The sequence below is a fragment of the Crocodylus siamensis genome, chromosome 1 (genome assembly GCF_052110815.1).
Source record: "Crocodylus siamensis isolate JL-2025a chromosome 1, ASM5211081v1, whole genome shotgun sequence".
NCBI lineage: Eukaryota > Metazoa > Chordata > Crocodylia > Crocodylidae > Crocodylus > Crocodylus siamensis.
Genome location: NC_143395.1, coordinates 408643674 through 408708647, shown reverse-complemented (window position 1 = coordinate 408708647; position 64974 = coordinate 408643674). Strand labels below are relative to the sequence as shown.

The following is a 64974-nucleotide window of genomic DNA, read 5'->3' as shown; positions in this document are numbered from 1 at the left end:
ATGATGTTTAAACTGCTAATCTCCATGATTCACTGATTGCTTATGGGACCATGTGTTGCTGAGTATCATATGCTGCTGTGCCTTCATGCAAACTATAGTTCTTTTTTTTTTTTTTTTAGTCTTCATTTCTGGGTAATCCCATAGTTTTAGACTTTAGCAACAGTTTAAAGCATCCACCTTCTTGAATACACACAACCTGCCACCCTACATCCTATCAGTGAAGGGACCAATCTATATGATTTCACACTCTCCCCTTGGTCTTGCAGGTATTTTTGATGTCCTGAGAATTAGGACCAGGAGGTAAACTTGTCTTTTGCTCAGTGTGTGGGATTACATTGACCTCTAGTGGCTGGCCAGCATCTAAAACCGTCTGTTTTAGCAGAGCTAACACCTAAGGGTTGTTTGTTGTTTTGCAGCCAAATGTACTGAACCAGTTACGGTCCACATGCCGCGATGTCTCTGTGTGTGCTCACGTGGCGTGTTGCAGTAGCAGACAGCCTCTTTGTCCTTTCTGCTCCTGTTGCAGATACTGACCAATTGCAGCTGCTGTGCAGCTAGGACAGGCTGTGGCGAACATGGATCCCTGTTGGATCAGAAAGCATACCACCCTTGCAGTCTTCTCTCATTCAGCATGCTAATGATGCTTAAATAGCTACTGAACTGTGGTGAGGTTTGGGCCACAGGCTTCCTGTGCTTACAAGGACAGTGGCAGCAGGTGCTGGTGTTATGCCTTACGCCGTTCTGGAGCAGTAGTACAGGCACAGCTAAACTTATGCCCCAACTAGCCTCCATGAGCTGTTTTGCCCCTGCAGCAGCAGGAGTGGACCTGGACTTTCTCCTTGGATCACCACAGGGCAGTGGTTTAACAAGCACTGTGCTTTTGGCAGGATGGTGAGAGAGCTGGAGGCCCAGCTGGAGTATGAGCGGGTGCGTCGAGAGAAGCTGGAGAGCCAGCTGGATGATTGTCGAGCAGAGATGGCTCGCCTCAAGGAGCGCCTGGGGAAGGTGCCGGTCTCGCCCCTGCCCACCAGGGTGAGTGCTGCATTTTGTACTGTCTGCCTTCACAGCGCTGCTTTGGAGAATGTGAAAGGTTTGGGGGAGTCTGATGCTAAGACACATGACAGGCCATTTTGGGGCATCTAAGTCATCCAGTAGCATCCCATTTTGCCTCTGGTAATAGCCTAATGGCTTACATAGCTATCATTCTGTTGCAGTGCACTGTGAGCCCCCAAACTTTTCATGTTCCCTTGTGTTCCCCCTGCCTAGGACCTAGGACACCCAGGTGCTAGACTCACTGCTGAGGAGATTTGAACCTTGGTCTCCCACATCACAGCCTGCCAACCTGATCATTATACCATGGGACTGAGGCTACCTTTCTATTAAGTTTAGGCTACTGGGCAGCTGAGAAGGAAACATCCTGGGTGCTAGCAGAAAAGTGGCAAGAGGATGCCTCCCTGAGGCTCAGGATGGTGAATGCAGCCCTGGTATGAGCCCTTATTTCATTATACAGCATGGAGTCATCAGGAAAACTGCACAAACAGCCTGTGGGCAGAGAGCAGGCTTCTTTACAGGGTGCTTCCCCTGGCTGTAATCCCCTTCTGTCGAGGCTAGAAGAGATACCCAGACTGCACCATTTGAAAGCCTTTCAGTGGCAGTCCTGATCCCAGTGCTTCTTCAGGCAGGAAAGCCTTCTTGGAAGACCTGACTCTGAATCCCTCACAGAGAAGAGCATATGCTGATGTTGGACCAAGGGAAGGAAAGCCTGGGGAGCTGCTTATAGTGAACCTCAAGGCCTGGGACTTTAAGGCAATAAGAGACACAAGTACAAGATACAGCAATGACGCTATGTACAATACTCAGCATTTTCCATTCCTTTGTTACTACCTCACCTGCCTTGTGGGACATCAGATGTTTCTGTGCCCTGTCAAATCTCCTGGAAGGACACTTCTATGACACCTCTTCCTACAGACCCTGGAACAGGTGCACTGACTGGGGACCTATCAGTTTTTAGGTCACTCTGTGCACTGCAGGCCAGATTCTCCTCACACTTGCATTGATTTAATTCCATTGGGCCAGATCCTGCTCCCTGTTACTAAAATACACTCCAGATTGGGGTCATGACTTGGTAAAATGCACAAACAGCCTTGAGAGCAGGGGCCAGGACCCAGGGCAATGCCTGTCATCCTGAGCCACAGAGTTAAGGTCTTCCTATTTGCTTTCATTCTGACCCTGGACTCTCCCTCTTGACTGTGTTGTGGGCCAGCTTGAAGAAGAGCAGGGTGGAAGGCTAGTGCATAGGAGGTGTGGGTTCAGGCCCCCTGATGTTAAAGAGGGGGTGTTGTCTATATCCTGATGAAGTGCTCTGAGCATGAGGTGATCTATGGAAGGAGATGAGGATTATCCTTAAACTGCCACATAGAGGCCCAGCTGGTAGGACAGATGTCCTACTAAGACACATCTGCTTTCTCTGCTCCAAGGGAACTAGGAACCCAGAGCAGCCAGGCTGAAGTGAATGGGAGTCATATGCCTCCTGGGTCCATCTCTGGAGGTGTCCTAAGTGCTGCCCACTGACATAAATGTGCAATTCTGCAGAGAGCAGTAGGAGGCACAGAAGCTCCCATTGGAAGTGCCTACACAGGCAGAATGGGATACGTCTTGGTTTTGGGTTGTGTACATCAGGCACTTGTCAGCAGCTGCACATTAAATCCCAAATCGGCAAAATAGGATTTATCCCTCTGTGATCCAGAGCTGGCATCTCCAAAGAGCAGCTTCCAACTGCTGCATCTAACCAAGCTGGAAGAGGAGGATTCTCTGATGCACGTCAGAGGGGGCTCTCCCTGGCCGCCAGGCAGGTGCACACCCACTGCTTTGCTGGTAGCAGCAGCGAGAGGCTGGGACCAAAACCCCTTGTGCTGAGCTGGGGACTGCAAACCGTCAGCTTGCCTTGCCTGGTACCCCAATTCTGAGCAAGCTCTTCTGGTTACTTCAGAAAGTGTGACAAAGCCAACACCTCACCCCAGCCCATAGTGGCCATGTGTACAGAAGTCATGGCACAGAAGACAGAATCCTCCTCTGGCTATGTTGTGCCCAGGCCCTCTTTGACGGCTTGCCTGTACTGTCCGCATGCAAACGTGAATGGCAGCGGTAAGCCTCCTGCTGCCATCTGCTGGCCTCCGGCTACAACTGCCTCCTGATGGCACTTAAGAATAGCACGGCACGAGCAGCCCTGGAGCTCCTGCCTGAATACAGGTGCCTGGGAGTGGAGCCCTTTGTTTCTCCATAGGCAGCAGTGTAGGCTGCAAGACACACTCATGACTAGGGGCAGCTCACAGCACCTCCTATCCCTCTTGGTTCTTGGCAAGGGTTTGGATGGCAGGGTTTTTCTTCTCTACCTGAGATGCTTCATGCCCTTTGGTCATGCCCTCCTATTCACAGTTGCTTCCTCCTTTCTTTCTCCCTCTCCCCTGCTGCTTCCATGTCTCTCCCCTGCTGCTTCCAGGTCTCTTTTCTCTCCGTGTCCCAGGACTGCCCTATGTAGCCACTGCTGTCTGCCTACTGCTCCCCTGCCCATTTGTTGTGGGAAAGCCCTGAAACGAACCCACCTCCTGCTTCCACAACAGTCCTGGGGCACTGGCCAGACATCCTTGGAGTTTTGTAAGCCTGTGACTCTTGGACTCATACTGTTCCAGCCTCTTATCAGCTGTAATTGGGCTGTTTCAAGCAGGGAAGAGAAGACGTGGCCCACGGATCAAGTTTACTGTCATGTACCCTTCTGAATTAATACAGCTGCTGATGGAGGGTCTTTGATGGCTCCTCAGCACTGTCCCATGAAAGGCCTCCGCTTGTTCTGACCCCCTCATTGGCGAGGCTGTGAGCTTTCCCCGTTGGGATTTCAGAGCTCTGCTCTTGTTTGTTAAACCAGTGGGGGATTTCAGAGTTGAGAGACTGGCTTTAAAAGTGAGACAAGATTGTCAATGATAAGCCAAAGTGACAACTGGATTGCTATTGCCATGGCACTGATAATGTGTCCTGCAGGCTTCCAGGTACCTTGCAGCAGAGGAAGCTTCAAATCAACCAAAATCAAAAGTTCATTTCAGTTAACAGCACTGCACTTTCTTACATCAACAGGTCTTCAACCCTGTATCAAAACAGATGCTGAGGCCTGGAAGATGAGCACAGGAGCTGTAGATGTATCAACCCCAGAAAGGCGCCACTTTTTTTCCCCCCAGATAAGCTGGCAGGTCTAATCAGTTGCCCTTTAGGGGGTGAGAGTTTCTGGCTGGGGGTAGGGAGCTTTGCTGGGAGAAGGGATGGTGCTACCCAGATTACAGGTAATCTTGCAAGTTGGCTACTGATAAAAGAGGCAGACCTTTCATTTACTTGCACTTCAAAACACAAAAACATTTAACCCAAAGGCTATCTGACTACCTGTGACAGCACAACAGCTTCTTATGTATACTAGCTAAGGAGACTTGAGAGGTGGGTGGCATGTAGATTGGCAGCAGGTCTTGAATTTGCTGAGTTTTCCAAATTTCTCTTCAGCTCATACCCCTATTTCTAGATGGCTTACTCTAAATCTTCTAATACACGCTGTCTGATGGCCTTTATTTATTTCACTGAACCAGATCTCTTGTGAGTTTGGACTGTGTCATTTAGTTGGGAAAGTAAAAGGAAGGGTTTCTTATCTTTTCTTTCCCCATTGTGAAAAGCTTGCTGTTAAACACGGACCTGTTTCTTTTTTACCTTAGCTTATGGTCTTATCTGGCAAGGCTGTTTTGTTTTTACAAGTGATCTAAGACTCTTTAACAAAAATATGTCTATTATAGCAAAATAGCATCTAATACATGTGGTTACATCAATCGCCAATATTAATATTTTAAGACAGCTATGATGTAGTGTATTTGTATTTAGCTATTGTATGGTGTTCTCGTGCAAGTGTCTTCTTTCAGTCCTTGTACTGTTTAATTGGATCTCATTACTGGTTTTGCTGGACATGTTAATTGCTTTACCCTGCTGACCATGCTGCACTGGGACGTTCTGCTTAGCTACACTTCTGCAGCTTGACCTAGGCCCCTTGAAAATGGCCAAGGCTGGTAACAATGGGAAGTGAACAGAAGAGAGATGAGAAAAGGATCCATTTAGTGCCCATTTTTTTTCTCAGCTGTATCCCAATTCCTAAGCCTAGTTAATTTACCATTTTAACTATTATTGTATTTCTTAAGCATTTCTTGTTTTGTGTTTAACACAATATTTTGCAACTGTCTGAAAGAGTTTGTGTGATTTAACCCCCTCCTTTGTAATGGAAGCAGGTTGAAACACACAGCTGCATTGTAATGGCTTGTATGTCTTCATTGCAGGAAATTGAGGCTCCTTCTGAATTGGGTAAAGAGAAAAAGAAGATGAAGAAGCCACTCAGCAGCCCCGGCGGTGTGTTTGTGAGACGATGCTGAAGGGTGCGTGGAAAGCAGCATTCATCTCATTCATCTTGGGAGCGTGGCAGGCAATTAGGAAGAGGTGATCACAAAGGAATGCTGTTGTTTTGTGGAACCCACGGGGCAAGCCCTCAGTAGAGTATGGTGAGCTGAACCTGTGCCAAACCGCTACTGTAGTCCTCTCTGAGTGAGCTCCTTGCAGTAAATGCATCCTAATACATCAGAAGGGGGAATGGAAGTCTTTTTTTGTACTATCTTGGCACTGGGCAACATTCTGTGGGAGTGCTGGTATAAGAAGCCTGTAGCCTAACACTGGGTGCGTCTACATGAGATGTTTACTGCGCATTAGACTAATTGAATCAAATGGCAGGGAGGCAGTAGGGGGGTAGGAAGGGGAGCCAATAGGGGACGGCAGCTTGACCCCTACCCCTTTCCCCATCCCTTCCCCACACCTGCTTACCCTTTCTCCAGCACTGCAGGCTCTGTCCGTGCTCCAGCCTGGGGCACAGAGCACATGTGGTCTGGTGGCAATGGCAGCAGAAGCTCTGGTCAGGCCCCAGAGTTGGGACTGCAGCTGCTTGGCTGCTGTTGCTGCTACAAGACTGGGCTGGGGCTGAAGGAAGCACGTGCTCCATGCCTCAGGTTGGAGTGGGGATGGAGCCTGCAGTGCTGCAGCAAGGGTAAGCAGCAGGTAGGAGGGGGCAGAGGCTGCAGGGGGAGGGAGGAAGAGATGGAGAAAAGGGGCCACAGGCTGTTGCAGGGGGGGAGGACTGGGGAAGGAGACAGCAGTGGGTGGGGCAGGCAGAAGCTGTGGTTCCAGATCCAACTGTGGGTTGGGGCCAGAGCTGGAGCCACACCATCTTGTACTTGATTCCAAGATGAGCCCCACGCTCATGTTAAATGGGGAAAAAATCGTTCTCATCTTGGTATTTAATAAATACAGTAGTAATGCAAAATCCGTATGTGGATCACGTAGAGACTGACTGATGATAAACAGAAATGGCAGAGATTCAGAAGGTGAATGCTATAAATATGGTGTTTATTGTGGCCTCGAGTGACTCTGTACAACGTTTGCTTATAACACAGCTGTACCTATCAAAATTAGGCATGGAATAGTCAACATCTGAGACAGCACATATCACCACCACCCACAGTGGTCAGCTCTCAGGAGACTTACACTACTGCCTACCATAAAACATGTTGTCACAGTTTTCCAGGTTGGTTTATTTTAATCACAGCCCAGGTCGCAGCTGTAACAATTCTGTTGCAGGAGAAAGTTTACATAGAATTTTGTGCATGAAATACAAAATCACAAAATACCAACACATCCTGTTTGTAAACAAGATAAACCTGGAATAACCTGAAAATGCCACTCTAGGTATTTTGTAGTGCAATTCTCTTCCCCATGCAGGGGGTACTCCATTACTATAGCCATACCATTACCTGCAAAGATGAAGTGAGCATTGGCATCACTGTGGCCAAAAATAATCATCTATAAAAAGTCACAAAAAAAAAATTGGCTGTTTTCATTTTGGATGATATTACTACATCCTATTATATCTCAGCGTTGGTATTTAGTGAGCAATGGCAGAGAGTCGAGGCCATGGTCAAAGTTGGGTTTAGAGGGATTGGACTCTGGAGGCAGGAAAGGGAACACTGGAAGTCTCATGGAAGTAATGTATCATCCCAGCCTGGAGTCTACTCTCAGACAAGGGCTGTGTACAGACTGTATAGGAGTTTTCCAGCAATGGTCAAAAGTCCAAGTTCCCCTTTGCCTTGGTTGTGTATTTCCCCTTAGAAAGCATGAGTCTTTACTTCTAGGTTCTGTGGGTGAGAAGGAAAGAGGGAGCCAAGAAAGGAAGAGTGGGGTGGGATGGAACATTTTGGCCCTTATGTCTTAGCCTGAAGGGAAAGGGTCCTTTTGAAAAGGCCTATGATTTTTCTGATTTAGGGTAGGGTAAGTTTGCAGCTGAAGGGTAACATCCATTCTCTGTACTTTGAGCCACAGGAAGTCTCACACAGCAGCATCTGCTTGGGTCTATTTTCATCCCTTGCATCTTCCTCCAGTGGACTGCAGTTTCCAGCAGGTCATACCACATGGTAAACACTTTTGCTCAAATAGAAGAAACAAGCCCGTGAGAGCAGGGCCTTTGCAAAATTAATCTGGGACATGGATTTTGGTTAGTGTAGCAACACCCTCCCCAATTTCTCATTTAATATGTGAGGTCTTTTAAAGAAGGCCACCTAGAGCCAGAGAAAGTTTTCCATATATTCTATTAGTGACCCTATTTTGCCTGCGAGTGTTATGCATTATGAAAACATTTCCTAGCACTCACTAAGAATCATCATCAAAATGAAGGTGCCAAACAACAGCAATAGCAAACACAAGGTCCTAACAGATGTTCCCTGATAGATTGAGGATGCCCTTTCTTTGTTTCATGGTATAGTAGTTCCAGTAGCTTCATTTCCAGAACCTGTAGAATCCCAGTGCTATTGCCAGACAAGCGAAAACAGAAGCTGCAAATAGAAACAGGAAATAATTAATGTGGCACAAAACATCATCCTGTGCTCAGTGCAGGGAATTCATTTTGCGACAAATGAAAGCTGACTGCAACTCCAAAGTATGCTAAATAATCTAAGACAGGTCATTTAATTTTAAAAACATTTCTCTCAGAGCTTAAACCTTTCCTCGGACACTAGCTATAGAGACACGATATCAAGGGTCAAACTATTAGAACAAGTTCTTGTTACACAAGTAAAATAAGTGTCCCACACCCTCATCAGATGAGATGACTGTCAAACTAATAAAAGGATTTCATAGACATTAGGGCTGGAAGGGACCTCATGAAATCATCAGGTCCAGGCCCCTGCCTAAGGGACAGGAAGGCAGCTAGGGTCAGATCACCCCAGCAAGATAAGCATCCAAGCATTTCTTAAAGGTATCCAGGAGTAGGTGCTTGCACCACTTTTGGAGGGTGTTTATTCCAGACTCTGGAGACCTGGATGGTAAAGAAGTTTTTCCTTACGTCCAGTCTAAAACAATCTTCCAGCAGTTTGTGACTGTTAGACCTTGTCTTCCCTTGGGGTGCCCTGGTGAACAGACATTCTCCCAGTTCCTGATGCACACCCCTCATGTACTTATAGGCTGCCAAGTCACTCCAACCCTTTGCTTCTTCAGGCTGAAAAGTCCCATGGCTCTCAGCCTCTCATCATCAGGCTTGTTCTCTTGAACTCTAATCATGCACGTGGCTCTCTGGACTCTCAAGCTTCTCCACGCCCTTTCTAGTGTGGAGCCCAGAATTGGATGCAGTACACCAGCTGCAGCCTCACCAATATACATCAGGGGTGTCAAATATACTGTCCATGGGCCAAATCTGGTCTGTGGAGTGCTGTGATCCAGCTTGTGGATGTTGGACCAACCCAAGATGTTGGTCCAAGCCCTGACTTCATATGCTGCATGTGGCAGGTAGGTTGGACACAGTGCTGTGTGCCCTGCATAGCAGAGTGTCCTAGGGATGGCTGTGAAGCCCCTGGAAGCCCTCCTTCCCTTGCCCATTCTGCTATCTTAGCACAATCAAACCTTCAGTTTCCTGCCATGCCTTGATGTATCTGATTTAAATTAAGGAGGCTGCCCCAAGGCTTCCTAGTCTGCTCCCACTAATAACCACCAGGTGTCTGTGGTCACTGCCTTACGGGCTAATTATGTGGCTCCAATCCATCCCTACACCATGTCCCATGTCTTGCAGGTGTTCTCTCTCTTTGATGTTCACCGGATCTCACTCAGCCCCTCTCTGGGCTCTCAACACACTCAGCAACTCTCCCTGGGCTCCTGGACCCTCTCTGGTCCCATACATTCAGCCCCTCTCTTTGGGTCCAAACCTAGGAACCTCCTCCTCCCCTTAGTTCCTCTCCAAACCTCCAGACTGTTGGCTGGATTGTCCCTGCTGGCATTCGGGAGCTGCACCCATCCTGCTGAGCCCATGTTCCCTCAGCAGCCTCCAAGATCTAACTGCTTGTTTCACTCAGGGCTTGGGCCTATATATCTCAAGCCCAGCCCTCTCAAGTCAGGTGAGGCTCCCTCCACCTCATCTGCTTCAAGGGCTGCTTCTCCTCTTCAAATGGGAGGCACCCTAAGCACCCTGCCACACCCTGAACTTAACACAGGGGTCATGATATCTGGGGCACATGCTGCATGTGGCTCTGCTAGGACAGCTCCGCATGCTGGCTACAAGGCTAGTCTGGATTGGGTCATGCCACTACAAAAGGCCGGTCCAGCAGGGTGCCACATGGCCACAGAATGCACCTTGTGCTGTTCTTTGCTGTGTGCAGTGCACATGGCCAATCCAGCTCCACATACATGCAGCATATGCTGGCTCCAGCTCTCACCCGCACGGGGTGTGCACTACCTGTAGTGGAAATGCTGGACCAGGGGCTGCACCCTAGACCAACCCCTTGTGCTAGCTGCAGTGCCAGGTCCAGCTTGTGCTGTGCTAACCCTATGCTGGCCTTGTACACCACATACATAACAAGCTCCAGGGCTGATGCCTGCTGTGTCTGGTGTATGGGCTGGACCTGGTGCTATGGGCACTACTGCTATGGGTTGGTCCTGGTCCAGCTTGCAGACCCCCCAGTGACCTTCATCCAGCCTGTGGGGCCAGCTGAATTTGACACCCCTAATATATATAACGGGCACTATGTCAGGAATGAGCACAAGCAACTGGAACAACTGTGTGAAACTTGAACAACTTACTTTCCACATGGGCCGTGCCAGCAGTTTAGCAAGTGTTAAAGCAGGTTTCTTCAGGTTCAGCTCTTTTTGCTGGACTTGATCTTAAGCTGCACAACAACTAGGTTATTCTCCTTTTTTCCTTTCTACCTCAGTGTGCACTTCCTGGTCTCTGGATTAATTGGGGAGTTAATCTCATTTCTAAGATTAGTAAGGTTTAAAGAAACCAAACTGAAGTCATCAAACTGAAAGTGAGAGTTTTTGAAAATGTAACTTGGAGGTTTACTCCTGTTTGTCATGAAGGTGCACACTAAGGGAGTCAGAAACACAGGATGATCCGGACCTTCATCCAAAACAAGTCCTAAGCTTCAAAGTAGAGTGATCCCACTGCTGCATCAGACCATCTGGTTATGTAAATGAGCTGCCTCACTTGCTGCAGACTAGCTTTCAACTCCAGCTCATTCCTGTGGGGGATAGTATGACCCCCAGGATAGTTTGGGCTAGCAGCCTCTGCAGCAGAAACTGCTAACTTGCTATAGTAAGAGAAGCAAGAATGGATGGAAGGGCAGGGAAGCAGTGTTCATCTTGTCCACATGTTGCTCCTACCCTGACTTTAGGCACAATCCTGTGCCAAATTTCCCCTAGTTTTCTACCAATTTTTTTTCCTCTCAATCTATCACTTCTTTTAAATTATGAAAACAGAACAAGTGAACTTTTGAACTTAGTTTACATTAACCTTTCCCATAATTTATTAGCTATTGTCATGCCTAACCTGAGACAGATATTGAAACCAACAATGTTGTATACATAATTATGAATTCACAGTCATTTTCTTTGTAGCTCATTTTTAATGTAGAGTCATCATACAACACACCCAGGCTACCAAAGAGAATTTCGGAGAACTGGGAACTCTACACCCTAAATTTCCCTTTGAATCAAGTTTTATGTTTTGGAAACACATGGATAATGCCCATTCCTTCGCGAGTAAGCTGCGTACCTGCCAAATAGCGTATCGTGCCCAACTTATTCGATTCCATCAGGGTTTTTAAGGAGGCTATTTCAGTATCAATTTTGTTGCTGATTTCTGCAATAACACTGTTGGTTCTTGAATCCTGAAATATTATAAAACACAGCATACACTTGACTCATCTCTGCCCCCCTTCCACTTTTACACATAACATCAGTGTTTTCAACTCTTCTAGGTAAAGAGAAAAGTCACTACAAACATCAACCCCCTTAGGGAAATAAAATATGCAACCTGTAAATGAGCTTTGAAGAGATGTGGAGCCCAACTGAAGATACTTTTAAAAAGGGGAATAGCAACTGATTGAAGCATGTTTCATAGTTTCATAGTTTCTAGGGTTATAAGGGACCTGAGCAGATCATCGAGTCCGATCCCCGGCCATGGCAGCAAAGAGTACTGGGGTCGAATGACCCCAGCAAGGTGTATATCTAGCTTCCTCTTAAAGACCCCCAGGGTAGGAGCCAGCACCACTTCTCCTGGAAGTTGGTTCCAGACCCTAGCCGCCCTGACAGTGGAGTAGCGCCTCCTGATATCTAGCTTAAATCTCCCCTCTGCCAGCTTGTGACCGTTATTCCTGGTTGCTCCTGGCAGTGCTCGGGGGAACAGGGACTCCCCCAGTGCCTCCTGATCCCCCCGACTAGTTTGTAACAGGCCACTAGATCCCCCCCTCAGCCTTCTCTTCTGGAGGCTGAACAGGTTCAGGTCCCGTCGCCTCTCCTCATAGGGCCTGCCCTGCTGCCCCCTGATCATGCGAGTGGCCTCCTCTGGACCCTCTCCATGTTGTCCACCTCCCTCTTGAAGTGCGGCGCCTAGAACTGGACACAGTGCTCCAGCTGCGGCCTGAGGGGGAGGATCACCTCCTTGGACCTGCTTGAGATGCATCTGTGGATGTATGACAAGGTGTGGTTGGCCTTCCTGACTGCCTCCCCACACTGCCGGCCCATGTTCATCTTGGAGTCAGTGATGACTCCAACATCCTTTTCTGCCTCTGTACTGACAAGAAGGGAGTTCCCCAGCCTGTAGGTATGGAACCGGTTGTTCTTCCCCAGGTGCAGCACCTTGCACTTGTCGGTGTTGAATCCCATCCTGTTCTCATCCGCCCACCCCGTAACCTGTCTAGGTCCGACTGTAGCCTATTCCTTCCTTCTAGCATGCCCACATCCCCTCACATCTTAGTGTCATCAGCAAATATGAACAGGGTGCTTTTTACCCCCTTGTCCAAGTTGCTGATGAAAATGTTGAACAGTGCGGACCTGAGGACTGAACCCTGCGGAATCCCACTGCCCACATCCCTCCAAGTTGAAAATGACCCATCCACCACCACTCTCTGGGTGCAGCCCTCCAGCCAGTTGGCAACCCATTTGACTGTGTGGGTGTCGACACCACAGTCCCCCAGTTTCCTAATGAGAACGGAGTGATAGACAGTGTCGAAGGCCTTCCAAAAGTCCAAGAAGACTATGTCCACTGCTACCCCTGCATCTAAGGATTTTGTGATCTGATCATAGAAGGCCACCAGGCTGGTCTGACAGCACCTGCCGCTAATGAACCCATGTTGGTTGCCCCTAAGCATGACCTCCCCTGCTGGCCCCTCGTGGATAAATGCCAGAATAATATTCTCAAAAAGCTTACCCAGGATCAAGGTAAGACTACCTGGCCTATAGTTCCCTGGGTCCTCCTTCCTCCCCTTTTTGAAGATGGGAACCACACTGGCCCTCTTCCAGTCCTCTGGCACCACACCAGAGCACCGTGAGTGCTCGTAAAGCCGTGCCAGGGGTCCCACAGTGACCTCAGCCAATTCCTTCAGTACTCTAGGGTGGAGATTGTCCGGACCAGCTGATTTGAATACATCCAGTCCCTCCAGAAGTTCCCTAACTAGTTCCTCACTAACCCTTGGCCTAGTTGCGCCTCCCCTGGGATCTGAGGGGGGCTCAGCAGAGGGGGGTGGCTGTTCTGGTCCCTGCTTAGGAAAATGGAGGCAAAGAAATTCACCACAGAAATGTCTTTCTGTGGTAAACGCCCGGAATAATCAGGGTACAGGAGGCAGGTGGCACAGGTGTTAACATGACTTTTAATAACTCACTTCCCACCCTACCTCCCCACTGGTCCATTAATCCAGTATCCCATCTTGGGCAGAGGGCAGCAATAAAGAAGATACAGGTACAATAAATTCCTGGAGATGTTGATTAAATCATCTGCCCATGTGGGTTGTTTCTTTCTAGCCCCAGGTAGTCAGTGACTGGCTTATGCTCAAGCATGATGGTTTATCCCATTTATCTTATCCCATCTCATTAGCACTGACCCTGATTTAGTAAACAACAGCTGTTCTAATTCTGAGCAGGGAGACCAGTTTCAATGATCAAAAAGCAGATTTAAGACATTTCAGAAAACAGTTACTGCTCACAGACACCTGACGTGTGATGGGAAGAGACTTGCAAGTCAAAGTATATCAGTCCTAGCAGTGAAAGGAACAAGAGGGGACACTGGTAATTCCAGGGGATCCTTTGCTCCCCTCTGCCATAAGCCCTCCTTTAAAACCCAGTCAAGACTATCTGGCTGCACTAACAGGCAATAGATAAACCTTAGAAAAATAAAGAAACACAGAAAGGGAAGGAGGCATTTTACTCAACAGAGTAAATGTCATTGTTTCCTCTGTGTATTCATCTAGACCTATTGTGCTATAAGTTTAAGTTAAATGACCCAATCTTTCTAGAAGCAGAGGGAAGCCACAGATCCTATTATTAGAAATATGGAAGAAGTACATGAGTTAGATACAGCCAAATGTCCAAGCCTCTCTCTGACTAGCACAGCAGAATGCTGATACCGTGAACTAGGAGGGAAACAGGGTAGAAGAAAGGATCGGGGACAGATTTGACCAGGTTAGGTCTGAGGCTGCTGCAGGATTGCAGAAAGGGAGAGGTAGATGCAAATATGAAAGTGGCTATAACTGGTAAGAGGAAGAAGAGGAGGGGGAAAGCCAAGGATAGAGCTCTACAACGAGCTAGTTTGAAAATTCTAATCAAAGGACATTGGTTTCTTATGTTTTTGGTAGGCACAAACCTTTAGTGCATTGTATAGAGACATCCTAGAAATATCAATAAAACATAGAGGTACTAATATCTGAAAGCAGAATAGCTAGACTAAAACCGCATGAAGTAATGATTTAAAGTTTTATGCAAGGACTTTACTTTGAAGAAAGTGGATTGGATACATTAGTTCAAAATATTTCCACAGGACAAGATCCAAAACGGGGTTTTCACACTTGCTCATGTGCATATGAATATTTTTGCATGCATGCAAGAAATACAGGCTTAGGCCATATAGGCAGATATATCCAACTATCCAGCCCAATAGTGCACTTCTTGTACCTTCAAAATCTAATTTGTTCCAGTGAGAATTTTGGGTGTACGAGAAATGGACTTAGTGTGAAATGGACTACAAGTACAGAACAGCCATTGCTCAGCACTCACTTTTCTGTGAAACTCAGTAGTTGCTTCCATGAGCTTCTTCTCCTGATCTGTAAACTATAGATTGAGAGAGGCATTATGATCTCAGCAGTGGAAAAAGAGCAGCTAATTAATAAAAACATCTAAGAACAGTTTACCATGTCTGTCACTCTGCTTCTTTCCAGGTTTACATCCAGTTTGTTGTCAGCTCTGATTTTACCTGTTTCATTCTTAAAAACAAATTATGACATTATTTTGAATTATGTTAACATAAATGGCCATACAATTATTTAAATGATTATATGCGTCCCTGAAATGACAGTACAGGTATTTATTTCATAGTTTCTAGGGTCAGAAGGGACCTGAGTATATCATCTAGTCTGACCCCCGCCATGGCAGGAAACAATACTGGGGTCAAGATGTTCATCTAACCTCCTCTTAAAAACCCCAGGACCACCTCTCTTGGAAGCCGCCCTGACCGTGAAGTAGCACCTCCTGATATCCGTTATTTCTGGTCACTCCTGGCAGTGCTCAGGGGAACAGTGACTCCCCCAGTGCCCACTGATCCCCACTGACTAGTTTATAACAGACCACAAGACCCCCCTCAGCCTTCTCTTTTGGAGACTGAACAGGTTCAAGTCCCATAGCCTCTCCTCATAGGGCCTGCCCTGCTGCCCCCCGATCATGCAAGTGGCCTCCTCTGGACCCTCTCCATGTTGTCCACACCCCGCTCAAAGTGCGGTGCCCAGTGCCACACAGAGGGGGAGGATCACCTCTTTGGACCCACCCGAGATGCATGACAAGGTACAGAAAGGCTAGAGCTGGTCCCTTTCTTCCACCCCAGATCAGGTGGCACACTAGAGTGATGACTGACACTTTTTCCTCTACCCCAGCAGGGAATTTTAACCTCACATTCACATAGCCCCTGTAAGGATACCATTCCTGGCTTAAACCACACAGCCCCCAAGTCACCTCAGTTAGGACTTGAACCCAGATGTCCCACATGGCAGGCAGGAACACTGCCACACAGCCACCACTGTTATTCACTTACTGTTAGCTGCTGTTTAACTTGATCCAATTCGATTTTCATTTTCTAGGTAAAAAGAGAGAGAATTTGACAGACTGAGCAACATGACTGCTCATTTTAGATGGTATCGCATGACACTTGTCAGACTGACTGAACTAGCTCACTGAGGTTGCAGTGTTTTCAAAAAACATGCAGCAGAACCTGGACCATTTCTAGCTGGGTGGTTTCAAACCTGCTTAATTTGCAGCAGGCCGACAAGTGAACAGTGAGCCCCTCAAGTGTTTGCTGCGGCTTTTACAAAGGGCACCACCTCCCCAGCATTTAGCTGAAGCTCTTCCCTGCTCCTATGCAGCTTGATCAGAGTAGGGATGTAAAAGGTTAAACAATTAATTGTTTAATTGACAAGTGCTGGGACAACTGGTTAGCTTACCAGTTATTGTTTAGCTCGGCGTGCGCAGTCTGGTAGGGAAGGCGGAGTAAGGGAAGCTGTGTGCACGGTGTGCTACAGGAGCCAGGAGGAGGCAGGGCAGGCAGGAGGGAGAGAGGGGTTAAGAGGAGGGGAAAGGGAGGTGAGGGCATAGCCTAAGAGGAAAACAGCAGGTAGCTCAATGGCTCCTCAAGTAAGGAATTAGCTGCTCCTTGTCACAGGTGCTCCCTTCCTCCCAGGGTGGGGCTTCATCTAGGCTGGGTTGTCCTCCACCCATCAAAAGGCCCTGGGAGCAGCTCCCAGCAGCAGCCATATCTGAGCTCCTGTGTTATTGGTTGACCATTTAACTGATATAATTAAAAGAGGTTAAACGAATACTTTTAAAAACACTTTTTACATCCCTGGATCAGAGCAACTAAGTTAAAACATTATCAGATTTTATAAAGGCTGCAGCAGTTAGCTAGAGCACGTTAGTGGTCTCAGGCTGGAAGAGTCCAGGTTCTACTGTGCTTTGAATGTACTACTTTGCCTGTCATTTTAATTAAAAACAGCAATTATGCCTTTATATCTAGTTCTATTTGAAATATGGTTTAAAATAAATGGACCATCATCTAATGCACCTTGCAACCTGCATCTTGCCATTGTGAGCATTGGCATATGGCCTATGGATGACAGAAGCACATACCTGAATATAATAAATGTTGGCAGGAAAAAAGAACTAAAACTATCCAAGCCACCAGCAATTTTACTGAATATTGTGTCATAAACTGCATATCATCTGCACTGCACATGTAATAACAAAAGGAATAACACTTAAAAATATATTAAATCAGTTAAGGAGTCAAACAAGAAGTTTTCTTTTCTGAAGGTCACCACATGAATCTTTATCTTATTTTTTATAGAAACACAACCCCTGCTATTCAACAGGCAGGGTTCACAGCAGATTTCTAAACTTTCAAGGGCAAGAAAACGAAAAACTTTTAATATTGGTTAAAGTACTAGTGACTGTCCATAGAGGTCATTCTACAAGGCCTCCCAGATGTAACGCAACATACTCTGAAATGCATCTGTTCAATGAAGATGACGAAATTGTACCTCATTCTCTGCTCTCAGGTTCGCAAATTCACTTTTCTCAAGGATGACCATATCTTTCCGAATGGAGTCCAGATGTGCCATTATCTGCTGCAAAGTTATTTCCTAAAAAAAAAAATATATATATATGAAAGGAATTCAAAATGGCCAAAAACTGCTAAGACTTTTTTTTCAAGCACCCTATTTCAATAGGTAGCAACAGACTTGCTTACATCAAGGAAAATCAACTTTTTCAGTGGAAGAAACTGGTGACTGTAGAACAAAAACAAGAAAAGACAACGGAAGTCACAAACTAACAGAAAATAAATAGCTGTAATTGATTCAATGAATCCAGAATCATTATGTGTGCCCATTTGATACCTTCCTTTTAGACCCAAGGTAGAAAGCAAAGACTAGTTTCATTAACCACTTTCTCCAGCAGTCTACATAAAACAAGCCAATTGACTCACCAAGTTCCTAACTTCATGTTTAACACTAACTTTCCTCTTGGTTGAAAGAGCCAGAAAGGCAAAAATGGGGAGGCTACGAGTACCAAATTACTGTCTCACACTAGGTGTATGCAGGTACAAGGCACACTGAAAAAACACGGTGGGAAATCTTCCAGCCTTGCCTCTTTGTAGTCTCCACCACCGTTAAGCTGTATGGTACAGAACTTTAAATTTGAAATGAGCCAAAACATTACTGCCTTCAGAACAGTATGACTTTCGGGTACAGCAGGAAGTTTCTGTATTGTTCCTCTAAGGGAACAATGACAGGGAGTGGCAGGGACTTCTGGGGGCCCCTGTTTGTAAAGGTGCTGAGCGTTATGAAATGTCAGGCTGTGATTCAGCGCCAGGTGCTGAGTTTGCATTCTTCCCACCTGTTCCCTACAATACAGCCTGAACCACTCGCACTGAAATCAGTAGAAGGCAAAGAGGTAGCCCCCGAAGGCTTCTGGGAGCACTTGGCTGTCTTTGTTTGGAATCTACTCTGTCCATAGTCCCCCTTAAATTAAAGCACTTGCTAAGCCGCAAGCAGCAGCAGGTTTGCATCTACTGCACTACTCCAAGTAGGTTACATTTGGGTCTTGATGTCACAGCAATGTTCATTTAAGGCTTCCGTGCTGGATACAACAAGGTCTCAAAGCCAGCAAGATTTCCATATTAACTGAACAGGAAAAACACTGGCATTCTCAGGCTCTCTTTGTCTACCAGGGTTTATTTATTCATGATAGAAGTTCTCAAAATTTTTAAGAAACATAACCCAAATAAAAATCATCTGGAAATGATTCACATCTTAAGTGACAGAGAAACAATTCATACCTCTTTGCATAAACTCACTCAACGAGAACTGTCCTGAATGCTCAGTCAGTAGATACGGATTAATTATTAAGCAATTACTTTGCATCAGTCTTTTTGTCTAGGCCTGGCTGTTGGCTTTACAAAGGAGGTAAACATTTTAGATTTTTTTTCAATTTCATCTTGGCCAAAGCCTGAAGATTCTCCTTCGCTGTCTCAGCTTGGGCACACCCTCATAACAGTTTGCTGATTACTTCACCAGATGCATCATAGGCACTACTAGTATGAACTTCTGAGTTAAGGATGACCTCGCAATACTTCGCATAAAGTATCTGCATCCATTTCAGATGACCAGCCTAAGAGGCCAATATGCAGAAAGAATTAAGATGATCATGAAGCAGTTTAATGGTTCGTAAATTTTTTGAGAAACCAACCAAAGAAAAATTGTATCTATATTGTTACAGATGGACTAGTTTCTCCCACATAAAGCAGATGCATTATTTTCAACGTATTATTAATATAATATTCCTTGAAATTCATTTCCTAAATTATTGTGTTCAATGGAAACAGTTTCTGAGCCTTACTCTAGAGACTGGATTTCAGTACCCAATGAAGTGACCACTGCACAGCATTAGTGTATCAGCTACTTTCTTGAAGGCATTTTGCATTCCTATGGAACAGAACATACTATAATAAATGCAAGATATGACTTCTCCCTTTCCAGCTTAATGTCAGCTTAAAGTTGAGGACCATCTGTCTCAGTAAAGTGTTTGTTATACCTGTTGTTGTTAAATTTAATTATATGAACGTGGGCACTGTTATTTTCCAACACCACATGCGTTTGTGGTTGAGACAAATAGAGAGATGAAGAAAACTCAGATGAAAGATTTGTTACCTGCTGAGCTTGGGTCACCATATCCTTATACACTGTATCCAGGCTGACATTTGACAAAGTTATTAATGCCGATACAATGGTCTCTGCTTGTTCTTTCCCAAAGCCTAGAAGACAATTGAAGGGCAATGGGTTAAGATTAAATGAGAGAGTTGTCCGGAGAGAGGAGCAGCAACTACGTAATAAATCAGAGCCCTCAGCTCAGGATCCAAGTGCACAAGCAAGTAATAATTCACCCTGCCATGGAGAGAGAGTCCATTACCAAAAGCACTGCAGACGTTAACGCCAGGTCTGAATCTGGGCCTTAGCATTTCTATTACCTCGTGCTACTATTTATACTTTGTCTGTAGTTTGGTGAGATTTTACCCTGGGAAAGCGCTAACGTGTCAGCTTTTGGAGGACATCATAAAACCACTAACTGACAACAGTTCAGGTGGAGTTGTCTGCTAGGCAAGACACACAAGCTCCTGGGTTCTGTTTCCAGCTCTGCCACTGACAAAGTGCATCCTTGGACTGGAGTCTACTTCTGTGCGCCAGATTCCCCATCTGTAAAATGACCCTGGAGAGGTCAACTATCTGTCTACTTTCACAACTCATGAGGAAAAAGCACAAGGATGATATGACATTATTCTCCTCCCAAATCACTGGAATTATGAAACTTCACTGTCAGTTCTTTTATTCTAATAGGTAGCTACAAACACTGCCAGAGATTCCCCTTCCACTAAGGCAGGCACCTCAAGGATTTAATAAGGTTGATAGTATTTCTATTGCTTCCTTGGATTATCAAATTTATTTTTCTAACTACCTCATGACTTCATTTGCCAAGGTACCAGCCCACATCCAGGTTAGATGGAAATTTTGAGAATGCCATGAAATCCATTTGTACTGCATCAAATCTTCTACACTGGCAAAAGGTTTCATGAGATGGGAGCTAAAAGAAGGAGAAAGACCTATGACAACTATTTCAGCACCATATTACTCTAATATCTTCTTCTATAGTATGGACCTGAGCAATTCAACACAGGTACAATTCTGAGTCATCACTGCTGGCTGTGAAGTATAAACCCAATTTATAACAGCAAATTTGGAGGATAACCTGTCTGGAATATAATTTGACATAGCTTAAAAATCAAAAATGTTTCTCTGACGTTACTTTAAACAGAGACAGAAAAAGAAATCCACTAAAAGGCCTTTTTATTACTTAGGTTTACACATTGTCCTGAACCCCAATGTTGTTCTCATACAAATAAATGAGAAACGCAGACTTTTTCAATCGTGCATAAAAAGTAAAGCAGACTTTTTAAATCCAATTTCAATAACTAAAGGTGTGGTTAGTGTAACATGAAGAAGTAACCTAATTTAACTTGATGGAGATTCTTTAATTATTATCAGGGATCCTGGTTTTCTTTGATAACCTCTTGCCCCCCAATTTTCAAATTAAAAAAAGTAACCCCAAATCCACATTTTTCCATGATTAAAATGAAATGCCATGAATAGATAGATAGCTATACAGTGGTGTTTCATTTTAACCATGGAAAATTGTGGATTTAGGGTTACTTTTTTTAATCTAAAAATTGGGGATTTTTTTAATCAGAGAAAACCAGGATCCCTGATTATTATTGATCCTTTACACCAGTATGAAATTCCTGACAGGAGGAACCACATAAGCCTTTACATACCTATGATCAAGTGTTACCTTATGAGTTTATTGCTGTGGTTGTCCAGACTACAGCATGGGATATTTCCATTTATGCTCTAAGGGTTACCAACAGGCAAGCAAGATGGTACAAACTTCTGGATGCTTTGGGAAAGTAACAGCATGGTTTTGTTTGGGTTATTTAACAAGCGTTGCTCACCATGCGCTTCCAGATCCCGTACTAAAGCGTGCGTATCGAAAGTTATCTTCCTTTGCTCTAGGGGCGTTATTTCAACTCTTCTCACATCGTATGACTTCATAAAGGCCGTGGCAGCAAAACCTGAAATTGGTAAGAAACTCTTTAGAGTCATTAGTTCCTTTGTTAAGTTATAACCTGTAATGTAATAATATCCACAATATAAAGTCATGTCTAAAGGAATACAAAGGGACACAAATGTGCATGTACATCTGAAGGTTGGATCATCCCTCAATGGCTTGATTATAAAGCATAGTGAAAATAGGCAATGGAATAACCACTTTCTTTTTCCTCCAGCCTTACAAATCTCATCCTACCTGATCTACACAACAAAGAGCAACTCAGAACAACTCACAAAGACACTCTCATGGACCCAGAGGGACAGATTTCCATCTCCAGCTCACTCTGTGCAAAAATGAGATTTATTTCCTACCTACGGGGACTTTTTACCATCTTTAATTTTCCCAGAGGGTGATGAAGGGCATTTGAGCACAAAAGCTTGCAGAAAAAGATTTTTTTTTTTTTGTGATTTCCTAGTTGGTTTAATAGTGTTTCCCAACCTTTTCCAGCCCAAGGCACACTTTACATTAATCAAAATTTTCTGCAGCACCACTGTTAAGGCATCCCCCATCCTCATAGCTATTGATGCTCATTGCCAAGGAAAAATTCAGTGGCACACCTGTTCATTTCTGATGGCACACTTTTGTGTTGCGGCACATTGGTTGGGCAACACTGGTCTAATAAAAACTATCATCTCTGGGACCAAGAGTTTTAGACTTTTGCAGACCTGTTCCGTCTTTACAGACTACAAGTACCCCTGCTGCTTCCTGAGGCCGTCTGTAGCAGTAGGAAAGTAAATAACCAGCACCAAAGTCAGGCATGCAGTGCAGTGACTTGCTCTAGAGCAGTGGTTCCCAACGCAATGCCTGCAGGCGCCATGGCACCCCCCAGAGGTTTATTCAGGTGTCCACGTGCATTTTCACCATCAGCAAAAATTCATTATTCCAACAAAAAACGCTGTCACTGCCGACTGAACTCAGGCTGTACACAACAGCTGCCAAAATGAGACCAAGTCAGTCTGACTGATGCAGTGGCACTTACTACTCCCTCTGCAAATGAAACTATGCGCACGCGCATATCTACGTTTATAAATTTTAAACTTTAATATTCATACGTTGGCACCCGCTGCTTTTTCTTTTAAATCCAAATGTGCCCTTGGGAATAAATGATGGGAACCCCTGCTCTAGAGGCCTTGTGGCACCCTGAAGAGGAAGGCCTGATTTTCAGGAACATCAAAGGAGGCTATCCAAATCAGACTTCTATTTCTAACATGCCAATGCCACAGGCATGTGGGGCTGGGCCACAGGAAGCAGCTCCCCTTGGAAGCAGAGGGTACACCCCGTAAAGTGCCAGAACGAAGGAAGAGTTGTACTAATAGTTTCACTACGCACAGCCAGGACTTGGAAGGAACTTACTGGTTCACCAACTAAGCAAGGAGGCAACAGACTGACATGAGTTTAGCCTCTCATACACCCCTGCATCTCTTGAATGAGAGTAACGAACTTTTTACTGTGCAAACCCACAATTTCAGAGAGCACGGAGAACAAAGATGCTGACGGTTCTTGTGACTGAACCCTGGCTACATTCATCACCGCTCTTTATTTTCTCCTGTTCCTCTACTCTGTCCACCCTACTGCTTGTCCATCAAGTTGCCCGCTAGATTTTGAACAATTTTCTATTTGCTGTCCCATAAATCAATCTTGTCCATGTCCACGCTCAAACTCCGGTTCTTCTTCAAGTCTCTCTTCTCTCTCTGAATGGCTGTTCCACGTGTTGTGCCTGTGCCTGTTATTAGCTCAGCGGTTCCCAATCTGTGGCACACGTACCACCAGCGGTACATAGGCAACCCGTCAGTGGTACGCATTCACAGATTTATTATAATCGATATTATAATGATATTATCATTGATAATTTGTATAATTTATCATACTTGAGATGATCAAAATTTGCTGGCGGTCCTTAAGGCCGAACAGAAAAATGTGCAGGCGGTACTTAAGGCTGGATCGTTTGCACAATCTGTCGGATTTGGGGAAATCGCTGTATTACAGAGAGAGGATGATATTAAATCAGCATCAGGTAACAGAGAGGTCAGCCCCCGACAACTAACGTTCAGGGTTAACCTACACCCGCACTAGAGAAACGGCTGCAGTTTAGCCCAATTCCTGCTCCCAACGCAGCCCACGTGAGAGCTGACTCAACGTGTGCAAGCTCTGCGCCACGTGACTGCTCTCCACAGGCAATTTCGGGGGGACGAGTTGCAGCTTTCCAATGACACCGGCGTTCGCTATGACAAGTCTCCAGACGCCGAGCCCCGAAATCAGGGCGACCAACCTGTGGCTCTTCCAAAGTTCACATGTGTCTCCTCAAATCTCTGCACAAGCCCACAGTGAAACGTTGGGATCTGCTACATCCGCAGGCCCGGCTGGCCCCACCCAGGGACGCCAACCCTGCCAGCATGGCCAGGCTGCAGGTCCCAGCTGGACACCAGGGGGCAGCAGAGGGCCCCAGCACCACCCGGAGGGACGGGGTCTCAATGGGGCGGGGCCTCCACAGGGGGCGAGGCCTGTGCTAAGGGTGAAGCGTTACCCCCTGGAAGGGGAAGAGGGAAGGAAAGGAAGGGGGAGGGTCCGCGGCGCTCTCACCTCTGCGGGCTGCCGGACCGGGCAGGGAGACCCCCGCGTAGGCGAGCAGCCGCCGGCCCAGCGAGCAGCCCCGCATCGCCGCCCGGAGGTACTTTCGCCCCGCGCACGCGGCCCGCCGGGAGCTGTAGTCTCAGGCGCCGCTGGGGATAGCCCGCACTTCCGGTACGCCTGGGTGTTGCGGCCCTGGCGCATGCGCGGCTCGGCCGGCGGGGAGGGAGGGAGAGAAGGGCGGCAGCGCCCTCGCGCGGCTCGGCGGGGCATTGCAGGCGCGTGCGCGCGCAGCCGCGAGATGCGCGCACAACCGGGCCTCCGCGCACGTGGCTGCGCGTTTGGGGCCCTTCTGCAGCTTGGAGAGAGGCCGGCACTGGAACTCAAGATGCAGTTCCTCTTTTTGACCACTCGGGTGGCCCGTGTCATCTGGACCTGCTGTTGCAAAACCACAGGCTGCACTGTACTTACACTCCAGGGCCAACATTTAGCATCAGCCCCCACGTTGCCAGAGATCATGAATAATAAAAACGACCATTTTAGGAACTCTGGTCCGCCCATGCCCTGTCCTCGGCGCCGGGGCCCTTGGTTGTCGCACAGCCGCGCACCGCCAGCAAGACCAGCGAGACCCAGCGATACTCCCGGGGTCCCCCTTGCGAGGGCTGCAGAGCCGGATGGGCTGGGGAGCCGTCCGCGGGGAACGCACGTTAATGCTTCCGGCTGAGTCGTTATGCTTGCCTGTTTCTGTCTTCTGTTTCTCAGATCGAAGCCTGACTGAAATACAGCAAGACCATGGCAGATCCCATGAGAAGAAGAATTGCAGTTTCTGGGGAGTCACTGAAAGATCGTCACGTTGATTCAAGCATGTGCGTTATCTGTCAGGCCAAAAATGATCAAACAGTGAAATAAGGCAGAGAGCTGCATTCGGTTAATGTCTGTGAAGCTCCTCAAGACAATCAGTACTGCAGAAGCACAAAGCATCCTGCCTAATTTTACTTGGGGCCTAAAAGAGCTGCTAAGATCCTACATGGCAGTCTGACCCCAGTATAGATCACAAAAAAAATCCTGTGCACTTTGTGTCATGATTAAAAAAGTGTGTTTCTCCATCTAGAGCATAAAAACATCAGCAGGAGCCAATGGCTTCCACCAGAAACGACCACCGCCCGGCTAGTTGTAACCTTCCCGGGGGTGCCTTAACTACCTGCCTGCCTGATTTCTCTGGCTCAGACAACTGAGGTTTGCAAAGGATACTTCCCACCCCTTAACACCTTGGAAATCTGTACAGCCCCAGTGATTCAGACACCACGTCCTCTCTATGGCTGATGGGATTATAGATACTGCTTATCCTGATTTTCAAGTTATGTCCAGCATGCCCACGTTATCCATGCAGTGCTCTGCAGTGCCTGTTCACATCTAAATAAGCAAAAGAGAGTAGGAGGAAGGCACAGTCAGGAGATACTGGATTTGACAGTGTCTTGCTGTCAGCTGCTGCCCTCCTATGGCTTGCTGAAAAGGCTTTGCCTTATTTCTCAGCCAGCCTCTGCAACACTGCACAAGTGAAGCAACCAGCTGAGATTCAGCTGCTAGGACCTGATGGTCGTATTATAGCCTCCAAAACCACAGCAAGTGCCAGCACAGGCTTAAAAATCACCATCCCCTAGAAAACAATGGATCCGCTCTGTCCTGCGAGGGACCAGGCTGCAGCGCAAAGGAAGACGTGACTGTCAGACTTGGGTTGTGTGTGACACTGTGATTGTCAAAGGGTGGCATCGCCGTGGAGTGGGGTTGGAGCCGGCTCTCTCCATAGCGGCAGGTCCTCCTCCCCGCCTCCTGGTATCTTGGCAACACAGGGCTTGTTGACTTGGAAACTCAGTGTTTTAAATAAAGCTGCCTTCATTTCAGCAACTACTGAATCCTGCATCTGCTCCCATGGTAGGGCCGTGAAGCTAATCCTCGGTGTGAGCACCACATTCTTGCTTCTGCTGCCTGCAAGGCTATGGACAGACAGTACACATAAACCAGTTTAAGCAATCAGAAACTGGTTTAAATCTGTAACAGAACAGACATTCAGTGTGGAAGGATTTCAGATGAAGCTGCAGATACCCAGGCTCCTTTTCCAGCTCAGGGCTGCCCAGTAGCAGCGCTGACTTGATGACTAGATTTCAGATGAGGCTGGCACCGGGTCCGCTCTGTTTGTCTTCACTTTTGGAGTCAGTTCTTCCTGGCTATTTACGAGCCTTGATGACTGTTTGCGTCTTGTCTGATCCTGCCCCAAGTGGCCTGGCTGCATGCGAGGGGCAAGGCTCAGCTCTGGTTTACAACAGTATAATACTGGGGTGACTCTGCTTATGTCAGTAGAGGTACTCCTGTTCGATGCGGTGCTACTGAGAGCAGAGTCTGGCTCCTAATGCTGCAGTGTGCATTAAATTGCATCTAGGAACAATTGCTAAGGATCAGTGTGAACTGTATCAATAAAAAGCCTGTAAAGACTGAATGGGACAGAGGCTAAAAACGTGGGGAAACTTCATACAGACAGATTCAGATGTGGCCACCTTACCGAGTTTGTCCCAGGAGCTCTCATGTCAGCACTGCTACAAGGTAGCCCTGAACTGGAAAAGCAGTCTGAGTATCTGCATGCAGAAGAGAAGTGAACATCCCAACCTGTTACCTCACTGCTACCTACAGCAGTGCCATGAAACTTTTGAAGTTTTGGATGTATTCAGGCCATGTATGTCATCAAGGCTTGCCTGGGGAGGCTCATCACAATGGTGTAACCTAGCTAGAAGCAATGAAAGGTTTGTGCCCACTGAAATGCACAGGAGATTGTAAAGATTTAACAAGCTACAGTCAGCCCTGGACCAACCGGTTGTCTTTAATGACTTTTACATCTAGATCAGTTCTGAATTGCAGCCAAGCTCACAGACCTAGGCAAAAAGGCACAGCTTCTGATTTGACTAGGGGTGAATCCAAATCCAAACCTGATACGGAAACATCCCTGAACTTTGGGCACGTTTCAAAGGCAAACTAGGATTTTAATTTTGTAACTGGAGTATCTTGTGTGTAAAGTGTTAGACTGGGATTTAGCGGATCTGGGTTAATTTCCCAGATTTGCCACAGGCTTCCCAAGTGACCTTGGTCACTGTGTGCCTCAATTCTCTGTCTATAAAATGGGGATGATAATACTGTTTTCTCACTCTTTGTCTCATTTGTGTAGTTTATAATCTCTTTGGTGCAGAGACTCTTACTATCCCAATGGAGCCCTGACCCTGACTGAGCCTCTTCCTGCTATTGTATGCATTTCTACATTTTTTTATTACATATTTGAGGCTATTTTGTATGTGGCGACTTGACTGAGATGTAATCACAGGTGTCAGCTTGAATACAGTGGAGGATCATTTCGGTAGGGGCCTGACAAGCCCGACAGCCTCATAGTGAGATGATAAAAGGGAAAAGCCAGCTTCTGATTTACAGCTCCTGCCCTGTCATCTCCGAGGAAGCTGCTTGACAGTCTGGTACAATTGTCCATAAACTGTTACCTAAATCTCCTGTGCTTCTGCACCTACTGAGACAACAAATATGGGTTAGAGCAGCTGTCTCTCACTTTGAAAAGCCCAACGCATTATTCTGTCTGTCGAAGTCCCTTTATTATTTTCTTCTCATTAAAGCTCTTTACAACCATTGAATGTTTTGCACTGGAAGGGAGGCTAAAAATAAAGCCTTTTCCTTGGCACCCACTAGGAAGCTGCCCACAGTGGTGACCGAATATGTGCATACTAGGATGAAAGGATCAGCTCTTAAGAGACAACAGCTTTGTCTCTGTGCCCCAAACCAGCCATTTCCTTAGGAAAACTCCAGCATCCTGAGAATGGGACCCTTACAACGATGGCTGTTAAGGTCATAGGTGCTTAGGAAGCCTTGCAAGACACTTCCCAGCCTTGGGGTTTAGTGCCCAGTACTGAAATCCACATTTGGGTCCCTAAATGACTTGATTTTTAGAGGTCCTAAGTGCTGCAGAGGAGGAGTGCTCTTTTCACTCCCTGCCCTGTGGAGGCAGCAGACTGGCTCATGCAGGGCTAGAAGGCAGGAGACTCACGGGGAATTGCTTAATTTTCATAGGAAAGTTGAAGAATTAGGGGACATCGACTGAATGTGGCAGGTAAAAATCTGGATGTTGGGTCAAGAGCACAACCTGGCCCTTTTCACTATGGTTACCTTGGGCTGTGGTTTGCAGCAACCAAGGACCTCATGCTTGGGAGGCAGCAGGAGATCCTGAGAAGGAAAATGCCTCTTGGGGCTTCATCGGGGCCTGAAGCTCAAGTGAAGCCGTTCCCCCATTCTGCCTATTCCAAATCAAGGCACTCAGCCACTTCTCTGCCCCCTCCCTTCCCGACACCCAGCCCTTTTACAGCTCCCCCGCTCTCTTACGCAGATGCCCTCTGCCTGTGCTCCCCTTTCTAGAAACACTACCCAAAACCTGTGCCTTCTTACATTTGGCCAGGAGGTGAAGTCCAGCTCACCTTCAACACCAGTCTGGATACGCCCTAGCAAGACCTTCTTCCATCTGCCATCAGATGAGCCGCTAAGTCAAGCAGGGCTTTGACGTGCATCAAGGCAGTGTCTAAAATCCTGAGATGGCGAAGAAGGATGTTACAATTAGAGCTAGTTAGGAAGTTTTCAATCACACCTTTTCATTAGAACAGTGCTGATTTGTAGACACAGAGATTTTTTTGTGAAGCTGTGTCTGTTTCCCTGAAACTTTCACCAGGAAGGTTTCTTGTGTCCAGAATTAAATCTCTGATGAAAAAAAGAGATGGAGAATCTGAACTAGCCAATAGCTGAGTGATTCAGACCATGGATTAAATCTGGGGTCTCCCACATCCCAGGTAAGTGCCCTAATCTTTGGACCATCAGGTATGTTGGCGGTGGTCGTGGGGATATTTCTTTCTCCCCGCTTGGTCTTCCTATGAAAGCTCTTGATTTCATTACATCCTGCACTGCAACTAAACCACGTATCAAAACCTCTTTTTTTTCCCACCAAACATGGAGTTCTCACTTTCCAGTCAGCCCAAACATTTTAGGCTTCTTGATGCATTTATTTTGGACAGTACAGTCCCAAAATACTCATGTTAAGCCTAGTAAGTCTTAAAATAAATGTCTTCAAAAAGAAGACATTTGCAAGTGCTACTTCAAACATGCCTTTTTTTAGGCAAGTTGGTCTATCATCCAATAAAGTTGCGGAACAGCTGGTGTAAATGCAAAGTATTTATTAACCACAAAGGCCACATTTTTCAAAAGCAACCTGCTGTTCTGGCCTGCTTATAATTTCCCTCTCAAAGACACTTGAAAGGGGCCTCATTTTTGCAGACGGGCACTCATGTCTTCAGTTGGGCACTTAAAAGTTTGGGCACTCAGAATAATGTGTTGCTGTTGAAAATCTTGGCATTAACATCTCTGCAGGGGGAAAAGGGCCTTCTACAGTTTAAAAATCTTTATCCCCGTCATGGGCTGTCATGATCACACCATTAACTCAGTCTCCACACTGAGTAGGAGGGAACTGTGATCCTGGTATGACTGTCAGGTCCACTGCCGATGGCAGTACTTTGGGAATGCCTTGTATTCTTGGGTTACCGGGAGCTGGTTGTGTGCTTGAATTCGAACTCGTTCAGCAGCAGCTTGTCTTCGGGGTGTGAGGAGGTGGAAAAGGGCTAGAAGGAGTCTGTGCAAGAAGGGCAGGAGTAGTGGCCTATGCCTGAGAAATCAGGGTATCCGGGAGTCAAGGGTCGCTGGCAGCAGAAGCAAGAATGTGGTGCTCACACCGAGGATTAGCTTCACGGCCCTACCATGGGAGCAGATGCAGGATTCAGTAGTTGCTGAAATGAAGGCAGCTTTATTTAAAACACTGAGTTTCCAAGTCAACAAGCCCTGTGTTGCCAAGATACCAGGAGGCGGGGAGGAGGACCTGCCGCTATGGAGAGAGCCGGCTCCAACCCCACTCCACGGCGATGCCACCCTTTGACAATCACAGTGTCACACACAACCCAAGTCTGACAGTCACGTCTTCCTTTGCGCTGCAGCCTGGTCCCTCGCAGGACAGAGCGGATCCATTGTTTTCTAGGGGATGGTGATTTTTAAGCCTGTGCTGGCACTCGCTGTGGTTTTGGAGGCTATAATACGACCATCAGGTCCTAGCAGCTGAATCTCAGCTGGTTGCTTCACTTGTGCAGTGTTGGAGAGGCTGGCTGAGAAATAAGGCAAAGCCTTTTCAGCAAGCCATAGGAGGGCAGCAGCTGACAGCAAGACACTGTCAAATCCAGTATCTCCTGACTGTGCCTTCCTCCTACTCTCTTTTGCTTATTTAGATGTGAACAGGCACTGCAGAGCACTGCATGGATAACGTGGGCACGCTGGACATAACTTGAAAATCAGGATAAGCAGTATCTATAATCCCATCAGCCATAGAGAGGACGTGGTGTTTGAATTCACTGGGGCTGTACAGATTTCCAAGGTGTTAAGGGGTGGGAAGTATCCTTTGCAAACCTCAGTTGTCTGAGCCAGAGAAATCAGGCAGGCAGGTAGTTAAGGCACCCCCGGGAAGGTTACAACTAGCCGGGCGGTGGTCATTTCTGGTGGAAGCCATTGGCTCCTGCTGATGTTTTTATGCTCTAGATGGAGAAACACACTTTTTTAATCATGACACAAAGTGCACAGGATTTTTTGTGATCGTACTGGGGTCTTACATTTAAGATCTTAGCAGCTCTTTTAGGCCCCAAGTAAAATTAGGCAGGATGCTTTGTGCAAATTAGGCAGGATGCTTTGTGCTTCTGCAGTGCTGATTGTCTTGAGGAGCTTCACAGTCATTAACAAATGAGGCTGTCTGCTTTTTTGTAGTTTTTCGATCATTTTTGGCCTGACCGATAATGCACATTATTAAATCAACATGACGTTCTTCTGGTGATTTCTGGGGGAATTGGGACAAACCAAACACAACACAGCCCAGGCTGCCGCCTGTGGTGTGGATCAGATAAAATCCCTTGGAGGCCAGATCCAGCTCACGAGCCATATTTTGCCCACCCTTGCTCTAGTGCCTGAGCTGTGCAAAAAGGGTGATGATTGCTCTGCTGGCTTCTACCCGATAGCTCTCCACATCAATGGGATCCGGAACGACAACACACGGCTAGTGAAACAGGGATTAAAGGACTTGAGAACATCTTTACTGGATGGACCAACTTTATAGGCAATCCAGTAAGCTTTTCTTTGTATCACATATGAATGGGATGATACATTTTTACCAGTTTTTAATGTTTGTGGGTTTGTATGTTCAACTCCAGTGCTCTACTAAGGAGACTGTGAAACAAAGAGCAGAGGGAAGACAAGAAATTAAAATGGGAAGAAAAATAGAGCCCATAAAAACAACTGTGTGTATCGGCCTAACCTTTGAGGTTGCTTACTTCTGTTTTTAGTAGAAGCCATAGCAAGATAGATATGCTTGAAACAAAAGAAATCCACCTTGAAGCAAATGTACAGTAAGAAACCATCCAGAGAGCATACCAAGCTGGTGTAGGGGTAGGACAGATCAGCCTTCATCATTCTCCAGCTCTCTTCCCTGCCTCAGGTTAGTTCTACTCCTATTGCATTTAGTCTGGATGAAGGGCTGTGTATGGGCTGTGTCTATTCAGGCTGTGATGGGACTGTTTTGTCATTCATGACACTCATTTTAGATAGAAAAGCCCAAATTCACTTGCTCATAGTGTGAAAAAAGAATCCGTACAAGCTGAGACCCCAGCAGGGAACAAGACAGATGCAGCTGCTTTTACAACTCTTCCACTCCATTTAGTGGTTCCACGAGCCATTCTTCTGTGTACTAGCAAAAATGGATTATGCTAGTGTCTTAATACACCCAATCACAGGCAGGATTACAAGGGAAGTAGGACAGAGTGGATGGAAACAGACATTGCCTTGTAGCAAATATGTAGCAAAACCCCGAGTTTTTCTTCTTCTTTTTAAAATTTATTTTAAAATGCATTCCTTCCCCTTCCCCAACCATTTCTGATTTTTTCTCTCCCTCTCTATTCCCTGTAGATAAGTGTAAGTGAGCTCAGACTTAGGATAAGCTTTAAACATTTTTATTTTGGTAGCAAGTTTATGGTTTTGGACATCCACTGTTTTATATTGTATAATGATTAGGTTTGTATTGATTTTTACTGTTGTATATTGTACTATTATCATTTTTGTATTGATTTTTATTGTTTCAAATGGATATTGTATAGTTTAGGCCTGTGTTTGTAAGTGAACCAAAGTCATGTCAAGTTTCCATTTTATATGTCAAGCCTCCATCTTCTGTCCTCTGCCTGGGCATCCCATGTTGCAACTGTATGAGTCACATACCCTTCCCATGTAAATTGGTCCCCAGATGAATGAGTGTGATTGGGAATGATTGAAATACAATGGTAGCAGGCCTCTACTGAATGTCCTGTAAGGACTGGGCCATCACCTCGCATTGATTCATCCAGGAGTCACGGACCTCACCCAGGAACAGAGACAAGACCAGCATTTGAAACACAAAAGACCCTGCAGAACCAGCAACTCTCATCATTACACCCGAAACTGCACATCCCTGCATGGAGCACACATGCTCAGTGCGCTAGGGGCTGACCCTTGCCCGGGCATGCCTCCTGTCACTAGGGTCACACAAGGTCTGCCCCTATAAAAAGGGGCAGAGAAGACAGACGCAGTGGGATGTCCTCTCCATCTGGACCAGCAACATGCCACACCACCTATCCACCCAGAGGCCCTGCTGGCGACCCACCCCCTCTGGACAACACCTACTGGACAAGGGCCCCTTTCCAGCTGGATAGGTAGATATTACTTGCACACCTCCCCCTACAATGTGGACTCTCTGCCTCTCTCTATCTCCTCCTGGACTTCAGTGGACTTCAGCCCCTGCACCAAGTCTCTCTAACCCCTGATGCCGTTGTGTGTATGTGTGTGTGGGTGCAAGGGAATCAATAAGACATTGTGTCACCATCTCCCCTGTTCAATAAAACCACTGTCATTTGCAACCCCGAGTTGGGTCATGTTTTACTGAATCCCAGTCCCTTCCCTATCTTAAATTCCAGCCTCATTCTCTCTCTCAGCTCTAGCCCCCCACCCCACTAGTTTCCCAATCTCCTCTCAATTCCTACTGCCTTTTCCCTGTGACTTTCTGTTGCCTTTCTCTGCTTTCCCTCTGCCCCTGCCACCTTTCAGTGTCTCCTGCTGCTTTTCCTGTGATTTTCTGCAGTCCGTCTCTCTGTTTTCAGGCTTCCCCCACACCTTCTGTAGTCATCCCCTCCCTCCCTCCTTCCCTTCTCCCCTGCAGCTTCCCAGCTCCTTGTGGCTGCCCTGCAGTTTTCTCCAGCAGCTGGAGCCTTTCTCTAGCTCCCAGCACCTACTGCCACCCCCTGCAACTTCTCTAGCTGCTCCAGAGCCATCCTCTGGCTCCCCACATCCAGAGCCCCTCTTTAGTGCCCACACTTTCCCTTAGTCCCATTTTCCCTCTCCCCACCTACCTTTTCAGCTCCCCCGTAGCTCTGGCTCCAGTCCCAGACTCTGTGCTGGCATGCTTCCCTGTTCTGCAGGTTTTGGGCATTGTCTTTTAATCAATTAAGATCAATTAACTTAAAGTTACCCTCGAGCCTCAGTTCTTCAGCCCAGGCCCCTCTAGTCTACCAGTTCTAATGTCAGTCCCGGTGACTTTCATTTCCAGCAGCTTTCACTCCCTACACTTCTACTTTCTTACCTTAACCTTTCCCCAGGTATCCCAAATACACCAAACACATACATACATACATACATTCTTATACCCAACTTAGGAACTCACCTGTGTGTATGTGTAGGTGGGTGGTATGTATGTAAATTAGTGAATACACACACACACACATATATAGATATCACTCTGTGTGTGTGTGTGTGGTATATGAATTAGTAATCCACGTATGTGTATTGAATGTGCAGGTGTTGGTTACTGGTAATTGATTCTGTCTAAATTTGGTGTGTGTAGTGTGTATGGGCTTAAACTGGTGATAGGTGTGCATGAACCTAGACTAGTTATTTTGAATGTGTGTGTATCTGAGTTGCTAGTGTGAGTGTGTGTGTGTGTGTGTGTGTGTATATATATATATGGCATTGTGTACATGATATACGAATTAGTGATCTGTGCCTAACTTTTGGGGTGTATAGTGTATGTGCTTGAATTGGTAATAGGTATGCATGTGCCTAGGCTGGTTTGAATGTGTATGTGCCTGAGCTGATAGTGTGCGTGTGTGTGCACCTAACTGATTTGTGTGTTTGTATATGTGCAATTGTGTCACACCCTCCTGTCTAACAGCGCAATATTGAGATCTTGAGAGTTGGCCTGACGTCTCAGGGCAACAGCCTGACATCTTATTTGTGCCACCATAACATTTTTATGGTGGCACAAATGCTGAGCAATTAGATGTCCTGTTGTGCTACATGAAAGGAGAATCAGTGGTGCAATAAAAGGTGGTAATAGACTACTGCTTTCTTGCAGTGGACATCTATTACCTCCGTCATGCTTTCCCCGCTGAGCCAGATCTGTGCCCTGGGGATCTGGCTGAGTGGGGAAAGCAGGGAGATTACATTGCCCCTTATCCCACAACATCAAGCGTGGGACACTGTGTTTCACCTAGTGAAGTGGATTGGCTGATCCACTTCATTTGGTGACATCTATTTCTAGCCAGTGATGTTACATAGGTCCATTGATGTCCATGGCATCAGTGCTGTCAGTGAAAAAATGTGGATTCTTACCACAGGGTATTATTATTCATTACCTGGATTACTTGTAATACCTAGTTCTGGCCAGCACCCACTTCTGTCAGGTGCTGAACAAGCCCAGAAGATATGCCCCATTGTCCAGCTGGAAATGGCAAGAGTCTAACAAGGGAGACTATGAAAACATTTCCTGCTTCTGGAATGGGACGTAGTGGCAGGTCCTCCGGCAGATTTTACAGCTGTATGGTGCCTCAGTACCTGGCTCTCTGAATCAATCTCTCTCGCCCTCTACAGACCAGCCATCTGCCACTCTGTCTCCTGACATTTTGCAGGCTTTCTCAGTACTTTCCAGGCTGTGCCTAACAAGGTTCCTGAAGGCCCAAGGAGGAGAGGAGAGTCTGGCACGGCTTCACAAACAAGTGCATACAAATCAATTATAAAGCGCACTCTGCTCTTGTTTACAATTCATTATGGAGCATGGTTGACAGCTCCTGAGGTTTCCAGGGGAGCTAGATTTCGGTGGCTCCAGAAGTTGCTTGTAAATTCTAATTGAGTCTAAAATACTTTGCCTTGGATTGTCCCCTCGCTGCAGTCATGCCGTTTGGCACTGGATTGAGGACCCAAATGCCTTGTTCCAGGGGGACCCAAAACCCTCAGACCAACCACAACCTTTCCATTTGATAACAGGCAAATTTATTGATTCACAGTGATAGCAGATAAGAAAAATACAAGCAATTCTAGAGTTACCGATCCTGAAACTGTCATCAGTGTCAAGATACATCTGGCCAGGACACAACCTTCACTCTGAGGTTCTCTCTTGAATGTCAGATGTCAGCAGCCTGGAGGTCAGAGGCCAAGGGCCTAACCCCCCCATCCCCAGTGGGGTGGGTGAGACAGGTTGGCGGCATGCCCTCTGTCCCTCCTGGCCTTGGGGATCCCTCTCAGGGACGGTGATCCTTTGCTGTTCTAAAGCCCTTTCTTTTGTATTCTTTTCGCCTCCTGATGACTTCATCTGTGGGCATTGCTGATTGGTTTTCCTATTGTCAGCATATTCTTTTGTTTCACAAGGCCATCACATGCACACATCCTAATTTGGGCTTTCCAGGTCTTCTCCTAATTTGGTCTGTTCCCCCAAAACCAGAACTCTCAGCCCCTGCCCCGTTCCCCGCCCCCCCCCCGGCACACACACTTTTGGGCCTTGTGAGCTCGTGCCTCCTTATCTCATGTTATGGAACAATGTGGTATATACCCACAATTTTCCAGGCTATGTGTATATCTATTTGCCTTTTTGTGTTAGACAACTGTAAAGGCTGTGAGAACTGACCATGTGATCAGGCCTTTAGAAATCAATTAACCCTTGCTGTTGTCCTGAACCATTATTCTAATATATATATATATATATATATTACCTATAAGCCAGTTCCCAAAAGCAAACCTCTCAGTGCTATTTTCTAGCCACCAGCTGCTTCTAGAATACACAAACCCTGATGCATATTGATGCAGGCACACACAGCACCATGTAGTTGTCATGGGTGATTTTAATTACCCGGACATCTGCTGGGAGGAACAGTCAGCCAGGATGGACCATTCCAGGAGGTTCCTAGCTGAGATATAGGACCTCCACTTAATCCAGGAGGTGCACAGTCCCACCAGAGGAAACACTCTGTTGGACCTGGTCCTGGCCACAGGTGATGACCTGGTAAGGGGACTCCAGGATCTTGACCACCTGGGCGATAGCGATCATTGCTTGCTGGAATTCACCATCCAGCGCAGGGTGTCAAGGGCCTGCAGCAAGACGGTAGCCCTAGACTTTAGGAGGGCCAACTTCAACAAGCTGAGGAGACTAGTGGGAGAGGTGCTGGGGTCCTTGAGGGCAGGGGAACTCAGTGTCCAGGACGAGTGGTCGTTCCTTAAGGAAACGATACTCAGGGCCCAAGGGGAGTCCATTCTAACAAGATGCAAGGGGGGCAAGAGTGCCCGAAAGCCCCCCTGGCTCACCAAGGACGTCCGGGAATGCCTGCTTGCCAAAAAGGCGGCATACACCCGGTGGAAGGGGGGTGCTATCTCCAAAGAGGAGTATACCTCCTCTGCTTGGGCCTGTAGGGGGGCTGTCAGGAAAGCTAAGGCGGACATAGAGCTAGGAATAGCGTCCAAGATCAAGGATAATAAAAAGTCCTTTTTCAAATACATAGGGAGGATGAAGAAGGCACCGGGTAATGTGGGGCCCCTGCAAAGTACGCTGGGCAATCTGGTGGTTGCGCCAGAGGAGAAAGCGGAACTCTTTAACCAATTCTTCATGTCCGTTTTCTTGTGCAGGGACTGGGACTTCCCTGCTGTGATGCCAGATGGACTCGAGGGGAACGCCTCCAGACCTCAGGTTGGGGAGGACCAGGTTAGAGAGCTTCTGGAGGGGCTGGACGTGTTCAAGTCAGCAGGTCCAGATGCTCTCCACCCCAAGGTGTTGAGGGAGCTAGCTGGGGTTATTGCAGGGCCCTTGGCATGGCTTTACGAGCACTCGTGGTGCTACGGCCAGGTGCCAGATGACTGGAAGATAGCTAACGTGGTCCCCATCTTCAAAAAAGGGAAGAAGAGAGGACCCGGGCAACTATAGGCCCGTCAGTCTTACCTCTATCCTTGGGAAACTCTTTGAGAAGATCCTCAAGGAGCACATCTGTGATGGGCCGGCTTCAGGGATGATGCTCAAGAGCACCCAGCATGGTTTCATAGGGGCAGGTCATGTCAGACCAACCTGATTGCCTTTTATGATCAGGTCACAAAGGCAATGGATGCAGGTGTCACCGTGGATGTAGTCTTTCTGGACTTCAGCAAGGCCTTTGACACCGTCTCCCACCCCATCCTCATTAAAAAAACTAGGCGACTGTGGCATTGATGCCTACACAGTCAGATGCATTGCAGATTGGCTCAAGGGTCGTACTCAGAGGGTGGTGGTGGACGGGTCATATTCGACCTGGGGGGAAGCGGGCAGCAGAGTCCCCCAGGGCTCGGTCCTGGGGCCTGCGCTGTTCAATTTCTTCATTAGTGATTTGGACGATGGGGTGAATTGCAACCTGTTTAAATTCGCTGATGATACCAAAATTTGGGGTGAGGTGAGCACGCTAGTAGGGAGGGAAAGACTGCAACAAGACCTGGATAGGTTACAGGAGTGGGCTGACATAAACAGGATGTGTTTCAATACTGACAAGTGCAGGGTGCTGCACTTAGGCAGTAGAAACCAGCAGCACACTTATAAGAATGGGAAACTCCCTTCTTGAGAGCATGGAGGCAGAAAGGGATCTTGGAGTCATTATTGACTCCAAGATGAACATGGGCTGACAATGCGAGGTCACGGTTGGCAGGGCTAACCGGACCTTGTTGTGCATCCACAGGTGCATCTCTAGCAAGGCCAGGGAGGTGATCCTCCCCCTCTATGCGACGCTGGTCAGGCCACAGCTGGAGTACTGTGTCCAGTTCTGTGTGCCCCATTTCAGGAGGGATGTGGACAACATTGAAAGGGTCCAGAGGAGGGCCACCCGCATGATCCGGGGACTACAGGGCAGACCCTACACTGAAAGACTGCGGGACCTAAACCTGTTCAGCCTTCTCAAGAGAAGGCTGAGGGGGGACCTGGTGACTGTCTATAAACTCACTAGGGGGGACCAGAAGGGTTTAGGGGAGACACTGTTTCCCCTAGCACCCCCTGGCATGACAAGGAACAATGGACACAAGTTATTAGAGAGTAGATTTAGATTAGACATCCACAAGAACAACTTCACAGTTCGGGCAGCTAGGAGCTGGAACCAACTTCCAAGGGAAGTGGTGCTGGTTCCTACCCTGGGGATCTTTAAGAAGAGGCTTGATGACTACCTGGCTGGACTCACTTGAGTCCAGTCTTTTCTCCCGCCCAGGCGGGGGGTTGGACTTGAAGATCTACAAGGTCCCTTCTGACCATGATTCTATGATTCTATGAGCACCCACCTATGCTACCATGCTTTCTATCATGGAAACAGCTTGCAAATCATTATTTTTACAGATTTTCCTTGCTTGAATAGATTATAACAGAATTAAGAGCTTCTTACATCCTGGTCAAGGATTTATGGGCTTGGGAATGTAGAGAATAGCTTTCTTTCCAAGTTCATGCAAAGCCCACAGAGGACTTAAAATGTAATAGACGCACTTCACAAAATAGTATATTGCTTGCTTCAAGACCAGAAGAGGCATCTTCAGCATGGTCAGGGAACTTGCTGTGGTAGATGGATTCCATTGTCAGAGGCACATCCTTGTAACAGTGGCTTGTGGCAAGGCCTAGGGACAGACATTCAAAAAAGCCTGAGCCTGGATTGATTCAATCTTTGCAGGTTAGTCTAACCTGGCTAAGCTAAATCAGTTTTGTAACCGGACATCCCAGAAATGCAGGCATGTGCCTGCAGTGGCTCAGGCTAGAAGCCAGGGGGCACTAGAGCAGCCCTCCCTTCCACAGCATGGAGCTGAGAGGGGCATGGCCAGGCTCCGGGCAGGATGCTGTGATTAGCTGAGCAGGGAATTGATAACAGTGTTTATCACCCAATTAAGAAAACAACAGATGGATATTACAAGCTACCTGTTGATTCTGCCTGTTGATACTACCTGTTGATTCAGCATGGACTGTAGCCAGCATGTGGTGTGCTAGCTAATACACAGACACCTCCTCAGCAAAGCAGAGGGGAGGGGGGAATTCCTGCTTAGCAGGGAGTGGTGGGGGGAGGAGGGAAGCAGCCCACAGTCAGTGAGGGAGCAGACAGCCCAGCCGAGAGAGCATGCTGGGATGCTGGGGGCATCTGGTTTATCTTAAACCAGCAAGGGGTCTGGGACAGACATTACATAAACCGGTTTGAGCCAAACCAGTTAAGTCTGATACTACACTCGACCAGGTTTATCTCAAACTGGTTTCAGCCATTCTCAAACTGGTTTATGTGCACTGAACATCTGTTCCATTACAGGTTTAAACCAGTTTCTGATCACTTAAACTGGTTTATGTGTAATGTCTGTCCCTAGCCTAGATGTTCATCATAGCTGTATGTCCTGACACTGTTGTGCTATTTACCACACACTCTTATATTTCCTTACAAAGACATTTGCTTTCTCAGCAGTGTGATGTTGGGGAGATATGCTAATACCAGTCGCAAGATGCCAAAGTTTTTCTGAAATAGCTGCAGGGAAACACATGTGCCATTGAATAACTGTGTGAAAACAGGTCATTTTTCTCTCCTCTGCCAGGGACAGTAATTCACATGGAACATTTCTGTCACCTTGCACAAAAGTTAGTTACAATGAAAAGGTATAACATTCACAGCCTCATCTTCAGTCCACATGGTCACATCTTACTAACCTGGTAACTGTATGGCTAATACACTACCTGACTTTAGTACAAAAATGCTTCATGGAGCAACTTCAGTTTTGTGACACTTGCTCTAAATCTAAGAAGGAATCGCCTTAGATGCCTTTCTAGGGCAAGAAAGTAGAATTTGCATCATTTGGTGAAAATTTTGTGGATTCTAAAATTGCTTTTCCAGAGCTTAGGGTCAAGTTCTGACTGAAGTAAATGACAAAAAAACCAACCAACCATCCATTAAAGTCACTCAAGTTACATTCACTTACATTAGAAGAAAGCTGGGTCCCCTCTTGATATGGGTAACTGGGCTTTAATTTGCTCAGTACTTAGTGACCTCCAAGGCAGCATGCTGCAGTGTCCTGTATTCAAAAGTGAGGAAAGAAGCTCTGGTTCTGGGGAAGGAATCTGAGAAAATTATCCAGGATCACATCTGTGAGGGACCAGTGGGGGAGATTATGCTTAGGGGCAACGAACACGGGTTCATTAGGGGCGGGTCCTGTCAGACCAACCTGGTGGCCTTCTATGACCAGGTCATAAAATCCTTGGATGCAGGTGTTGCGGTGGACGTAGTCTTTCTGGACTTTAGGAAGGCCTTCAACACTGTCTCTCGCCCCATTCTCATTAAGAAATTAGGTGACTGTGGCATTGATGCCTGTGCAGTCAGATGGGTTGCAAATTGGCTGGAGGGCTGCACCCAGAGAGCAGTGGTGGATGGGTCATTTTCAACCTGGAGGAATGTGGGCAGTGGAGTTCCCCAGGGCTCGGTCCTCGGGCCCGCACTGTTCAACGTCTTCATTAGAGACTTGGATGAGGGGGTGAAAAGCAACTTGTTCAAATTCGTGGATGACACTAAGATATGGGGAGAAGTGGGCATGCTAGAAGGGAGGGACAGGCTACAACTAGATCTGGACAGGTTACAGGGGTGGGTGGATGAGAACAGGATGGGTTTCAACACTGACGAGTGCAAGGTATTGCACCTGGGGAAGAAGAACCAGCACCATACCTACAGGCTGGGGAACTCCCTTCTCGTCAGTGCAGAGGCAGAAAAGCATCTTGGAGTCATCATTGACTCCAAGATGAACATGGGCCGGCAGTGTGGGGACGCGGTCAGGAAGGCCAACCACACCTTGTCATGCATCCACAGATGCATCTCGAGCAGGTCCAAGGAGGTGATCCTCCCCCTCTATGCGGCACTGGTCAGGCCACAGCTGGAGTACTGCATCCAGTTCTGGGTGCCGCACTTCAAGAGGGATGTGAAAACAGCACTGAGAGGGTCCAGAGGAGGCCATGCGCATGATCAGGGGGCAGCAGGGCAGGCCCTACGAGGAGAGGCTACAGGACCTGAACCTGTTCAGCCTCCACAAGAGAAGGCTGAGAGGGGATCTAGTGGCCACCTATAAACTTACCAAGGGGGGACCAGCGAGGAATGGGAGAGTCCCTGTTCCCCTGAGCACTAGTGGGAGTAACAAGGAATAATAGCCATATGTTGATGGAGAGTACGGTCAGACTAGACATCAGGAGGCGCTACTTCACTGTCAGGGCGGCTAGGATCTGGAACCAGCTTCCAAGGGAAGCGGTGCTCGTTCCTACCTGGGGGTCTTCAAAAGGAGGCTGGATAATCACCTGACCGGGGTCGTTTGACCCCAGCATCCTTTCCTGCCATGGCAGGGGGTTGAACTAGATAATGTGCTCAGGTCCCTTCCAACTCGACCAACTATGAAGCCTTGAAAAATCTTTTTCTGGTCTAAAATTTGGTGGCTGGCCTGACTAACAATGCTGGGAAGAAGTGCCTCGTGCCAGTGCTACACTGACTCCCAAGGACTATCTGGTGTAGTTTAAGATCACACCAAGTCTAAAGTTTCATTGGAGGGGGGTATTGGCTACCCAGAAAACCACCATAACTAAGTATTGCCAATGGAACTGCCCCAAGCCAAGGGCATGTTTTATAGGAGCTGGAGACAGATCTACATCTCAGCTATTTACACTCCATCCCATCCCCCATCCTGGGCTGAGGTAGAGGCCACTGCAGGTGCTTGTGTTGAGTCAAGCAATTCAGATCCTCAGCTCTTATTTAAATGAAAAAATAAGTTTCTGTCCCTCCTGGTTGTGAGGAAATGAGTATAATTCATGCAGTGGCATATGTCTGAGCCTGCAATGAACCTGAAGCATTAAGTCAGAGACAGACAGTCTGCACCGTGCATTTCAAAAAGTCCCAGAGATTTGGGAGCTGCAGCAGCTCTCCTCAGCACAGCACCCAGCAGATAGGAGGAGGAGCAGAAGCAGCAGGCTCAGTACATCCACACCCGTACATACTGCTCCATCCCAGCAGGTGCAATAGGTTGCCCCATAACACAAATATGGGACAACCAGGACTCCCTACTCTCTTAAGAAACTAAGTCTGTTAACTTCCTCTAGAAATCATGAGTGCTCCTAAACCCGTGTGCCTCTACAGTGGCACACAGAGTTGATCTCTTCTGTTCGGCTCCCAGATGTTGCTCCCTCTTCTTCTGGTGCAGAGGGTGGTGAGCGGGAACCAATTCGATATGTGCTTTGAAAGGCACTTAGATCTCATGGCGATGAGCTCATAGGCAGATACTGGAACACCCATTTCTATCAGTGTAGCAAAACTCTGCTTTTGGCCCACTCGGTTAACAGGTCTTGCAACCTTGCTCGCTCAGCATGATCAGCCAGGGTGTCTGGGTGGAGCAGTGGCTCTCAGCTTGGAGGGGAAGAAATCACTTTGGAGGAAACTGGCCCAGCAAGAGGCTTACGCTGGACTTGTATTATTATTAGATGCCCTTTCAGCGGGGATCCTGGTTTTCCCGAATAAAACCCCCCACAAAGTCTCTGATAAGAACTCAGAAGTCCTCTGATAAACCCCCCCCCAAATTCGTGATTAAAATTAAAGGCTTCCCCCAGCCCTACTGGTACCCCTCAGCCCCCCACAAACCCCTCCAGCCCTGCTGGTGCCCCCTGCCCCCCACCCACAGCTCCTGCCTCCCCAGCTCTGCTGGAGGGGCCCCCAGCTGCCAGGGCTATGGGGCTGGCTTCCTGTGGCTGCACGCACTCCCAGGGGATGGGTGGACCCACACCCCCCATATCTGTGTGTGGGGTGGGGATGGAGGAGGTGTGTATTGTGGGCTCAGACTCCTGCCCTGCTGCCCGCCCCCCAGGGCCTCTGCAACCTGGCACTGCAAGGCAGAGCATGGCCATGCAGGAAAGCTGCTTGCAGCTGCTAGCTCCACGCTGCCCTGGTGTTGTGTCTCCCGTGCTTGGGCCTGCAGTCTGCCAGCCTGCAGGGAGCTCACAGCAAAACTGCAAAATCCACGGGTTTCTCTGCTAAAATGAGAAATCCGCTTTTTACTTCAGTAAGGAGAGAAATCTGTGTTTTACTCTGTTTTTCTACGTGAAATGGAAACCCTGCTTATTATCAGTACAGGAAAGGAGAGAGTTTGATATTATACAGGCTATTCAGACTTTTATTTGGAGCAGGGTGGGATTGCCACCAGCTCACACCATCTTAGAGAGAATAACAGCAAAATGAGGGTAGGAGGTTCCTCAAGGTCAAGCAGGTGGTCAGAGGCAGAGCCAAGTATAGAAGAGAGGGCCCCAGCTCCAGATCCTGGAGGCAACCTTCGTTAGATACATGCATGCCAGACACAGTAAGACTTGTGTGTAGATGGGCATGCAAAGCTGGTTTCCTGACATGGGAGCTCATATTTGTATCTGTAGCATTTTTTGCTCAGCAAGTGATTCTAATCATGGACCAGGGCTTGAAAGATAGCGCATGCAGCTATATATATATTGATCTAAAAAGATATGCGAAATATATTTAGATATGAGAAATGTATTTAGATCTTTTGATTCCTACTCCATTATATGACTGTGCTGTATATATGTATGGCCCCATGGGCCAGATGAGTGGTGTGGGATCCAGCCATGGAGTACCCCTGAAGGCTGGATCCAGCTGTGGAGCAACCCTACATGCCAGTGTGATCCACCATGTGGAGCCATGTCATCCAGATTGTGGGGCTCCCCAACAGCCAGATAGGTTAATCACCACTTATCTAATCTAATGCCATGCTGTGTAAACCATCCCAGTCAAATGTCTGTTTAACCTGCTCGGAAAGCAGGGGTGACATGTAAAGGGGGTGCATGGGGGTGCATGTGCACCCCCTGCGAGCACCGGTGAACCCCCTGCCAGCTGCACTCCCTGTTTAGCTGGTGGGCAGGGGGGCAGGTGGGAGCACCAGTGCTCCCCTGCAAGTGCTGGCCAGGGAGCAGCGCTGCCAGCAAAAGTGGCTGTGCCACTTCTGGAAGTGGACATAGGACTTCATGGTGAGTGAGATCGGGTGCCAGGGGACGTCCCCCCAGTCAGCGGGATCAGCCACCAGGGGACCCCCCCTTCCCCAGTTGCCAACTGGTGTCGGGGGGGGGGCATGTGCCCCGCCCCCGACTCAAGAGGCACCAGACACCCATGTCTGAAAAGATGCTCTTCCCAAGGATAAATATCCCACAGCCTGTCTAGGTAGCTTGTTCCAAAGCTTGACCACCCTTATAGTGAGAAAGTTCTCCCTAACCTCCAACCTAAATTTCCCATGTGTCAGGAATGTTGTTGCGCCACCTCCATTATGATCTACTGTAATCATTTGATATTTCAGTTTGTATGTGCTCATTAGAGGCTTTTTAGATTTCAGCTACTAAATTCCCTGAAGAGTCAACCTGCATCAGTCATCTTCCAGTCTGGGGCTGAGCAGGACTTTTCCTGTCCAGCTCTGGGTTGCTGTTGATCACTGAATCTGGGTCCAGGTACCTGAACTGAGGGGAGAGAGACTGCTCTGTCTGAACTGTCAGGGATTCCTGCTGGGCCCAGGGAGCCTGGATGAGGAAGTTGCCTGATCCGAATACAGAGACAATGAAATCTGGATCGTCTGGGAAGAAGATCTGGAACAGGAGGGTAGCATGGCACATTTGGCCCCTGCCAGGCAAGGAGACCAAGAGCGATATACAGAGACTGGGCCTGGGAGCTTGGGGAAGACTGGGTCTTACTGGCCAAGGAGGCTGTGACTAGGAACAGTAGGAAGACTAACTATCTGGTCAAATGGATGAGGAGTCAGTGGAAAGGGAAGAGGAGTGGGAATAGAAGAGCAGCTGGGGACTGAGGGGAAGATGGGGACCGGTTGGATAAAATTGGGTTGAGAACCAAGAGGAGAATGGGGAAGATATAGTTTCATAGTTGGTCGGGTCGGAAGGGACCTCGATCTTCGAGTCCGACCCCCTGCCTGGGAAGGAAAGAGTGCTGGGGTCAGATGACCCCAGCCTGGTGCTTATCCAGTCTCTTCTTAAAGACCCCCAGGGTAGGGGAGAGCACCACCTCTCTTGGAAGCCCATTCCAGATTCTGGTTACTATTACCATAAAGAAGTTTTTTTGTATGTCCAACCTAAATCTGCTCTCTGTCAGTTTGTGGTCTTTGTTCCTGGTTATTCCAAGGGGTGCCCTGTTAAACAGACCATCTCCTATTCCTTGCTGCCCCCACCCTGATGAATTTGTAGACAGTCACAAGATCCCCTCTCAGCCTTTTGTTGCGGAGCCTGAAGAGATCCAGGTCCCTCAGTCTCTCCTCATAGGGCCTTACCTGAAGGCATCTAACCGTTTGAATGGCCTCCTCTGGACCCTCTCCATGTTGTCCACATCCCTCCTGAAGTGCAGCGCCCAGTCCTGCACACAGTACTCCAGCTGCGGCCTGACCAGTGCTGCATAGAGGGGGAGGATCACCTCCCTGGACTTATTTGTGATGCACCTGGTAATGCATGAAAGAGTACAGTTAGCTTTACTGATTATTTAGTCACATTGGCAGCTCATATTCATCTTGGAGTCAGCTATGACCCTTTCTGCTGCTGTGCTGCTGAGAAGGTCACCCCCCAGTCTGTAAGTGTGTTGGTGATTCCTGCTCCCTAGGTGCAGCACTTTGCACTTGTCTTTATTGAACTGCATCCTATTCTTTTTTGCCCACTTTTCCAACATGTCCAGGTCTGCCTGGATTCAATCCCTTCCCACTAGTATGTTTACTTCATAATTTTGTGTCATCCACAAATTTGGACACAGTGCTTTCCATGCCCTCACCCATGTTGCTGATGAAGACTTTGAGTAGCACAGGTCCAAGGACCGAGACTTGCCAGACTCCACTGCCCACATTTTTCCAGGTCAATACTGACCCATCCACCACCACTCTCTGGGTGCGACCCTTAAGCCAATTTGCCACCCACCTGACTGTAATCATTTATGTCACAGCTGCTCAGTTTGTTTATGAGAATAGCATGAGATACCGTATCAAAGACCTTCTTAAAATCCAAGTAGATGACATCTACCTCGACTCCTGCATTTAAGCATTTTGTGACCTGGTCATAAAAAAGAAACAAGGTTGTCAGACAGGATCTACCTGCAATGAACCCGTGCTGGTTGCCTTTCAGTATTATTTTTCCTGCTGGGCTCCCACAAATGTGATCCTTGATAATTTTTTCAAAGGTTTTCCCAGGGATAGAGGTAAGACTAATTATCTGAATAGTCCTTCCTCCCCTTCTTGAAAACGGTTATAAATATGAGCGTTGCAGAGACAAATCTGTTGAGAATTATCCGGGAGAGCGGAACTGGGACTCCCCAAAAAAAGAGGCTGGGAGAAGAGCTGGGAAGGAGGCACTCAGGGTCCCTGAAAACCCCGGCATGGGATAAGGAGACTGGAAGTCAGTGGAGATAGGGAACATATTGGTGGTGGGAGCTGGAAGCAATGGAAGGAGAGACAAATTGGATGAGGGTGAGGAGTGAGGAAGAACAGAGTTGGCTGAGCAAGAAGACAGAAGACAAGGACAGAACTGGAAATGATAGACAAGGAGACTAGGGAAGGGTCTTGGAGGATAGGGAAGGAATCTGAGATTGGGCTGGGATGTCAAGATGGATGAGATTAAGACTTGCTGGGCAAGGATCTGGGCTCTGAAGAGTGAAGACTGGGACTGGCTAGGTGTGAAGGGGGTGGGGAGTCTTGCTTGACTTGTCTTGCTTAATTTGTTGCAGAAGGTGGAAGGTGTGCACAAATGAAGCAAGGGACTGCAGGAGGAGTAAGGAGGCTCTCAGGACTAGGAGAGATGAATGCTACCCTGAAAATATGAAATCTATTCTTACCTCTGCCCCAGAGTATCTGGACAAGCCACTGGGCAAGTCACTTCAACCCTTTTTTTAAACTGGGGATTTTCTGGTGTGTACCCTGTGGTCCTGAGGCCTGATTTGCAGAAGTACTGAGCATCCATTACTTCCAGTGAAACCAATGAGAGCTGTAGTTTAAACTTATGGAGTGCTATAAGTACCCTGAAAAACAGTGCTGAAGGGCAACCAGCAAACCTGAAAACTTGGGCACTGATAATCAGTTGGCCATGCAAATCAATGGATACTTTAGACATTAACGTGTTGGTTTTTAAATCCGTCTTCTTTAATATTCTACACTTTTCTCCAGGGATATGATGAAAATACATTCATTAATATTTGTGAAGTGTTCAGATACCATAATGACAAGCACCTCAGAAAAAGCCCAGAAGGAAATTATTAATTTTCTCATCACAGCCGGGTTTGAAGAGACTGAGTAGTAAGAAAAGCCTAGGTCCATATACTGTACAATAGTACTGAATAAAGTACCGAATAGCTGCTCATTATGTGAGCACTGTCCTTGTGCACTGCATAATGCAGGGGGCATGGGAAAAAATAGCAGATGATCGTTTGCACAGGAGAGTTAAATTTGGGGTCCATGGGTGCCCCTAAATTCAAAATTCTTTAACTTTGCAGCCTTAATAGTGCTTTTTAATGTAGGCGTGTTATGAGTATGTGTTATATCTATATATCTAATCTCTACTAGCCAATTACCCATCAAGAATGATGGTGGGGAGGGGCAGGAGCGGGTGGGGACAGAGCACCAGCACCTACTACCCCGTGCCACTGCTGCCTCCCAGGAACGGGGTCGGGGGGGAGCTTGTACACGACAGCCACCGCTGCCACCCACTGTCCTGCGCTGCCGCTGCTCTGCGTCTGGCCCCATGCCAACCCTCACCCCCTACTGCTCTGTTTCTGGCTCTGCGCCCCTCCCCCCCCCCGGGTCCCTCCCTGCACCCTCAACCCTGCCCCAGGCCAGTCTGCATCTGCCCCCGCACCCAGAGGTGGATTAATGTGTATTGGGGCCCTGGGCAAACACAAATTTGGAGGCCTTCTCCCCCCACAGCATCTGGGCTGGGGGGGTTGGTGGGCAGGACCCCTTCCCCTCCTGGTGCTGGTGAGGGAGGCTGGGGGTGAAAGGACACATGCCCCCCTGTTCTCCCTGCTCCCTGCCCCACTGTCCTGCTATGGCCAGACACACACGCACACATAGGCGTGCACACAAATGAGCACGCACTCCACTCTCACTCACTCTGTGCACATGGACACACAGACACAAGCATACTCTCCCTGCCAGGAACACAAACACACGTGCACACACACATGCACGCACACTCTACTTACTATTTGCACATGGAGACACAGACACAAACATACGCTCCCTTCTGCCATGAACACACACGCATGCACACAAATGCATGCACCCATGCACAGGCAGACACACGCATTGACACACACAGACAGGCGTGCACTCTACTCACTCACTGTCTGCATATAGACACACAGACACAAACACACTCTCCCTTCTGCCATGCACACGCACACCCGCATGCATGCACACAGACAGATGGGTGTGCACTCTACTCACTCACTGTTTGCACGTGGATATAGACACAAACACACTCTCTCTGCCATGAACATAGACACATGCACACACACGCGCTGACACAAGCAGACGGGTGCACACTGTATTCACTCACTTTCTGCACACGGACACACGGACACAAATGCACTCTCCCTCCTGCCATGAACAGACACATGGACACACACATGCATGCAAGCACATACACACAGACACACGCATGCATACATGAAGACAGGAGTGCACTCTCACTCACTCTGCACATGGACACACAGACACAAATGTACTCTCCCTGCCAAGAACACAGATACACGCACGCACACACACAGACACATGCATGCACACATGCAGGTGGGTGTGCACTGTATTCAGTCACTCTCCGCACATGGACACACAGACACAAATACACTCTCCCTCCTGCCATGAACACACAAACACATGCATGCACAAGCATGCATTCACACACACACAGAGAGAGAAAAAGAATTAAGGGGGGCTGAGTGTGTGTGCATGTGCGCACCCCCTCCCCAGGCAGGAAAGACTGTGGGAGATGGGCGCCGGGACTGGAGCAGAGCTGGGCCTGGGACTGGGATTGGGGCTGGGGTCTGCTGGGCCCACACGGCCACCCCTTCTCCCACACCTGGGATCATTGCCTGCTGCTGGTGGTACCCGTGAAACTGCCACCCCCAGCCCAGCACCAGCCTAGTCTGCCTCCCTGCACTGCCTGGGGGGCTTGGAGTCGGGGGCCAGCCCCTGCTGCACCGCCGGACCAGAGCCCCCGGGACCCACACACCTGCCCCACCCCGGGTCGTCCCGGGGAAGAGCCTGGCAGTGCCAGGGAGCCAAGCGGGGGGAGGCACATCACCCCCTATCTGTGCACAGAGCAAGGGCAGCTGCAGCAGTGGGCTGGGCTCTGCCGGCTCCCTGCCTGCATGCCTCACTGCTGCTGCTTTGGCAGCGACGCGGCGCCACATGTGTCACTGCCCAGCCTGCCCGCGGGGATGTACATGGTCACTGTCAAAGGTGGAAGCCAGGTGCACAGGCAGGGAGCAGGCAGAGCCCGACCCCAGCTGCAGCCACCCTTGCCCTGTGCCCCCACTCTTGGCTCCCTGGCGCTGCGCCTCTGGAGGAGCCGCTGGGCTGTGCTGGGTTCTTCCCAGGGCAGGCGCAGGGGCCCCGGGGGCTCTGTCCTGGCCCCCAGCTCCAGGCCCCCCCGGGTGGGGCTGGTGCGGGGCCGAGGTGTGGAGGTTTTTCAGGGGCCACTGGCACCGAGAAATGGCCCCGGGCATGGGGGGCCCTGATCCTAGTTCTGCTCTGCTCCCTCCCGATCCCTGCCAGCTCCCAGCTGTGCTTCCCCTGCCCTGCAGACTTTCCTGCCGGGGGGGCATTGAGAAATGCGTGTGCATGCTCAGCCCCCGCCCCCCCTCAAATTTTTTTTTCTCCCTCCACCTATGGGTTCAGCACCCCCTCCCCGTCCAGCCCCACTCCAGCCCCTCAGCGTCTGCCTGGCCCGTGTCTGCCTGCCTGCCCACCCCTCCCTCCCTGCCAGCTGTTCTGGGGGGTAGCCCCGCTGCTCGGGCGGCCGAGGGTGCAGGGTGTGTTCCCCTCGCCAAAATTCCCCAGCAGCAGCTTAAACTTGGGTCCGCGCAGCCCAGGCCTCCCAGCCAATTGGCGCCCGCCCCCTCAGCGGCACATGTGCAGTTGGCCCAGAGTGTTACGGACAGACAGACAGACAGACTATGGCTTTTATTATATTAGAATATCTATCTATCTATCTATCTATCAAAGGTAGGTCATTTTTCAAATTTTCATATATATATTTATGGAATATTGGAACAGGACTGTAGGATGGAGCCTTAAACTGTCTGGGCAAAGGGACCAGAAGATATGTACCAAGACTGGGCCTGGGAGCATGGGAAAGACTGGAGCTTAGTGGCCCAGGAAACTATGACCAGGAGCAGTAGAAAAGCCGAAAAAAGAGTGGTTTTGATCTGAAATATTATGTTCTGATTTTTTGCCCCTTTGTTTTCAACAAATGATATCAATTCAAGATCATGCTTTAGAACTCATGCAAGCACAAGGGGAATTTCTGAAGTTTCTAGGTAGGTTGCAAAAGAAAAAATTGTTTTTGAATCTGTCAGGACTATAAATGCTCTGTGCTACAGTCTACTCTCTTCAGTGCTCAGGAAGTTTACCTAGTAAAGCCTAATAGGTGATCATCAGTTAACAGGCTTGGGTAAGCCTGTATTACCATACCATTGTCTTACTTTCATTAATGAGAGAATCACGCCCCAAACTATGATCTATCTTGCAGTCATGCATATTTGAGTGTGCCCATTTTGAAGAAACTTTTGGTTCCAGCACTTGGACAAAGAGCAGCAGATACCAGTAGGTACAGATAGTCACAATGAGAGCTAGCAGTAAGAGGAATAGCAAAATTAAGGAAAGGAAAATTTAAATCTACTAATGAGCAGGGATGCTGGTTTATTCTGATTAAAAAAATATGCCCAATTTTTGGATTTAAAAAGTAAGATATATATTAGTGGTGTTTTATTTTGATTTGGAAAAATTTTGGGTTAGTGTTTTTAATCCAAAAATTGGGGATTTTTTTTTTAATCAGAGAAAACCAGGATTCCTGCTAATGAGGAAATTTCCTAAGGTAGAACTTGGAAGCCTTAAAGCAGCATGACAAGACGCTTCCTCGCTTGATGTCTTATGTATGCAGTATTAAGTGCAGAACTCCTCAGGATTCACTAGAAATATATTTAATGCCAAGTACCCCACACTAGTGCTGGTGTGTGTGTGTGTGTGTGTGTGTGTGTGTGTGTGTGTGTGTGCGCGTGTGATCTATCTATCTATCTATTTATATATAAAATTCCTCTGATATATACTCTGAGAGAGAGAGAAAGAGAGATATGTCAGCAGCATCTAGTGTGGAGTACTTGGCAGTATCTATCTATGATATATACTGTCAAGTACCCCACACTTAGTGCTGCTGGTGTGTGTGTATATAGCATATATATCAGCAGCACTTAGTGTGGGGTACTTGGCATTAAATTTGCCTCAGTGACTTATAACGAATTAAAAAAAAATCCAAAATTATCTTTTTAATGTGACAACACATGGATAACAAATGATAAATGAAAGTCTGCGAAGAAAACATTAAAAACCACAAAACATTGTACTGCTCCTTGGTCGTAAATAAGCTGCAAACCAACTTCACCATCCCTGGCAACTCCTCATATCCTGAGTCCATAATAAGGAAACAGAAAAGAAACTAAAAGAAAAGAGCTCTTTTTGGGCACCTCCATTCTGCTTTAGGTCTTAAAGCTCAGTCCTTGACATTTGTGCCTGAAACTCTGTTCGTGCAGCATCCGCCACCCTCTTAATGGGCTGTTCAAACCTCTGAGAGCTGCTCTCAGCTAGCACAGATTGAATCTGCCTCCTCTGGATGAATCAACACACTTGTACTCTATTTCTTTCTCCAAGCTGGTGCTGAGAGCAGGACACGTTTCCCTTGACTCAGAGAAAAGTTATTAAAATTCCCCTCAACCTCTTTCCATTCCTGGGACACCAGACAGATATGCCACTCCTTGGCCAGCAGGAGCCAGCGCTCACCCAGCCGTGATCTGTCAGTGTTTTCAAAAGGACAGGCCATTGCAGACAGCCTGTCTCTCCCCGGGGAGCTCAGGACAGTCCCCTCTGGGCCCAGGTACCACACACAGCCCAACCTAGCTGCAAGAGAGTGCTTACTTGAGGGTGCGTCCAGCACAGCCACAGCCACCACCGTATTCACCACTGGGCATGCTCAAGAGGGTCTCATCGACTTTCCCGTGTCGGAAACATTTTGGAAAGTTCCCTTCTACAATGCAAGGGGGTTACAATAAGAATGAATTAGAAAATATACCTTATGGCCAAACTGGGCACTGACAGAGGAGACGCATTCAGTGATCCAGTGGGTCTCTTCCAGCTCTACGTTATGACTCTCCAATTACTCTGTAGCCAATTTTGCTTGGGTGATGAAAACTAATTAAAAGGAATAAATAGTGTTGCAACCTGGCTTTCGTAAATCATTCCTACGGGATGTGGTTGGATTGATGAGTTTCAACTCAATGACAGTGACTTAGCAGAAGTTTGCAGATGTTGCTAAAGCAGATCATGGGTGAACGCCGACAGGAGCGACTGAGGTTTACAAGTCTGAGCAAAGTTGGGCTCAAATCCCCAGAAGATTTTTAGCCAAACACTCTGGAAAACTTTTGGCAAAGGAAGATTTTTGTTCCCTGTGAGAGACCAAGATACTATGTTCTTACATAGACAGCCTAGCTGTCCTTTCTTTATCTATTTTCAGTCCATGGAGGAGCCCTTCAGACTGCCTTTAACACAGAAAATAAACCACAGGTTTTTCCCCAGGTGACTCAGAGAAGTTTTGTTGTTGTTCATCCCGTCCTTTGGAATCAGATAACAACAATCTCTACAGTTCCACTTCGAGCCAAGAGTCTTTTGAAGTGGCACTATCATTTTATTAACCAAGTGCTAGACTTTCACCGTGACTTCTTTGTATTGCAGCAGCACCAACAGGCCCCCGCTGAACTCATCACCCCCCGCAGTGTCAGACATAACACGTGTGTGGTTTAAGACAGGACGCACGTGTGTTTTGTAGAGTTTTTAGCCCTCACAGACAAGACGGGGGGAGAAAAGAAAGGAAAGAGTCGAGGAAGGTAGTGACTACCTAAGGATCCTACAGCCAGGTAGCTTCAGAGTCAGGGCTAGAGCCCTGCTCTCCTGACTTGTCATCGGGAGGAGAAATGGCTTGCAAGTTTGAACCAAGGCTGGTAAAATGTCACCATAGTTTTGCAAGCCCGGGGGGAGTAGCTGATGGTGTCCGGGTGGATCATATTCCAATAGATTCATATTTTTCCTCTAGAACTTTTTTATTCAGAGGTATGTACCATATCATGGCATCATAGAGAAGTAGGGCTGGCAGGGACCTCAGGAGGTCAGATCAGCCATCAATCTAATCACCAGCTTTATGGGACATATAAACACTGCAATTAAAAGTGGTGACAAGTTCCCGAATACTATCTTAAAGCCAAACTTCATTCTCTCTAACCACCCCTTTTACTAAGGACAGATAGATAATTGTTTTTAAAAATCAGACACCTCATGGCTAACTTGACTAATACATTATGTTTCTCCAAGGATTTGTCAGGAAATGCCTTCTAATGTATGTTCACACTTGAAAGACACAGAAATCAGTTACCTTTTCGGCGTGGCGTAGCAGTAGCCTGCGTACAAGAAGATAGGACATGACAAATGGGCCTTTGACTGGTTACAATTTATAGCAACTGAGGCCAAATGCATTGGTTCCAGCTTTGCAGGTAAGGGGTAGGTTAAATCGGTCAATCTGAGCGCCTGCCTGTGCAGTAACGCTAAATGCTGCGCCATAAAAATCACTTCCTACGCTGCCTGTGGGAGCAATGTTGAGCTGAGGTTTGAACATTTTATTTACACAGCTGAGAAAGCTTGATTATTCCAAGGGCATTTGCAATTTCAGAAGAGTAACATAAGAAAAATACATCAGAGCAAAAGAAATCAAGTCTCATTCATTTCCTGTAGGAGGTCAATTAACCCATGAACCAAAGCTCTGTGGGCAACTCCTTTCACAGGCAGTAGAAGCTCCCACAGCCCTCTCTAGGGGAGTAGCTAGACCAGTTGCTGACTGTTAGCTCACTGGCTAAACCAAATGAAGGCAAAGGAAAAAACAACATCACTTATGGGTGACGTGAAATATAAAAAAAAGGAAAGTTTGAGGGGGAAGGAGTCAAAATGGTTTATCCTCAGGAGGGTTTTTTTTTTTAATTATAAACACATTTAAAATAAAATTCAGCTCTATTCGGGCTCAAAATATCATTTAACATTTTAATGTTTTATTTAAAGAATGTAAAAAATAAAACATTTTTATTTTTTTTTCCCACTCCCTTTTATTTATTAATTTCTTTTGCCTGAGGCTTGAGCATTATTCCTTGAACACCCAGTTCAAATCATCTCAGTCTGCCAGAGCCTGTGCTTTTTTTGGTAAGTAAAAGTAATTAATCCAAAAATCCTACTCAGGTTCCACTCGGTAGACAAGTTTCCTGTGATGCCTCAGGCTTCACAGAATCACCATCAGTGAAAGATGCTCAGGGATGGGAGTACAGTGTGTCTGTACCCAGTTAGTGGTTGGACCACAACGAGGACATGACTGCTCCTGGCTTCAAGCTAACACAGCATGGCCTTGAGATTAAGCAGGAAGAGGTTTGACTTGCAGCCCTGAAGGTACATAAACAGGCCATGTTCAGAATCACCTCCAAAACTGAGCATCTAATTAAAGATTACAGCAGCAGAAGCAAAAAAATCAGTCTAACTTCCAAGGTGGAAGAGCAGTAAAAGACAAATGAGGACTGACAGCTAGAATAGTGAATGACTGCTTGCCTTGTGATGCATGTCACTCATGTATGTCTCATGGACAAGCAGTTTATGGTCCTTATAACCCAGCTGGAACATCTGGAGGTCCAGCTGCAGTGTCCTCAAGCATGATGTGTTATTCCTTGGGGCCTGCAGTGTAATGGGCACTGGCTCGGTGCTATGGATATAGTTAATTACTCGTGCTGAACAAGCATCATTAATTGCCCCTCTTGCCCCGTGCTACTGACGGTGCCACACAGATATGACTGCACCGCTTCTGGTTTAAGAGGCAGCCTGTATGGGGTAATGCAGCATGCTCGAAAATACTGCTGCTGCGCACAGTGAGCTTGCTGTGTTGACAGAGCCTATAGGCTAGGTACAAACAGTCAAAAAACCTGAGGCTGAATGGATTCAGTTTTTGCAGGTTAGTCTAAACTGCACAGGTGAAATCGAAACAGAAGTGAACAGACATTCACCTTTGATTGAGGAAATGCAGGCACATGCCTGCAGTGGCTCAGGCCAGAAGCTGGGGGGTGCTACAGTAGAGCTCGCTGGCTGTGTATTAACTTCCTCTTCCTACTGCCCCTGAGGTCTCTGGGATTTGCAGTTCAGACTTACAACAGCAGCACTCTGCAGGGTTGCTCATCACTTCTTGTTCCTGCTTCCAGGTGCTCCTGGGATTTGTAATTCACAGTCACAGCCAGCAGTAAGTTTGAGTGGGGGAAGGGGTGTTTAACCCCCCAGGGCTGGAAAGCATGCTGGGGGACTGTGACTTAACTTGAACCAGGAAGGGGTCTGGGACAGAAGTTTCATAAACCAGTTTGACCCAAATCAGTTAAGTCTGATACTGCATTCAGACAGGTTTATCTTAAACCAGTTTCAACCATTTTGAAAGTAGTTTGTATGGACTGAGCTTCTGTTCTGTTACGGGTTTAAATCAGTTTCTGATCACTTAAACCAGGTTATGTGTAACTTCTTTCCCTAGCCATAGTGACCAGTCAGTCAGTGACTTCTCCACACTTTAGTGGATCACACAAGACTACATCATGGCCAAGGAGGTGGCCCATTGTCACACTTCAGTAGTAGATCAGAAAGAAATGTGTGTGCAAGCTACTTCACTGCTGTCCTCCATATGGTTTCTAGCCCCTTTCTCTGAAGCATTTTGTTTTAGCCACTGTTGAATATAAGACACTGCAGCAGACAAACCTGAACTAGCGTGGCATGTCCCCTGTGTCTGTCTATGTGCCTTAGGTTTTTCTATATATTGTTGTACAATTCAAGTACTAGAATAAAAGAGTTCAAAGTGAGCAAGATGCTGCAATGACCTCTTCCCAGGAATAACCAGAGCAAGCCAGCATATTATTTTGAAGTTAATGGAGTTTCCATACTCCCATTTACAGACCACAAATAATCACCTGTTTTTATTTGCTTTGGGAAATAAAGAGCCCGCTCTGACTAATCAGACTCATAAAGGATGCCACTGATCCTGATGATAGAAGATCACTTGCCGTTTAGCTGTGTCATGAATAGCAAAAGGGTGCTGGATTGGCTAATTTATGATGAGATACAAAAGCAACAGCAAAGCAAAGGGCAGGTAAAGGAGTGGAGTTAGTCTGACAGTGCTGTGCAGCAGAAGAAACCTTCATTCAGGGCATTAAAAATGTGGTTTGCATACAGAGGTGTCTGTCCACATGGGGCTCAGAGACTGGCATGTTGCTTTTTTAGTAATGTTTCCAGAGTACACACAGATCCCATCCAAAACTCCCGTTAACTACAATGAAAACTAGAGCCTTAAGTGAGGCAAAGCTAAGCCAGAGCCAGATTCCTTCCTGTAGCAATTCCTGCTTTTAAGTGGCACTACATCCTGGATCAACTAGCAACTGGCTTATCATGAGATGATGTTCAAGTCCCCAGTTCTATCTATGCATGTGTAATATTTCCATGACTCTCTATGAGCACCAGGTGGGGCAGATTATTGTCATGATAGATTAACAATATGCTTTGCATACTATATGTGCTGGTGATGTACAAGCACAGGTGAAGAGCCATTACCAGTTTCAGCCCAGGCTGGAGAAAAAGGAAAGCAGCACCCAAGAAGAGAGGTCCAAGGGGTGCGTCGAAAAAGGTCATTGTTTTCTCTCATTTTTACTGTAAAATAGCTTATTGCTTTGGGGTTTTTGCTGGGGGCTTTTTGAGTGGAAACAGAGGACAGGAATGGCAGGAAAGGAAAGAGTACCACATTGTGTCTCAGATAACAATCCCCTAAATAAGACTTGCAACTTGTTTTCAGAAGGCAGAACGTAGAAGAAAAGATCTTCCAGAGTCATGGTCTAGGGCTGTCTTTTTTTTTTCTCATGGAGAGGTTGTTGCAAAATGCCGGCCAGCTTCTTTCTCATCCAGCAAGCTGAGAGCAGTTGTGAAAGGGTTAACACTGGACTCTGTCCCTTCTGCCTGCAACCATCTTGCAGCAGGGTCTCCATGCTTCTACTCCTCTGCACTTCTATTCTGACCAAAAAAAAAAAATCATCCTCTCTACTTGAGAAATACACCCCACTTTTGGAGGAACGATTGTTTTGGGAAAAAGGTGCATGCCGTAAATATGAGTATGAAGGGGAACAGGCGAGAGAAGGAGAAGCACACAACAGCAGGGAGAGGGAGACAGAGAGGTGGCTGCTTTGGGGAAGGACAAGTGAGAAGCTGGGACTTCCTAAAACCTTCCCCTGCCGTGGGGACTGCCCCCGTTGTTGCTGCTGCTCCCCAAGGGCGGAGGAGGGCCACTGTAGGGTGGGGAAGGTGACAGCAGGCCTTACATTGTTCGTGGCTGCAGCAGGCCTTACATTGTTCACTGTTTAGTTAGGGAGCTTCTGGAGGGGTTGGACGTATTCAAGTCAGCCGGCCCGGATGATCTCCACCCTAGAGTTCTAAAGGAACTGGCTGAGGTCATTGCAAGTCCCCTGGCACAGCTTTACAAGCACTCGTGGTGCTCTGGTGAGGTACCGGAGGACTGGAAGAGGGCCAACGTGGTCCCCATCTTCAAAGAAGGCAGGAAGGAGGACCGGGGAAACTATAGGCCGGTTAGTCTTACCTCGATCCTAGGCAAGCTGTTCGAGAAAATTATGCTGGCACACATCCAGGAGGGGCCAGCAAGGGACTGCATGCTTAGGGGCAACCAACATGGGTTCATTGGTGGCAGGTCCTGTCAGACCAACCTAGGGGCCTTTTATGATCAGATCACCAGATCGTTAGACGCAGGGCTGGCAGTAGACATAGTCTTCCTGGATTTCCGGAAGACCTTTGATACTGTCTCTCACCCTGTTCTCATTAAGAAACTGAGGGGCTGTGGTGTAGACACCCACACAGTCAAATGGGTCGCCAACTGGCTGGAGGGCCGCACCCAGAGGGCGGTAGTGGATGGGTCCTTCTCAACCTGGAAGGACGTGGGCAGTGGGGTCCCATAGGGCTCAGTCCTCGGGCCCGCACTATTCAACATCTTCATCAGTGACTTGGACGAGGGGGTAAAAAGCACCCTGTTCAAATTTGCTGATGACACTAAGATGTGGGGGGACGTGGGCACACTGGAAGGATGCAACAGGCTACAATCAGACCTAGACAGGTTACGAGGGTGGGCGGATGAGAATAGGATGCGTTTCAACATAGACAAGTGCAAGGTGAGGCACCTCGGGAGGAACAACCGGCACCATACTTATAGGTTGGGGAACTCCCCTCTTGTAAGCACGGAGGCGGAAAGGGATTTGGGGGTATCACTGACTCCAAGATGAACATGGGCCGGCAGTGTGGGGAGGCAGTCAGGAAGGCCAACCGTACCCTGTCATGCATCCACAGATGCATCTCGAGCAGGTCCAAGGAGGTGATCCTCCCCCTCTATGCTGCGCTGGTCAGGCCTCAGCTGGAGTACTGCGTCCAGTTCTGGGTGCCGCACTTCAAGAGGGATGTGGACAGCATGGAGAGGGTCCAGAGGAGGCCACTCGTATGATCAGGGAGCAGCAGGGCAGGCCCTATGAGGAGAGGCTGCGGGACCTGAACCTGTTCAGCCTCCATAAGAGAAGGCTGAGGGGGGGTCTTGTGGCCTGTTATAAACTACTCAGAGGGGACCAGCAGGCACTGGGGGAGTCCCTGTTCCCCCGAGCACCGCCAGGAGTGACCAGGAATAACGGTCACAAGCTGGCAGAGGGCAGGTTTAGGTTAGATATCAGGAGGCGCTACTTCACAGTCAGGGCGGCTAGGGTCTGGAACCAGCTTCCAAGAGAAGTGGTGCAGGCTCCTACCCTGGGGGTCTTTAAGAGGAGGTTAGATGAACACCTTGCTGGGGTCGTTTGACCCCAGTACTCTTTCCTGCCATGGCAGGGGGTCGGACTAGATGATCTGTTCAGGTCTCTTCCGACCCTAGAAACTATGAAACTATGAAAGCCGGCGGCTTTGGGGCTCCGAGGGTTTGGGACTTTTCAGAGCCCTTGTCTCCCCCAGCTTCTGCCCAGCTGTTTCTGCAGCTCTCCTTGGGGAGAAGTGGGATTCCTATTCAAACAGGAATCCTGATCCCTGGTGAGGAAGATGTAGACTCTAAGGCAGGGCTGCAGTGAAGAGAAGGAAGTTTTTTGGTGCACAGGGAAAGGCGTGGGGTCTGAGCTGCTCTGCGGAGAAGATAAACCACTTTCTCACCCTTCCAGTGTGGGCAGGCTTGGGCTGGCTCTCGCTAACAATTGAGATCCTATGGCTGTTCACCACCGTTCTTCAGAGCTCCTTTCTACCAGGCACAATTAGCAAAACTTTCTGTAGGGTTTCTCCAGGAGTTGTGATAAGCCCCATGGATAATGATATTTTTATCATGCTCGACCCATGAAATCTGTCAGTTTTGCCTGTGATCAGCACAGGGCCTTTATTAATTGCTGAATTTAATTTCAATTAAAAAAAAAAAGATTAACAGAGAGGCCATTCTCTGCAGAGAACTCTAGTGCATCTTAAAACATTGTACGAGCCATTCATAGGGCTCTGTTATAAAAGACAGCAAAAGCAGTTGCTTCAGCAAATCACAGCTCAAATAGAGAAAAGAGAGCCGGGGGGGAAGCTGGTGGTGTTTTTATCTCCCCGCTTTGCTCTTTCAACCAAGAAGAGATTCCTCCAGGAGGGATGACCAGCAGGCCTATGCCAAATAAATAAATTCAGGAGTAAAATGGTCACTAGGTTTGACTTGAAGAAGAAGTGAAGCTACAGGAAATCTATATTGAAAAGGGTGAATGAGGAGTCAGTGAGCAGTTCACTGCTTAGCACTGAAAGTTTTGAAGGGATGCACAAGTTCTGGGTTTCCAAGGCCTACAGGAACACAGCAGTAATAAAAAAAAAAACGTTCTCTCTGACATGCATAAACTTTCTATGTGGTCTTGTGAAATCTTGGCTTTAAAAAAACATCAGGCCCATTTAAATTAAGGGCCTAAACCAAGTGAATGTGTCCTTTCCAATACGAACAGAGCTACTGGCCACACATGAATGAAGCAATCAATGAGTCATGCTTATTTGAGACAACATTATACTAAAGTAGTGAACCCATTAAGAGTGAGTGTTAGCATGTCAGAAGGCTTGAGGCCTGCTCATTTAAAGTTTGAAACTGATATGCGGTTGCACGTCCTTTAAGACGGCCCAGTGCACACTAATCATTTTTCCAAGGACTTCTGCACTCTGGCTGTAGTGTCTCCGAGTTCAAAATGAAAAGACTGCCACACATAATAAAGGATCTCAGTGGTGGTTATTATCACAATTGACAAGACAAATTATGGCATAATAAGGTTCAGCTCTGAACTGTAAAAGATTAAGATTATGCCATACAATGAAGCCACGGGTTGCATCTTTCTTTCAGCATTATAACTTGGGAACAAATGTGTTTTCCATCCCCATCTCCCATGAAGTGAGGATGCCCATCTGAAAGAAATGAAAGAAATGTATTGCTGGTCAGACAGATGGACACCAGTAGAAAACACATTGTGCTGGGAATAATCATTTACATCAATGCAATCAGATAGGAAATATTACCGAATCAGAATTTCCCACTCACTGCTGTGAAGACAGCAAAAATGGTGAAGAGCTACAAAGAACAGAGACCTGGGCCTGGAGACTTTGCCCCTGGATAGTGTCAATTCCTGAGTCATCAGTCAGATGAGGTCTCGAGGAGCCAGATGTTTGAATGGGGTGTAGTTGTTTAATACTGCACTGCTGATGAGGATGGACTGTAAAAATGGGGCATGTGGCCTGAGACACCCATATGCATTCTTCTCTGGTTCGGAGGCTATTTGGATGTCCTTCCCTTATGGCCCTGTATAGCTCACCATCAATTAGCCATGCCCCTGTGTCTCCAGAAGTCCCAGTCCCCAGTGGTCACGCCTTAAATTTCCACTCCCTCCAACCCCCCCATGAGTCCCAGCCCTCATAAACCCATGTTCCCCCCACTCCTCCATACAGCTCAGTAAAAAACCCATGTTCCTCCCACTCCTGTGGTCCCTAAGTCCTGTTCTCCTCTCTGTCAGCCCCTCTCCCCCGGTCTCCCTCTATCTGCAACTCTACCCAACTTGGCGTTGTCCGCAAATTTGCTAAGGTCCTGGCAAATGGGCCTTGATCCCATCATCCAGACAATACCAGATGTGTAGTAGAGTGTTATGTCTCAGGAGCGGTGCAGTTTTTATGAGCATGTTACTTGGGATTTATGCTCGAGAAGGCAGTTTGCAGGAGGACACTGTACACTTGGAGTGGGAATTGATGCAGTCTGTGGTGGCCCTTGATTCTTGAGGCTGTCCGCTCCAGTGTCTCAACACAGAAAGCTCTGTCTCCCATACAAACGAGCCATCTTCATTGGATCCACTGAGCAGAATTGTCCTCCTCTCTTACCTGTTCAGCTAATTCCCCAGCGCTGTCCCCAGAACATCAAGTTTATAGAAGAAGCTGCAGATTTACTGACTTCAGAAGAACTGCTGGCACTTACACCAGGGCTGCCTGTGCCTCTCATGTGCTTTTTATACTCTGGGTAACTAGGACCAGGCTCCTCACACTATGGCTGAGATGAAGTGTAACTGGAGCTCTTCAAGCACAGTGGTGCAGTAGGGGTGGATTTACCCTGACAATCAGTCCTTTGGCATCCACCTTCCTTTTCCATTCTTTCCTTTCCACGCCATAATAATGCTAGTTCCAGATGAGCTATGCCCATAGCATCCTGGAAAGCAGACATAAATGGAAACTCTCTAATTAATTCCTCACTGCAACCTGCACCACTCCGGAGAAAAACCTGAAAGACAGACACTTTCCCTTGGCCTCATTCCTAGAAAATCAGGCAAACTGTATGCTTTTTGGGGCAGAGGACTATCTGCTTGCCCTAAGATAGCGTTTAGCACAATGGGACCCTGGTCCATGGCCAAGACTCCTAAGGTGCTACCACAGCACAAGTAATAACTGTTCTGCTGAGAAGGCTGCACTGGACCGTTGGGATGGGAAGACAGCTTGCCAAGGAGGAGGGAGGGATTAACTACCTCCAAAGTAGAGGGCTGGTCAGAGGAGTACACAGCCTAGGATCTGACCAGGAAGAGCTGCCCAAGACCTTCATGCTCTCTGTGTCAGTGAAGGAGAGGCAATTGAAAGCCAGACTGAAGGAAATCCAGGATGAAGCCAGCAAAGAGCAGCTCAGGGCAGCAACTGAGACCAAAACGCTAGTAAAGTGACCAAAATGCTGGCTTGCATCCATAGATGCATCTCAAGCCGTCCCGGGACGTCATTGTCCCCTTGTACTCGGCCTTGAGGCCGCAGCTGGAGTACTGCATCCAGGTTTGGGCTTCACAATTCAAAAAGGATGTGGAGAAGCTTGAGAGAGTCCAGAGGAGAGCCACGTGCATGATCAGAGGTCAGGAAAACAGACCGTACGATGACAGGCTGAGAGCCATGGGGCATTTTAGCCTGGAAAAGCGTAGGCTCAGGGGTGATCTGGTGGCCACCTATAAGTTTATCAGGGGTGACCACCAGGATCTGGGGGAACGTTTGTTCACCAGAGCGCCCCAAGGGATGACGTGGTCGAACGGTCACAAACTCCTGCACGACTGTGTGCTGCTACTGCTGTTACAGTTGCACCTACAGGCCCAACCAAGATGAGAGCTGAATGGCAGTGCACGTACCCCTGGGGAGGGGCAACTCCTGCTCTGACGAGATCACAGTCTGAATCCAAGTGACAGATTTGGAGACAGGAAGGTTTGCCATCTCCATTTTGTGGATGGGCGAATGAGGGGTTAAGCTCCCGGCCCAGAGTCAGACAGGAAGGCTGGGAACCAAACCCAGCTCTCCTCACTGCCAGTCCAGTGCTTTAACCCCTGCCTGTCCTTCCTCTCCTCTCCTCTCCTTCACCTCTTGTGCCCGGCACTGGACACATTCAGAAAAAAAAATGCAGTGCCCTGAAAAGGGGTGTCGTGAAGGTCTGTGTTTATTGACCCTGTGAGTCCAGGGTCAAAGTGCTCAGTTTATAAAGAAAAATGTGGCTTACCTTAACCCCTGTGATCTCAGGCTGGACCCTGGCAGACAAGGCAGGTTCTTGCACTTTATTGTCAGGTTCTTACACTTTATGTAACAGGTTTATTACACTGTCTGTAAGAAAAATTCTGCAGGTTATTTGTACAGCCTCACTGCATACAGCTCAGGAAAATACTCTAGGACAGGGGTCAGCAAGCTAAGGTCCATGAACTGGATCCAGCCAGCAGAGCCATTTTATCCAGCCCATGGAGCTGGGGGGCCTCTGCTGTATTTCAGCGGCGAAGGGTTTTGGCAACGTTTCTGCAGTGTGGGAGGGCTTTACTTGGGGGTCTAAGAGAAGCAACGGGGGCCAGCATTGCAGGGATGGGAGGCATGGCGGATGCTATTTTGGCTCCAGCAGTGCTTGCTGGATTGGAAGTAGCCTGGGTTTGGAGTTAATCTCCATTAAAGTGGCCCCCTGCTGCAAAACTTCACTTGACTGACACATTCACTGAGGATGTGTTTGTTTCTTCTTTGATTTTTGCTCTCTTTCAGCTGGAAGGGAAAATAATGAATTTAGGAACATAACACCACCTGAACCCTACCTCTCCAGCTCCCAGAAAAACAAATTTGTGAGCGGGGGCTTGTTCTTTGTTATTTTTAAGGCTGCAAAGATGCCAGCTCCTGGAAGAGAGGCGGTAGCTAAACACAGACCACAATAACAGCGAGCAGGATGAGTGCTCTGGCAGAGGGTTCACACTGCTCAGCAGCTGATTGTGGAAACCCTTGCAGAAACATACAGGATACTTTTGGTCTCCCTGCCAAGTTGCCCTAGTCACACTGCTGAGTACTGGGGCAAATGATTCATACCAGCAAGTTCAGATGTATACTATAAAGTCTTATATTTGAGTTTTCCTGACATCAGGGAATCACAGAAAATTAAAATATTAGTGGACAAATTAAGAAGTATAATGCAATAGGTGTTGGGATGTTTCATCAGGTACAAGCACAGGTGGATCTAGGATTTTTTAAAGGGGTGCACAGATGGTGTGATGCACCATCACCTATAAAACAACACATATTTTTCTCCAGTTAAAAAAAAAAAACCCAAAATGAAACACTTTACTAATATTGCAGGGAGCCAGGGCTATATCATGCTGTTTAAGGTCAAAGCAGAAAGAAATACAACTTTATTGGAATGTG

At 47.5% G+C, this 64974-nt stretch overlaps 1 protein-coding gene across 2 annotated transcripts; it reads right to left on the bottom strand.

Moving 5' to 3' along the window:
- Positions 1–6450: 6450 nt before the first annotated feature.
- On the bottom strand, positions 6451–24064 carry CCDC90B (coiled-coil domain containing 90B). 2 transcript variants are annotated; one of them, XM_090030672.1, is made up of 9 exons: positions 23935–24064; positions 21197–21316; positions 19344–19447; positions 17175–17276; positions 15677–15718; positions 14784–14855; positions 14650–14703; positions 11156–11270; positions 6451–7949 (listed from the first exon to the last, which is right to left on the bottom strand). In XM_090030672.1, exons 1-9 carry the CDS (start codon positions 24008–24010, stop codon positions 7894–7896), a joined length of 741 nt encoding a protein of 246 aa, XP_089886798.1. In that variant the 5' UTR covers positions 24011–24064; the 3' UTR covers positions 6451–7893. The 2 variants fall into 2 exon arrangements, with proteins under 2 accessions (XP_089886798.1, XP_089886799.1); XM_090030673.1 differs by lacking the exons at positions 21197–21316; positions 23935–24064 and adding an exon at positions 21037–21169.
- Between the last annotated feature and the right edge of the window lie 40910 nt (positions 24065–64974).

Excerpts from the sequence above, each read along its gene's own strand:
- CCDC90B (XM_090030672.1), bottom strand. The coding sequence starts at position 24,010 with ATGCGGGGCTGCTCGCTGGGCCGGCGGCTGCTCGCCTACGCGGGGGTC. Across the intron at positions 14,856-15,676 it reads AAGTTAAACAGCAGCTAACA|AATGAAACAGGTAAAATCAG; the intron begins GTAAGTGAATAA and ends TTTGTTTTTAAG. Across the intron at positions 14,704-14,783 it reads GAAGCAGAGTGACAGACATG|TTTACAGATCAGGAGAAGAA; the intron begins GTAAACTGTTCT and ends CTCAATCTATAG.